The sequence below is a fragment of the Chenopodium album genome, chromosome 8 (assembly GCF_948465745.1).
Source record: "Chenopodium album chromosome 8, dcCheAlbu1.1, whole genome shotgun sequence".
In the NCBI taxonomy this organism is placed as follows: domain Eukaryota; kingdom Viridiplantae; phylum Streptophyta; class Magnoliopsida; order Caryophyllales; family Amaranthaceae; genus Chenopodium; species Chenopodium album.
The window spans coordinates 61,706,827-61,778,915 of NC_137841.1; the positions used below are offsets into that span (position 1 = coordinate 61,706,827).

A 72,089-nucleotide genomic window follows, 5' to 3' on the forward strand; every position below is an offset into this window, starting at 1 on the left:
TCTCGAGGCCGTCTGATCTACGAGTCTCTTATTTCAAATATTTTTCAAAACTAGGAGTTAGGTGAGATCTCATACTAACTACGGTCACGGAGTCGCGCCCGTGGTCGTTGGATGTTTATTGATGTTTCCGAAAGGAGGCATGGGGTTTTTCTTTTATTGATGTTCCAAATGGAGCATGGGTTGGACAACCTTGTCTATTGCGTAATCCAATGAATAAAAATAATGATTTACCTATTATTAATTAATGGAGTCTTAGTAATATAAATAGTTGAGTCGTGTGTTGAGTCTATAATTTAATGATGCATGATGATTGATTATTAGTAGCATGTTATGGATTTCTTAATTTATTTTGCAGCTTGTATGTACTCAGCTTTGCTGATTGCGTGCTTTGTGTGTCTTTCTTTGGTCATGGCCTTCGCCTTTCAATGACCCTGTGACGATCCAATTTTTACACTTGTAATATTGGGGAGCAGAATTACCACAAGTTCTTACACATGCAGCATTCATCAGGGTTGTGGGATCTTGAGTAGAGAGTTGATTGTTTGCATTTTATTTCTTTTGCAAGTTTGAATTTATTTTAATTCGATTTTATTTGACACTAATTCTTTTGGGTTTGAATTTATTCGAACACTGGAATTAATCACTTACTACTTTTATTAGGTTTTGAATAAGGGCCTTAATGGTTCCAAGTTGTATGACTTAATTTGGTTTCATTCGTTGGTTTTGAAACTTATTTATAACTGATTTAGTTTTTCCGCTGCTATTTTTTGATAAAGCCTTAACGTTTGAACACGTGGCGGTAGCACGCCAGTAATTCTCTTGAATGTTGTTCAGGGTCCTCACAAGTTTAAAGAGAGAATTATTGGGGTGTTACATTTCTTAAATGGAGTATTATTAAATTTTTCCAAAAACATAATAATACGTTGATTCGATCATATTATAAATGTTAAAGAGATTACTAACATCACTTAATTTTTTTTTTTTCCAAATACGTCTAGCTAATATTTTATTTCAATTTTAATATAACTATATATTCAAATTAATTACAATTTTGTTTCTAAAATTTTACCACTATTTATATATTATCAAAAATTAAGGATTTATAGAGTGTAGAATAATTATAAATAAATGTTGTGTTTGACAATTATATCATATGTCTAAATCTAGGAAAAGATAAAATATCAATCAATTTTTTTTATAAATTACGTAATTAAAAAATCAATATCTTAGTAAAAGCAAAAAAAAAATTATCTTTTGTTGAGACACTTGATTGAGATGATAAATTTATTACATTTGACTTTCATAAATGATCAGCATACTGAAAGACACACCGTACCCGATGTAGTGACATTTGTCATTTCCTTTTTTATATATGTGTGTGTTATGCACTTTTGCTAATAGTTTTAGTGGAGATTTTACTCTGTTATTTGATTAATTTTTTATGTTTATCAAATCAAATCCTGCCTAAAAAAATCTCTGGTTTGGGCAGCCCAAAAATCCATTTTTTTTTTATTATTTTTTGCTTTTCCTATTAATATAGATTATGACCTTATAATTTATATATATGATATGTATATATGTTTAATCAAATTTTATTTGTTGAATATAATTAATTTTCTTACAAAACATTAGACTTACCGTCGCGTGCATGGCACGGGCCTTAAGTAGGGATGTCAATGGGGCGGGGCGGGGCGGATGTTGGCCTTCCCATCCCCATCCCTGCGGCTGGTCCAATTTTCATCCCCATCCTCGCCCCACCAAGTACAACTCCAAAACCATCCCCGCCCCACCCCCACTTGGATATCCATCCCCACCTAGGACATGTTCTCTTCAACTTATTTCAGGTTTTCAGTTCAGATCAGATCAGAAAAATTCAAATCAGATCAGACCAGGACACATACTTGTTTATTTTTTTAAACCATTATTATTATTGTTGTTGTTGTTGTTGTTGTTATTTGGAGGATTATCGAATGGAAACATTGTTATTTGGAGGTTTTTTTTTTTTTTTTTTTCTATCTAACATATATATATATATATATATATATATATATATATATATATATATATATATATATATATATATATATATATATATATATATATACACACACACACACATAAATATGAAAAATATTTATTAAAAAAATGCTAACAAACTGTGCATCGCATGAGTTTCATCTAGTTAAATTTAATTAATAATTAAAGTACAGCAAGCTAAAAGTTCAATAGACATAAATTGCCATAAGTCCTACATGCCGAAGTTATATAAAACCAAAAGATAACTATGAATACTATTATAGATTCATTAATAACAATTTCTACCCTTTCAAACATCAAACATGTAAGTACTCCATATGAAGTAGTATGTAGCAACTACTATCACGGTTTATATACAAATTATGAAAACACATTTTTTAAAGTATAAGAGCAATTAACACCCTACCTACCATACATTACTAGAGATAAATAAAACTAGCATTAAAAACTTCATTCATTCTACTAGTATTCATTGTTTTTCCCATTTTTAACTTCTCATACAATTGTAAAAAAAAAAAAAAAAAATTCTCATACAAATCTATACTCTCACCACTCAACTATGAATGACAACGGATCGGATTCGGGTCACATGAACCATCACCCGCATCCACCATCCGCTCCACCCGATCCACCCGTCACCCACAAAATCCATCACCCACATCCGATCCATCCGTCATCCGCGGGTGAAACGGGTGGATCGGATGCTTAGCGGGTGATGGATTATAATTTTGAGTTTTATAAATACATCAAAAATTCAAAATTATCACTATTGATTAAGTTGGCTAATTTAGTGAATGCATGAACATCAAATTTATCAAAACAAAATAATTATGTTCATAATAAACCAAAATGATAGTTTCTCTGTTTCGGCACTATAACTGAGTAATATTTAAGGCACTAGTGTGGATTTCTTATAACAGAATGATAATTAAAGCACTATGCTTATGTAAAATGATTTCTTCCATGTCTCATATATTAACAAGAAAGTAGAGCTACAAATAGTACAAAGAGATACAGGTAAAGACTGCACATATCCGAGCCAAAAAACAAAGTTAATTGAAGATCTGTAAGAGATTCAAAATTAAAGATGCAACAAAGAACTAAAATTCAATCAGTAAAACTAGTACAAGAAATCAAATAAAAAAAACCCAAAAAAAAAGTAAACGGCATTACCAGAAATTAAAACCCAGTACCACAAATTTAGAGCCAAACTACAAGACATTCATGATTTCTACGTTTGATAAACAGATATGCTAATCTAGAAATTCAAAAACAAAATAAGAAATTGAACAAAGTTAGGGCCTATTAGTTTAGTAATTACATATAAACTAGGAAAATTAATTAGACTAAATAACTAGAAATTTTCTTAGATGAAATTGTTGATGACGAGCAGGAGGTGACTAGGTGAGGAGATAGAGGAGTATCGCAGCGCCGCGCTACCGTCGATGACAGTGAGAAACTTATCGTCGAGCAGTGATGCCGGAGTGTTGAGAGAGTGAGGCAAGAGTGTATGAGTGTGAGACTGAGTGGCTGAGAGAGTGAGAGGCGTTCAATACTGAGGGAGTAAGGGGTTAGGGTTTCTGAAATTAGGGAAGGTTTTATATTATTTCAGAAAAAATAAGTCAAAAAATAGAAATATATACTTATATTAATTCAAATAAGAAAAATTCCAGTATAAAATATGAATTATTTTTCTAAAATATATAGTATAAAGTATACGGGTGGATGATGGATTGGATGATAAACGGATGACGGATGAAACGGAGCCCCACCCGAATCCGACCCGATCTGTCACCCGCTTCATCCATCACCCGCCCTCCATCCATTTAACGCGGATTTTCGTCCATTTAATTATATCGGGTGGATCGGGTTAGCGGATATCCGTTTACGATTGCCATCCCTACACTCAACTTGAAACTTCTAGATTCAACTTGCAACCTGTAACATAGGTAAGTTGATCTTGTTCTTTTTACTTTTTATTTCTTATCTTTGCAAGAAAAATTATTAACTTATGTGCTCATGAATGCTTAATAATTTTTTTTTTCTTGATGTATTACTTAGCTTGTTGGTGACTTGATGTGTTTGATTAGTTAAGTGGTAGATTTTATATGTGTTCTTGGTAAAATTGACTTGGTTGATGTGATTTATCTCCAAAACATTTTTTTTTGTTTTTAATATTATTGGGAAATTAATTAGTATATTGTTTGTATAAAATTAAAATATTGGGGAAAATCTAAAAGGGGGATATAATGTAGATGGAGTGAGGATGTTGTTATTATTTAATTTTTTCTTATACAATATTTTCTTATAAAAAAAATGGATTATACATACCTTGGTAGATTTTATATGTGTTCTTATTTTTTCTTATACTATGTTTTCTTATATCTTAAAGAATGCTTTCAATCGATGAAACTGCAACCTGCCATTTTGTGTCTTGTCCGTGGAAAGGTTTTTAAAGTTCTTCCATTAAATACAATATTTTAGTAATATATATATAATTTGGGTGAAAAAGATGATATATATTGTATATATTAGGTATATACTTAAAGTTTGTAATATCTTTTAATTTGTTTTGAAGTTTATACTTTCTAATCACAAATGTCTCCTCCGAAGAGAGTGACTTGGAACAATGAAGATACCCACAAATTTTTAGAGATTTGCATACAATTGAAAGTTGGAAAAAAGGCGACTAAGACAAATTGGAATAACATTGCGACTAGTTTGAATTTAGCAACCGGTAAAGAATTTACTGATAAACAAGCTAGGAACAAGTACGATGACTTAAGGGGACTATTTAAAATCTGGAACAAAATGGAATTGAATTGGACTGGCCTTGCATTTGACCCCGAAACCAGTTGCCCACAAGTTGATCAAGACGATAGATGGAAGGGCTTTGTGGAGGTAATATACTAGTAGCTCTTCCATGTTGAATTACTTTCACTAGTTTTCTTTGTATATAATAAAGTAACTTTTTAAATTTGTATAACACAGAAACATAAGGGAGTACCTGCCCGGTTCTTGAAGAATCCTTTGCCCCATTTACCATTACTTCGTAGTCTTTTTAGTGGATCATTCGCAACTAGTAAATATAATTATTCCCCGACATGTGAAAGTGAAAGGTCATTACTTCGCAAAGGAAATGGAGATGGAAATGAACACTCTGGTGATAGTGATGAAATGTATGATTTTGAACCATCTAAGGAACCATGTCAATCTGGTGAAGAGAGCAAAAGTCCCCCTAAGATCATCTTAAGGGAAAAACATAAGAGTGAGGGAAGTGTTAGTAGTGCCAAAAAAACTAGAAGTGACATCTAAGCATGTTTGGATATTTTGAAGATGTCAATTCAAGTCGGGGGACCATCACCACCACCAACTAATAAATATTCCCAAATTGCAGAAGCTCTAAATGATATAAAGGAAGTTAAAGATCAGATGAGTGATTCTTTTGTGTTTCAATGTATTTAATTTTTACGACAAGGTGATAATGGTGATTTTTTCTTGGCACTCTCTTCAAAAGAGCAAAAACTCTTAAAGAGTGCTTTTGACTCACAACCGCCATATCCACCACATCCATGACTTGCTTTGCTTATCAGAGTTTGTTACACTGAGCTAGTTTATTCCTTTTGTGTTAGGTGTTGATGCTAACGTTGTAATTTAGAATTACTTATTGCACCTTTGACTTTAATTAATTAATATTGTGTAATATGTGTTTGTTTTGTAATATACTAAGTTAAGTAGAAACTTAAGTAGAAAGTTCTATGTATGGTATATTTTAATTTTTAGTATCATTATTATTATTGGTAATTAACATTGTTGTTTCGATCTAATTATAAAGGAGCCGACCCCAGTCAATTCCCCAGATTAACGAATTTCGTTTATGTGGGGGTATTTTGGTCTTTTCAGGTTGGATTGTAAGGTTACATGCGTCTTTTGCTATAGATTGCCAACTAACTGCTGTTGCAGCAATAATTATAGGCGTTGGCGTGTAGGCGTTAACGGAAGGACACCCGAGTTAACCCGAGTTAACCCGAGTTACTCTTCGTTAGATAGTCAAATTCCCCTCTTGGTTTTACAATCTTATCTCTCCCATTTTTACGGATCTGTAATGTTTGAGTCTTTCATTTGATACTTGCTCGATTATCAGTTCTATGAGGTCCCGATTTGCTTCGTCGACAATCTCGCCGCTAGTAGTGGTCGACCGGTGTTTGGATATCTCCGATATTGGATACAAACTTCTGGTAATATTTTAAATTCAGGTAATATCGTAGCAGTGGTTGCAATATTAGCCCTCTTCGTGGTATTTATTTTCTATTTAGGTAAATATAAAAGTTGCTGTTGAAAGTATATAAATATGAATGTAAGTTGTTGATATTTGTGTAAAGTTTAATATAAAGTTGTTGTGGAAAGTATATTAATATGACTGTAAGCTGTTGACATTTGTAGTGTCAGTGATGTGTTCGACTCATGTCGATGTGTGTGGGCAAATGTGGAGTCGAATTTTAAATTGATTCAAGATGCACTGTGTACTGAGGAATAATAATGAGTATGTTTCATAATTATATTGATTTTGTTCTATATCGGGACTTCAGGAGTAAGAGTTAATGTTTGGACATGTGCTGTCTAACTGGAGAAACAAAGAATTATCTTGTTTTTGGTTAGCGAGACCAAATATAGGGTTAATGCTAAATTGGAGCAATGGAAGAGTGATTGTTTTTTGGTACAATAGGAGTCCAAGGGTTGAATCTAGAGAGGAATGGATAATCTGTCAATATTTGGAGTCAAAGGGTTGAGTTCGTATGGGTTGCAATGCTGAGGTTTATGTTACACTTGAGCAATGGAGGCAGTTGTTAGTTTGTTACAGTGTATAGGGGGGTTTAGACTGAGAAGTTGAAGTAAAAGTGAGTACATGGAGTATTGTTTTGGCACTAGAAGAGGAGTTCAAAGAGGATTTAGTATAAGTTAAACCATGAAGAGTTTTCCTAAAGAGTGAAAAAATTCAACCTTTTATGTAAACTTTGGTGTTAATGTGAAATTACTATTGGATGACCACAATTGTCTTGTTAATAAAGGCGAATTGAGGACAACTATATTTGGACCACATCGGTATTTAGATGACAACACTTGGGCTACCTTGTTGGACATGACAATGGGCTACCTAGTTGGACTGACACATAAAATCAGTAACGATTGTGTCATACAATGGTGAATGGTCGAGAACCAAATGAAAGTACAACGCTGAAAGCGGGTTCACACAAGACGTACAACATCTAAAAAAACACTGAAAGTACTAAGAGAACTATCCATCTTAAAAACGCTGAAGTACTAAGAGAACTATCCTTGCAGCCAACAACGCTGAAAGGGGGTTTACACAGGACATACAACATCTAAAAAACGCTGAAGTACTAAGAGAACTATCCATGCAGCCAACAACGCTGAAAGCGGGTTTACAAAAGACGTACAACATCTAAAAAAAGGCTGAAAGTACTAAGAGAACCATTCTTGCAGCCAACAACGCTGTAAAAGGGTTTATAAAAGACATCTTACTAACCAAAACACTAAGAGCTCCATCTCCCAAACACAAAAGCCAGTACATTACCCTGGCTATTACTCGAAAGCAAATTCACCTATACCCACATTGTCCACAGATGAACAAGGTCAGTCGTGGAGCTCAAAATTCAAAAGATTCATTGTTGCTGTCATCCATGACTCGATATCCACCTTTGGTCTGCTATAACAACCCAAAAAAATATTTAATGTCAACAATAAGATCTACTTATAAACCTACATACATACCTGCATGTACGTTGAAAGATCAGTTATCTACGTACCAGTATCACTGTGGCATGGTTCTGGAATGGAATTGGACATGGAAACAAAATAAATGTATTCGTTAACATCAAAAAAACGAAATTGACGAATAGAAAACATATGGGAAGAAGTTGAATTAGCTGCTTCCTTCTACTTCTTCTTGTATTTGGTGACTTATAACCTGTTTCAGACAGGGGTTTGTTTCTGGTACCCTTTGGTCTTCCACGCTTCCTTTTACGTGCTATGGGATCAAGCACCGGCTGAGACGGCTGCGGTGGGATCACATCATCCCAGTCAAGGCATTCACCACTGCTACCATTCCCACCTTCGCCCCCTTCTTGGGTAACGTCCAAATCCGGCCCCCTTATTGTTTCAGACGGGGGTTTGTTTCTGGAACCCTTTGGTCTTCCACGCTGTCTTTTACGTGCTGTGGATCAACTTCAAGCACCGGCTGAGACCACGGAAAAAAAACTCGGCCGTTTCGTTATGTAACGCCCGCTTTGTAACTGGTTTCAGACTTGCCATTCCGAAAAAGGCCGTTATATAACGCCGAGTTAAAATTCACACCCAAATCGGCGAGTTGGCCGTTCTGTAACGGTAGAACACCGTTCTAAAACCGTTACATTTGCGAGTTATCGGTTCGGGCATGCTGAAATGCTCGAAAACAACCTTCCATTTCTTTGTATCAGTGCTAACATGGCTATGGAGAAAGAAGAGAAGTGAGGGAGCGGGGGACCGGGGGTTGAAGAAGAAAGGAAGTTGAAGGAAATAAATTTTTCAATGAAAAAATAAGTAAAAAAGTTGAGTCAAAGAGTCACATGCTGCTCCACTTTTTTTGTCTTTTTTCAACATTTTTATTGCATTTGTGACAGCTTTGTTCCATCATCTTTTTTACCCATTTATTTATTTTACCTTTATGGTGAGCTGTGACTAGGGGTGTTCATAACCGGGTACCCGGGTTTTCAGGTACCCGGAAGTGCGGGTACCCGGGAGTGCGGGTAGTGTTTCTCTCGGCCCATTACCCGACCCGGTAAAAACGGGTACCCGCTTATCGGGTACCCATTATTATCGGGTACCCGATATTTTAATATATATATTTTTTTAATTAAAAAAAAACCTGTTGTATCTATACAAAAAAAAGCCTTTTTTGATGTACTGTTTTAATTATAATAAAAAATAATTAAAAAAAAAATTATGTGTTTGTTTTGCTGTGTGTTTCAAATCAGAGAGTTTACATCAAATTAAAACAACAAAACAACCAAATAAATTACAAAGTCTAGCAATATCTCATAGCTACAAATCAAACTAAATCAGGGAGCCGAAGCTTCAATTGTCTCATGACTTTCATCAATGATAATTGTTGTTTTCTCTAAAACCAAGTCTTTATTCCCTACAATAAAAAAAAATTAACAAAAACTATCATCTCTTACCCTAAATATGTAATTAAAGATAAATTAAATATAAACAAAGTAACAAACATCAATATACGAAGTAACCCAAAAAAATCAAACAAAACTAACCTGATGACGCGGCTAACGGTGAGTAAGGTGCGGTGCTTACGGTGGTCGCCTGAGAGTGAGGGCGGTGGTCGCTTGAGAGTGAGTATAGTGCTCGCCTGGAGTGAGGTGATGTGCGTGTGGTGTCGCCGGAGATTTGAGAGTGAGTGTTGAGAGATGGGAGAGGGGAGAGGAAAGAGGAGAGAGAAGAAGGGTGAGGAACTGAGGAGAGAAGAATAGTGGCTACTGCTATTCACTAAGACACTAACTCACAAAAGCCCAATAACAAGTAACCCTAGTGGAGTAAAATGTTTCTTGGAAAAAAAAGTAAAAAAAAAAAAACGGGTATTTAACGGGTACCCGCTACACATAGAACGCGGCCCATTACCCGACCCGCTAAATTGGGGAAAAAATTAAAAAAACCCGTCTGGTACTTTGCGGGTCAGCGGGTCAACGGGTCGGGTCAAACAGGTCGGGTAGTTTTGAACACCCCTAGCTGTGACCCATTAACTACCCCTCTTTACCCCTTTTTTTTAAAGAAAAAGTCTGTGGGCTTTCTACTCCAAATTGAAATTTTAATTTTTGAAATAGTTTTGGGCATAATATGGTATAAATACAAAGCACGTGAATTAACAAGCTAAAAATTCTACTTGTGTGATTTTTTATAAAACAAATTCACACCGCGAAATCCGCGATCCGTTCTATTTAACCGTTACAAGCTGTTTCCGCGACAACGCGACCATTACCGCAAACGCGACCGCGACCGTGTTTTTTTACATGGATGAGACGGCTGCTGTGGGATCACATCATCCCAGTCAAGGCATTCACCAGTGCTACCATTCCCACCTTCGCCCCCTTCTTGGGTAATGTCCACATCCGGCCCCCTTATTGCTTCAGATGGGGGTTTGTTTCTGGAACCCTTTGGTCTTTCACGTTGTCTTTTACGTCCCGTGGGATTAACTTCAAGCACCGGCTGAGACGGCTGCTGTAGGATCACATCATCCCATTCAGGGCATTCACCAGTGTTACCATTCCCACCTTCGCCCCCTCTTGGGTAACGTCCACATCCGGCCCCCTTATTGTTTCAGACGGGGGTTTGTTTCTGGAACCCTTTGGTCTTCCACGCTTTCTTTTACGTGTTGTGGGATCAAGCACCGGCTGAGACGGCTGCTGTGGGATCACATCATCCCAGTCAAGGCATTCACCACTGCTACCATTCCTACCTTCGCCCCCTTCTTGGGTAACGTCCATATCCGGCTGGCTACCATTGCGCGGTTTAGACACCGACCTTGGACCTACAGTGTGACTCGTAGATCCTATTTCAGATACGGGGTATTCGACACTTGGGAGAGGAACACAACCATGTGTTTTGTTGTACTTCTTATGGTGTACCTTCACGACCTCCCTTAGCTTGGACAGAGACGCAAGTACCATGTCCACGGTATTTTCATCAACGGTAGAAGCTTCGTCACACAGTGGCTCAAAAGCAGTCATAATTTTATTATACCTTCTCACCTCTGGGGTTTGTGTCGGGTCATGATAAGCAACCTTCACCCTTGTCTGCTTCCTAACTATGTCTTTCCTCCACCGATCTAGAATATATTTTTGTGGTATCTCAGATACCCCATTTTGGTCCATAATTTTTTTAGAGTGCTTGCATATTATGCCATGGGTTTCAAACTTACGACATTCACACGACACCTCTTTCGTCGGTGTGTTAAACCTGATGCGGTAGCAACGTCTTCTATCGGTAATAACCTCTTCGCTTAGCCCTTCGGGAACAATCCACACCCTATCTTCGAGTACATACTCTTTGGTATGATCATCAACAACCCTTTCACTCATACCATGACAATACATCATCCTAGCCAACTCCTTCTGAACCTCTTGGAATTTACGATCAGTGTACAGTCTCTGAAATATTTTCTCAACCTTGAAACCGCTTATTAGGCGGCGAACATACTTCATACATCTGGCATCAACTGCACTCTCATCTTTGACCCTTTTCCCCATTGCCATAGTATACTTTAGTAGAAACTCATGCATTCTTGTTTTGCGGTTGACAAATTTGTCAAAAAAGCTATTTATGCTCTCAACCCTTTGGGTTGTTTTCATTCCTGCCCAGAAGTACTCTTTCATGAATGCAGGTACCCACATATGCCTCTCCTGAAAAAGTTCATTAAGTCATTCATTCTCTTCCAACTTGTAGAGCTTGATAAGTTCCAACCAACCTTTCTTAAACTCTTCAACGGTAACGCTCTCGTATACAACAGCTTTCAACGAGCTCTTAAATTCATGGTACCTGTCACGTATTGTGCAAATACAGTAAATGATAAACAGTAAGATAGCGTACGTATAGCTGTATTTGTACATACTTGCGAAAATTTAGTTTGTTTTTTTAATCCTGTAGAAGAATGAAACAACGACGACCAATAACTTACAGGGTGAATGTTCCAAGCTTTTCCGGGATCTTCTTCATAATGTGCCATATACACCATCGATGGCGGGAGTTTGGCATAATTTCAGCTAACGGCTTCCTCATCGCTGTAGCTTGGTCTGTAAGTATGGCCATCGGAGCTTTGTTCCTCATACATTCTACCCACTGGCGAAATACCCAAGAATATGTCTCGCAATCTTCACGAGAAACAAGAGCACAGCCGATTAGAATCGACTGACCGTGATGGTTCACCCCAACAAAGTTTGCAAATGGAAGTTCATAGCGATTTGTTAGATAAGTGGCATCGAAGCACACAACATCCTCAAACTCTTCATATGCTGCCCGACTGCGTGCATCAACCCAGACGACGTCCTTCAGGCGACCTTCCGCACCCAAACGGTGAGCGTGATAGAAGTTTGAATTATCGGCTTGCATACCTTCCAAGTAACGCATCATTGCTGCAGCGTCACCACCCTCCATTTTAAGCTTCCTCGCCTTATACACCTCATGTTCAAGGTCCTTCACACTAGGTAACACCACACGCTGGCGGGATAAACCACCGTGAATTTGGGTTACAGAAACACCCTGTTCATATAAGTTTTCTAACTGCTTCCAAACACCAGACGTGAAAATCTTCATTCTATACTCCTTCACCTGCTTAGATTTGGACGGGGTAGGATTATGATTGTTATGTTCATTGTTCACTTCTTTTATAACCCATTCACCTTCGTCGTTGACACCAGCATATACCGTAGCACCACATTGACACTTTTTGGAGGTCCTCTTCTGCTGCTTTAGCTCATCTTGTCCTATAACCCTATTCACCTTACCACCACACCCGGATACTTCCATCGCCTTAGCCCTCTTCTTAGCCTCCCTTAGCGCCCTCATGCTGGGGAGCACCCCAGCATTCACACCGCCATCTTGACCCCCTACGCTCCTTGGTTTTCTTTGAAAAATTTCCTTGAGTGCGAGTAACCCCAAACCCTTTTTGCTCGGCGTACTATTTATAATATATCTCAATATCCTGCCAGCTTCTAAAAACCATACCCACCCTCGGTGGTTCTACAACGGTAACCACATGAACCCGGTTGTTAGACACAATAGTTTCAATTGTTTGGATCGGAAATGAGTATACAACAGTGTTACTACTTGGAATTCCTCTCACAACACGCTCAGGGGTTCGCAACAAGGACTCACCAACGACGGAATCAACCATGTTATTGTGAGGCTCTGCACTGACACAAGTCATCGATTCGGAACATATGAAACTGGGGTACGGTTATTATCATCACCCAAACGAATTCCACCAACAGAAGTAACAACATCTTCCTCTATCATCACTTCATCTACAAATCGTATCCATAGTTGAACACACGTAAAACAGATCTACCTACAATTCAAATTGAGTAATTCAATCAACTTATTATACATCAAACCATCATAATATCAAGAAAGGAGATGCGATGATGAACTTACTTTGGGGCTTGGTATTCTCTATAGAGGCAATACCATTTCACATTCTCCTCTTGAATTGCTTAGCTCATCTATTATCCATATTTGAACACACGTAAAACAGATCAGATCTTGGTGCAAAAAAAAAAAAACAGATCAGATCTACCTACAATTCAATTTGAGTAATTCTAATCAACTTACAAGATAAATAAACTTATTATACTTACTTTTTCGCTCGCCATAGACGGTATTCGCTATAGAGGCTCCTCTTGAATCGCTAAGCTCGTCTATTGCTCCTCTTGAATTTACATTGCTTAGCTCATCTACAGTATCTAACCATAGTTAACCCGCGTTAGATGGGCAACTAACGACATAGAACTTGGCATCCAAATGATTGCTAAACGGTGCAAATACAAGTTGAAGGTGAGCTGTTCAAAATTCTTCAACTAATGGCCACGGTTTTCCCACTTATTTACAATTCATGCCATCAGATTAACGAATTTCGCAAATCTAGGACATGAATTTGTATTTGCCGAGAAGATATAGAAGTATTTGTTAGTTGTAAAAATAGATTCAGACAAGGTTGTCATACATGCGTCTTTGTTTATGTATATGCAGGGTAGTTGATGAAATTTTTGAGGCCTAAAAAAGTGTAAAAATTATTTCTGCTTATATGAGATCATATTTGACATGATTTAACCATTTAAAGAATAGCATCAATTATATACGAAATAGTATTGTAATTTAAGCTACCTAATTTTTCAACATCTACAGATGATGAGCTTCTTTCATCTGACTTAATGGTTAAAATTGCATGTTCATGTAAATCACAAATTAAGTTTATCTTTACAGGCGGGTGATGAAATCCTCCAGCTTGTACTGCATGACTAACGTGATGCACAACTTAATGTTCATACTGAAATTACGGCAATGGGAGTTACTTCATATGAATTTCTTACTTCCTAGCTAACTGCTCCCTACTATACACCCAACTTGTTTTTGCTATACAAACTCATCATCATTAGTTCATTACGGTTTTACTTCAACTTAAAAACAAAGTATATGTGTACAGAGCAAAATTTTCATTTTAGTTCTTTGGGATACCAAGTAAAAGCAACCAATTTTAAACTATTTTTACCTGAAATCTATCAATAGCAATAAGATGAGAAAAATAATAAAACTGGGTGAGTTCATGTATGTTATTTATAGAAAGAAGGAAAAACATATCAACTAAAGCAGAACAGTTTTATAAGAAAAGTGTGTCAACTTATTAAATAAGAAAGACTTTATTTATAATTGAATTATTGAGCGGTCATAAAACATGCATACTTAATAATGAATAACACTAATTTGATTTATTTATTAGTGAAAAATACTTTTTATACTCGTAATTGTTTCTCAAATTATTTCCTTATGCTCTACAATAATACTCTCTCTGATGTTGGGAAAAATAGTCTTCTTATTTTCACTGTCCACGGAGAAAGGTCATCAACATTGAAGGTACACATCGCTTCCTCTAAGAGCTCAATCTTAGTAGCACAATTGTTGAGCCATATAATGTGTATAGCTAACGGGCCAATGAATAAGCCCTAATCTCTATTTCTAGGTTGTATATATATACCGTGCATATCGTAATACAATACACATAAAACTATTCTCTCTATTCTTGACATGGTATCGGAGCCTCTATACTTATTAAATAATGTCTATGAAGATAAGTAGGTTTTGGCATGACTCAGCTAGCGCATTTTTTCTTAATGATCAAGGTGTATGTGTGTGAGTGTGAGAGTGAGAGTGCGACGTAGCCCTTCAAGGGCCCAACCCCACGAAGAAATTACAGAAGCTCATTACACACCAAAGCAATCAATGATCATAGCACTAGGTAGAAATGGAATTTAGCGTCATAATAGTAACATTCCTTAATTACAAGGAAAAAGAAGTATTGTCTTTTTCGATGATTTAACACATTTAAGTCTTTATATCATCTAATAATTCAATGCCATTGCCTTCAATGGTCATCAAATGTGACACTAATTGATTTAAAATGCTACTTCTATGTCACATTAACTGCAACAAATGTGTATTATGTGTGAGACGTAAAAAATTTCTTTATTACATAATTGTACTATATATACTTAATAAAAAAAACGCTCAAAATAATTTGGAATCAAAAGAGGAAAAATGAACATAACATTAAGTGTTTTTACATTTATTACAATATTAATCTTATACATGGGAGTAAATGTCTAATGTTACGATCCTTAAGTCACCACGAACTTTTCATTTCATTTACTCCGTACTTCATATTAGATATGGTAACATCGGAAAGTAGAAAAGGCAATCTAAGGGCTTAATTGGCTTTCTATTAGTCAATGAAAATATGTCAAAGTAGCCGTTAGTTTATTGCAGTAACGTGGGCATGTTCTCATGTGCAAATATGGGCGATACCATAAAGAGACGTAGGAAGTAGGTTGTTGCTAATTAAACCCCTAGTTTGTTGTCAGTGCGCCCATTTAGCGTTAATTTAACTAAAATCTTGACAAACATAACTAATCATGCAACAACTTTTTGTGCAAAGCCATTTTCTTTTATTGATAATTTTCCAATATTGCTGAGGATTATACAGCACAGAATGACAAAAATGTCAATGCTTATCATGGTTCATGGTAACATCAGAATGGAAATCAGATTATAAAGAGCATTATCAGCTTCTCAAGAATGAATGTTAAACTAATGAAATGATAGGAGGGCGAAGCTCTTTCAGTTTCTTTAAGCAATCGATTCAATACCCCTCCATGAGTGCCGGGAGCCTGTCTATTTACAGTATTTCTTGAACCAAACTCCAATATTTAGGAAGCTTTCAAAGTCAGATTGTGGTCTGCAATGAAGACAAGGAGGGTCAGGAGTTACTATTGACAAAAAGCATGGACCTTTAGAAGTACATAAACTTAACACAAACTTGTTTTGGGTTCAGTCAGACAGTCACCCAACATTTTTCATAAATGTCACCCCTATTTGCATCTAAAAAACGCTTATAACAAGACTTGAACTCAAGACCAACAAGTCTTAAGTTACAAGTCTTACCATCTTAGCCATTTATTAATTGTGATTTTTTATCCAACAAAATTATAGTTAACTTAGATAAGTTAATTGGTGTTTATTATACTATTTATTTCCATTATGTAATGATTAAGTTTGGCAACTAAAAAATGTTTATAGCAAGAATTAAACTCGAAACCAACAAGTACAAACTAGCAACCCGGGGCATCGTCCGGGCCACACACTAGTTTATTAATTTACACCCTTTGTATACAAGATATATGACAGGTTGCTTACTTGTCAATTGCGTGAATATCTTCCGGAAAAACAATTATCTTGACTTCAACTCCTTTTTCCTTCAAGGCCTGTGCATACTGTACTTGTACAAAAAGCAACATGTCATTCTTTTTATGTTTAACATTAGACTTGAGCGAGGGCACGATTAAAGAGCATCCCAGAGCAAAAACAGAAAACAAATCAAGCTCAGTTTAAATGTCTTAAATATAGTTTGGGACAAATTGCCAGAACTCAGAAATTTGTACAATTTACAGGAGCAGATTCTCTTCCTGGACAAATCTTATGCCAAAAGTTAATGCCAAATTGCCAAGTTATGTTGCAACTGATGTTCGATCATATTAACAGACAATTCCTTCAATAAACACCCATAATACGTAAAACCATGAGCATTCTGATTCTAACATAGCCACACCTCATAAGAATAATTGCATAAAATAGGTGCTAAAGAATAATTAAGGCAGTGAACAAAGCATGTTACCTGCAACCCATTGCTGGATGGAACTCGGAGATCCTTAGCACCTATAAGGAATATAGTGGGCGTTTTGACCTGCAAGATAGTTCATACATCAATTCAGTTTTTTTTTTTTTTTTTTTTTTTTTTCAAAAAACTGTACAGAATTGATATGTAAAAGCAGTAATTCATAATTTGCAATGTTCACTCCAACATATATTGCAGTTTTACTAAACAGTGGGAATAGATTACCAGTACATGCAAAGCTATAGATTGATCATTTTACTATTGAAATGTAATGGATACATCATATGGAGTACATGCAATGCACTTCATGAAAGGACTTGTGGATTGTCATTTTACAGTCACCATGTTAGCAATGCTTATTAAAAGATCATTTACCTTGTTGACATGCGCAATGGGAGACTTGTCATAAAGGACACTTAAATGTTCCTTTGTGGGTGCACTAGTAAAGTGCGCTATTCCCTCTGTCCCATATGACACCACAAAAGACCAGTCGGGGATATCACTAGTACTGACCGTTGAAGCAAGGTTACATACAGGATTCCTGGCTGCTGCAGCAGCAAACTTTTCAGGAGCCTGCAACAGGTAACACCACACACAAGACAGCACAATGTCACAAATCTGTATTCAGTCACAAGGAAAGCCAGGGGACAAAAAATTCTAATGCCTATAGATTTCATAGAGAAACAATTCAGGGCATCATCCCACTTCCTCTCAGAACATCCTGCCCGCACAGGTCATGATGATTTAGAAGTGGGTTCCTAAGCTTCACCCTTGCAAATAGAGAGGCTCTTAAAAAAAAATCTAAGTAGGGAAATAGTGGGGAGGGAGGGGGGTGGGGGGGGGGGGTTGTGGGGGTGACCAGCACCTGTCCAATGAGATGGGTGGTCAGAAATCCGCCATGAGAACCACCCAGAACAGTGATTTTAGAGGGGTCCACTAATTTCAAATCAAAAGCGTAGTCTATTGCTGTGAGCACATCACCAACATCCTGCAACAAACCTGGAATAATAAGGCCAAACACATTACTTACAGCTCAAATATGATAAACACACACTGGATAGTTGCCAGCACCTGACATCCTATTTTCCCGGGAAGAGACTGTAGTGCTTCTTCTCCAAATCCTAACGAGCCTCTGTTATACATCACCAAGAAAGTACAAAAATCAAAAGTCAGCACTTCAGAGTCAGTGGAACCATTAAATATAAGTATAAACTAAAATTTTGCAAAATCTAATGTCTACGGAGCCCAAGAGTTTGTCGAAGTGCCATAGAGATGTTTTACATTACAAACAGTACTTTCAAACTCATATATTATTAGGTTTCCAAGGATGGTATTCAGGCTTCTCCATTCCATCTAAGGATATTGTAATGGAACGAGTCAACGAGGTCAACGGAACTATGGGACCAACTCAGCCACCACTTTTGGTGTATTCCAGGCGCGCAAAACAGGGGAAGCAAAGGTCAAAGGTGGGAAGGAACAATGAGCAACAAGACAAAGCTAATTAAAAAGGAAAGCAAGTCAGCCACTTCAACAATGTCTTTTAATGGTTTTTCCATTCTTAGCTAAGTTAGTCACATGAATTCCTAAAGCTTGAGTATAAGTAATGTAGCCAAGCCATTAGTAAAGGTATCCAGAAATTAGAGAGAAAACACCTTAGAGATTTGTAGCCTAAAGCTACTGTGAGATTCATAACCTCGAGTTATGGTTATCCCTTTGTAATTCGATTCTCGTTCAATTAAATACATCAAGCTTTCAGCCTAAATTCTGTTATTTGTGCTTAATTACAATTCGTAGAAGTTAATCTATTAACAGATATCTCCAGACAAAGCAAAGACTAGCATTCTATAACTTTTTACCTCTACCACAAAACTCGATGATGCAAGCATTGCACTATCATCTATTGCATAAACTATAATATGGTAACTGCTATCAATCAATCAATCAATCAATCAAAGCCTTAATCCCAAAAGTGGGGTCGGCTAACATGAACCAAATTTGATTATTCCGTGTAGTCATCAACATAAATCTTTCTCCTCCATCCCTTACGATCCAAAACTTCATCCTCACGTAAATCCATGCACTTCATATCCTTCCTCACTCCTTCCAACCAAGTCATCTTTGGTCTCCCTCTTCCTCGTTTAATCCCTCCATGGTCCCACTCTTCCACTCTTCGCACCGGTGCACCCTCGGGTCTCCGTCTTACATGGTAACTGCTGTAGCTCAATTATATAAATACTTAGATGATTGTTAATACTTAGATGATTGTACTCATGCCTTACCTATAATTCACAATTAGTAAGTTATAACCAATTGAAGAGAGAAATGCCAATGACTTAGAGAAGCCTGTTGTTGAGACAGAGTGTGGCCCCCCATGAAGAACTACAATCAATGGGTTACAGGAGTCACTTTTCTCTCTTTTGGCAGACACAAATATGGCATCAATAGGTTTGGAAGCACCTGCAAAAACAGAACCAGAATTTAAATTATTGGGCTAAATAACAAGAGCCATGACCAAATCAAGATGTAAAAAAAATGCATAAAACGAGAAAGAAAACTAAGCAAAAGATAAGTTACAATCCCAACAAATCATAGCAGTATCAATTACTTGTCTGCTTCACTTTAAAAAGCGAACTAGGGGCAACTACAGAACTTGGCACTTCCTAAGTGCCTAGCATTTGAATAAGTTGATCAGAAACTGGAAATGTCATCCAAAGCAAATCACTCCCATAATTCTATCATAGTATCAAGGAATAACCACTAGATTATCAACTATCAAGTTTAATGATCAAGCACCATAAACCTAATAGATTTCTGATTGGGCTGTTTGAGAGTAGTAGCTTGATCAAACAACAAAGGAAAATTGGCTACTGAATGAATGAGTCCAACAATTTTGGAGAATAAGTACAATTAATATTTAATCAATAATAAGTTAGCAACAAAGTCTCCCATAAGGAACAGAGCAAACTTTTAACAGCTCAGCACTACTATGCAGCTTCAGCTTTAATTAGTCATATCATTAAGGTATTTCATAGTTCATGCAGTTTCTTAAACTAGAGGGGGAGGGGGGGATATTATTTCAGATAAAGATAAAAGGAGTTCTGTACTTGCATATCGAAGCTTTTTATTGAAGAAGCAAGGGCATGTATTCATTTTAACAAGACATTTAGAAGCTACCTTCAGAAGAGTTCCCTGATTCGTCCCTCACAGGAACCTTCATAATGCTGAACTGAAGGGAAGACAACAAGGATTCAACCTGCAATCACATTTAAATACTCATTAATAGTGCTGTACGCACTTCCCAGTCATGCAAGTGCAGAATTGAATGCATCAAATAAATAATGAACCTCCTTAGAGCATCTGAAAGCAAGGCCAGACACATCTTGCCAACTCCATGAAGCACTTGTTGAAGATTCTTTAAGAAGTGAACCATATTTGATTTCTGGAACCTCTACTGGGCTGCTACAAACTGAAATTAATCTCAAAGCTAAGAATTGGGAAAACAAGTGCATTCACACAACGGAAAAAAGAGAAAGAAAAGTTGAAGAAAGACTAATGGACATACTAGCAATGACATTATCTTCATCAAGGGAGAGAAGATTCCATGAAGATGTAGAATCATGGGGTGTTAAGCGCAATACATTGCCACTGTAAAATGAAAATTATATATTAGGTAATCAATCAGTAGAAAAGAATTAGCAGTGAGACTTGACACATGAAACCTTTTGCTACCTCAGTATATCCACAGAAAGTATAACTTGGGTACTTTCCCATATGGAAGACAAAATGACAGTACGCCCATCAGAGAGCCATGGGTTTGTCAGGAAGCTGGAGCAATATAGCCCAGGGAAGCAACCGTCCCCAGGACACATCACAACCGGAACCTACAATGTGAGAACAAAGCATGAAAACACACTCAGATAAGAGGAACAAGCTCAACATTTTCTTTTTTAATTTAAAGATTAATTATATATTGGAATTTGTTGACTTTGTATACCATTCCGTTGTAAATAGAAGAACATCATAAATACATTGTGATCTTAGAATTATATCAGGCTGATGATATTCTTATACTCTAATGGAATATTATATCAGCAGTCCATAACATACCATTGTAACTAACACTACCAATCCACCATATATAGTACGAAGTATATAGTTGTATACCCTATAATAGTATGGTACCATGTACAATTGTACATATAATTGGACCCAGATAATTACTTAATCCTAACAGTGGGCTGTAGACTGTGATTTCAAGACTTTTATGGTCTAGGCAAGGTGACTTCAATGAGGCGCACTAAGGCGCAGCCTGAGACTAAGGCGTAGCCTTAGGCGCACCAAGAATTTTTTCAGAATTTTTTTTTATTGCTTATTATATGCGCCTCACTTCAATGAGGCGCACTGAGGCGCGCCTTAGGCGCAAGGCACTCCGAAACGCCTTGGTGCGCCTTGAGCCTTTTTATACATAGAAGCCAATTAAATAAATATTTTCATGAAATAACCATTTTGTTTCTTAAGTTTCAAAATTATTATTTTATGAAGCATGCAAATACAATGCTTTTGTTGCATGCAAATTTCATCATTTTTAGGATTTTGAGTCATAGTTATTATAAGTTTTACTTATTTGTTGACTAATCAAACACACACTACTATTGATACTTCATTATTCTGCAAGTTATGTTTATTAAAAAGTATTTGTTTCTTAATTACTTTTATTATGGTGGTTTAAGGAAGGGTTTTGTTGTTTCATTTAGAACATTATACTTTTGACATAAGTTTTGGGATATATATGACTAATCCTTATAATTTGGTCATCATCACTTTGTTATTTTTGATAGATGTGATTCGGTCTCAAACAATATGGAATTTCTTGATTTTTAGTGAAATTGAAGGACCTTTATAGTCATATCCCCCCCCCCCCCCTAGAAAGGTAAAACTCCTAGGTAAGACAAGGCATCTTAAGACATGATAGCGAAGGGTGGGTCAAGGCATAAATGAGATGTAACTAGGAACCAACCAGGTCTATTGGGGCTCTTGGGGAACCTAGGAAACACCTCGAAGCATAATCTTGGAAGGTCCAAAAATGTTCTCTGCACGCCAAATTAAGACACACACTGAGCAGCTTTCGGGACCTAATGCCAAAAGCTCAAGAGATGGTAGGGGATGCATCTCGGGGTCATATAATGTTGTTTGGAAAATCGGAACCATATATGACCAATAGTTAGTCCCATAAAGACCTGTAATGGCCTTGGGTTAATGAAGGGAGAGGTTTATGCAAACAGCTAAATAGACAATTTAAAAGCAAAATGAACGATTCTGACCACCCAAATGACCTCTCAAAGAGTTGTGGGATACACTGGTAGCACCCTTACCAATTTGCTTTCCGAGTCTAAAAAAGTTGAAAATTGTCCAAAATTAAAGGCTATAATCCACGCTTTTAGACCAATTTCGGAAAATTTTCCCAAAATTGAAGTGAACGTGTGGGGTACCCCCTGAGGTTATATAAGTTGATTTTGAACCATAACAAGCCAAATAATTAGATCTATAAAGGCCCGAGAATCAATTTAGTTCAATTATGTGGCTATTCCGAAATTATATTGCATTAGTAACAAAGAATACAAGGAGATGTTTCCAATCATCAACTTAGAACCCCAAGTTCATATCAAAGAGTCATGACACTCACCATGAGATTCTTTCACATCACTTGAATGGAAAAAACACAAAAGAGAAAAATGGAAAGCAGTTCATATGAAACAATTCTAAGAATAAATTTATTTGAATGACCATCTCATATGAAATTTAATAATGCATTATAGTAAGCCTCACCACATCATCAACTTTGGAGGATAAATTTAGATTTCCATCAGTGGGCCAATCTATACGATGTAGTGAATTTGTAGCTGAATGTGCTCCTGAGTCAATAGAAGCTTTGGCAGACAAGAAGATAAGGAATTTGCCATCAGGACTGATAAGATAAGAAGAAAAAAAATTCATCACACAAGAGTCTCAAGATTATGGGTAGTCAGCAAAATTTGGTTCTACAAGAGGCTTGCTTGACATTCAAATTAAAACCACCATTGCCCTTACCCTTACCCTTATAAATTACAAAAGCCAGAACATATGTCAAAGTCTTGATCATTAAATTCTTGAATTTTCTCACACAAAGCATTCCATTGAACTTTTGATACACAAATCATACCTGAACATAGGAGAGAATGCACTATTAATTCCCTGAGTCAATATCACCACCCCCGAGTCTTTGTTGCATCTGTAAGACATGAACAAACTACGTCAAATCAAGTGCAGATACATGTACCAGCTCAACTTATGTAATGATTACGGAAGGATAGTCAGGTGTAAGAAATAGGGGGCAGGTTACTGAGAAGATAGAAGGCATCCCACCTATGATCAGCATAATCACCTGCTAACTCATTGAATGGACTGCAGGCAGCATACAAAGCACATGGCCTATTATAGCAGTACTTCATGCCAAGTTTTCTTGAATCTGAAGACCACCCAACAATGATCAATTTTTGTTGTGAGACTTTTGATGATGGAGCCCATACAGCTTGGCCAACGCTCAATGAATTTTTTATCCCTTCAACGGCACGTACCTCACCACTACACAACATTTAAATAACCAACATTTTAGATATACCACATCATGATAAAGAATGCACACTTTTTCCCCCATCTAATTCAGAAGGTGATGCAAAACCTGTCAACATTGATGACAAAGAGTGTAGGCCTCCTTTTATTCACATATGTTTCCCCCCATCCTTCTTCCCAATCCCCGAGGGCTTTCCAGCTGTTACAATCCTTATCACTGGAACTTTCACTCTTGTAACCAAATGTATTGAAGATTGGTTTAGGAGGGGAAGGCTCCTCAGCAACATATGCAATAAGTGTTTCATCAGAATTCCAGGAAACACCTTCAAACCTGGTAGACAAACAATAGGGAAAAAAAAAAGGATATATTAAGACCGAAATTGTAGTAAATGTCATAATCTATGTGTAATGAACTTAGAGGTAGTAATGTGAGGATCAACCATTACCATCCATCAGAGTAGACTGAACCATGAGTAGATTGGGGAATATGAAACTCCTTCTCCAAGGCTGAAGGGCCCCATATTTCAAGTTTGGTGGGAGAGTCATTCTCAGGGTTTCGAACCATAAGAAGCTTTGAACCTGATGGTGAAGGCACCATTAATGCTACCCCTGACAACTCCAACGGGAAGGGGGACCATTCGAAATTGATGGGCTTGTTTCCATCTTTTCTTATAGAAGCAGATATTAAAGACTTTCTCGACTTATTTGCCAACAGATTCGACTGGTTAATAGAAAACATTGCTTTGGAATCCTTGCCTGCACAAGTTTATAGGATTAAGAACAAGTGAACAACTATACTACAGATAGAAGTATGTTCTGAAACGATTAATAAATAAGCAATTGTCCTGTTAAGACCAAATAATGAAAATTGAAGTTGTACCTGTACTTGATTTGAACACCCAGGCTTTATTAATGCTAGGAATGCTAGTAAATTGTAAAAGCAATTTTGACAGAGAATCATATTCTTCAACCATGGTTGAGTCCAAGCCCAATGGCAACTCCTTTGAAGTTTCAGCTCCAGAAACATCCATTGCTGAGACGATTGACAACTTTTTGCTACAATTGATTATAAACGATAAAATCATAAGACAGGCAACAAAATGCACCTTAAACATTTTTCAAATATTGGAAGATTTGGAGGTACAAAATGTAAAAAATGCACAATTGAGGGAGGGTATCTTTACAAGTTCACATCTTGTGCAAATGTGCAAGAAAACAATCAACAGCATCAGTCTAGGCCTTTATTTATTCCTTAATGAGGTTGAAATGTTGAATACCAAGGGCTGTTTGCTTGCTACCCCAGTATTTTACAATCGTCTTGTTCTTTCGTCCCAAATCAAATACTTTAATACTAAAGCAATCTTGGCTAGGGAAATTCCCAATGTACAAGCTAATTATCATTGTTACACTTCATGTTGCACCCTTTTGAAACTACTAGTATAACTATGACAGAAAGTTGTCATCCTTTGAATAAACCAATTAAGAGAAACTCGAGTCATTATATCAGAATAAACAGACCAATTAAAACTAACCTTCTTATATTCATACCCTAACTGAGTGTATCAATTCCTACAATGTTCAATCTATGAACAAACCTAAAACAAACTCGAGTCGAACCAATCAAGCTAAACAGACCGATCATGCTAATATTTAAATTGTCAGTTACCCAGTGCAATTCCTACAATTTTCAGTTGGAAATAATCTCACTTTTCAATCAAAAAAATACATTAGTAATCAAAGTTCCAATTTTCATTTCTATAACAATTATTTCCACCCAAGATCACCTCTTTAATCAGCAACAACCACTCATTCTAATCATTCAAAGTCAATTGTGATTGCTAAGAAAAATGAAACAATTGTCCAATTTAACTAACACAAGAGTTAAAAGAAGCCGAAATTGTGGGCATATATTATCCAATACAAAATAATCAAAATCAGAAAGTTGGACACTTTGATTGTCAAAACAGTTAGCAAAGCACAGATAATATTCATATAAAGGCGCACAATTGAACTAAAAAAAAAGTCAAAACAGTAATCAGTAGTTAATTAGTTAAGTGAAGTGGGGTCAACACTGTACTGTGATTAAAGGAAAGAGAAAGCAAAAGAAGGCCTTACAAAGAAGAACGAGGAAGAGTGATCGAAGACTGGGAATGAGAAAGGGAAAAGGGTGGAAATAGGGAACCCAATTTCAAATTGAAGCACCCACTTTTGAATTTTTGATTGAGGATGCGGAAGCAATATACCTTGTCATTCGATGCTTCCCATATCACAAGATTCTATTTGTGCTGCACCTGCGCTGAAGGAGGTCATGTGCGATTAAAAAACAATCATCGAACCTTGAACCCCTTGTAAATATTCTCCAGCATCTAACCACTAAGCTACCTACCCACTAAGCTACCTACGGAGATTCTCAATAATAATGCTAGCTTATTTTTTATATTCTTAAATTGATATGAGGCCTTATTAACTTTGGATAAATACCAGTTTCTCTTATTGATTAACAAGAGATGTATCTCAAGAGGGTATATTCGTAATTTTAGACAATAAGTTAGGGTTAATATTATAATTTGCCTAAGAAAATAAAGAATTGTAGCAAAAGACTAGATCTTAATGGAGGTATCAACCACTTTTAATGGAGAATGAAGCAGCTTCAATGGTGTAATCGAAGTTAATGGATGAGAACGACAACCCTACCCTTTTGGGGTTAACCATGCCCTTATTTTTCTATATTTTCTTAGGGTTTTTGTTTTAATTTGATATGGAGGTGAAACAGTGGTGAAATGATCTGCTTCAATGGGGGTGAGGCGCTGGTTTGCGATTTGCTTCAATGAAGGACGGAGAAAAGCAACGTGATTCACGAAGTAGACACCCAGATGAAGGGGGAAGTGGAATACAGAGAACTAAAAGTACAGCAAAATAATATTAAAATATTAAAATAAATGATTTTATTTACTAAAGTGCCATTTTAAGAAACAAAGTTGGTAATCAATAAGAGCAACTGGGGCTAGCCCATTAACTTTTGGGCCCTGTGCAATTGCTCACCTACAAATTCTTCTACGGACCCTGGTCCACCTATTCTATATGGACCACTCAATTTTACGCGGCCTACTCTATAATATGCAGCTTCACTTTCTTCTCCTCATCCCACCATTTTACTTCTCCCTTTTTTTTTTCCTTCTTTACTTCTCTTTCCCTTTTTGATCTGATTCTTTTCTTTCTTTTTTTTTTTTTTGAAAGAAATTTAATCTAATTCTTTTAATTTCTTTCTCTATTATATTTTTTTTTTTTTTACAAATTCTTATTATTCTCTCTCCTTTGTTCTTTGTTTTTTTTTTCCCTTAATTTTTTCCATTGATTTGCTGCACTTAACGTGATGGAAATCGTCGAAATTTTCAAAGAGAACAATCAAGGTTAGTTATTCTGAATTCATTGTGATCAATATTGATTTAGTTTTTGTTTTTGAGATGAATTTGTGGATTTAATCCTTGTTGTAAATTTATTTGAAATTCTTGAAGCTAATCCTATCGATTTCAACCGATTATGACGATTTCAAGCCATTATGATCGATTAATTGATATATTTGATTGTTCTCATTAATTTGATCGTTTTTATTAATTTGTATGAATTTTTATTAATTGATTGTTTCAAAATTAGTTATATCTACCACGTCTATACTTTTGAACATTTGGTAAAAAAAAGAACGATTGCAAATTTTGAACATTTAGTAAAAAAATATCAAAAATTTTGAACATTTAGTAAAAGTATCTGAACAAACGCAATGTACCACGCCTATACTTTTGAACATTTAGTAAAAAAAATCTGAACGATTGCAAATTTTGAACATTTAGTAAAAATAATCCAAACTAAACATCCAAAATTTTAAACATCTATTAGTAAAAATATCGGAAAAAAAATTGCAATTTACCATGCCTATACTTTTAAACATACATATGGTAAAAAAATCTGAACGATTGCAAATTTTGAACATTTAGTAAAAAAATCCAAACTGAACTTCGAAAATTTTGAACATTTATTAAAAATATATGAACAATCACAATATATCACGCATTTACTTTTGAGCATTTAGTAAAAAAATCTGAACAATTTCAACTTTAGAGCTTTTAGTAAAAAGATCTGAACATCGCAAATTTTGAACATTTAGTAAAAATATCCGAACAATCGCAATGTACCACTGCACGCCTTGAAATCGATCGGATTAGCTTCAACAATTCATCTTCATCTCTACTTGTAGAAAAATGTTTGGGTCTCTGTGAAAAATATTTTTAAATTATATACAAATTGCAAAAATTTAACTAATGAAGAAATTTAGTTTATGGTTAATTGCAAATTCAAAGAAATTTACAGAAATTTTAGGTTCAGAAATTTTATTTACCTTTCCGCATTGGTTTCTTGCTTTAAATTTCATCCATGGCTATTCTCAAATTTGCAGAGGAGAGAGAAACGAGAGTTTTTCAACATTTGAAAGAGTAAATGTACATATATAATCTTCTGTTAGTTTTGTGGAGTGGAAAGAAAGAAACGAGAGTTTGGGCCGCTTTATTTGTATTGTATTTATGCCTTGGATTGTATTTGGGCTAGTGGTCCACCTATATATGGACCAGGGTCTACAATAGACCTATTGATTGCTCACCCTACACACCCTAAGGTTCGGGCCTGCCTTTTTATGGGTCCATATTAAGGTGGAAAAAAACCAACAAAGCCCACAAAGGTAGTGATGAGTAATTCCTATTCACTACACCCCCCTTTAGCCATTAATACCTACTCCCCCCCTGAAATTACCGTAAAACCCTTACCCCCACTAACCACACCCCACTAACCGTATCCCACTAACCGCACTAGTTAGAACTTGCAGTTAATTCTCCATTTCTCTTCAACACCATATTCTCTCTCTTCAAATACTCAAAATCGCTACAATTCAAGAAAAAAAATCTTCAAAATTACTGCAAATTGCATCAAAACATCTAAAATGTCTGACATTCGAGATGAAGTTCATCAATCACAACTAAATTCTGAAAAAGAAGAGTAAGAATGTGTTCATTTAAGTAGAATTTTGAATGTAAACCCTAGATTATATATATATATATATATATATATATATATATATATATATATATATATATATATATATATATATATATATATATACACATACATATATCACTACTACAAAAAGCGTGTTTTCTGGACGCTTTTTAGGCCTTTTTTCGACGCTAAAAAGCGTCGAAAAATTATTTCTCGACGCTGCTAAAAAGCGTCGAAAATACGTGAGTCGAAAATTTTTAAGGACCCAAAAAAGCGTCGAGAATATCGACGCTTTTTTGTGTCCTAATTAATATACGAAGCGTCGAAAATTACGTATTTTGCGCATTATCCCAAATGTGTGTAGTTTTTTAGCGACGCTTTTACTTGTCCACATACTCAAATTTAGCGACGTTTTTTGTTGTCTTGCGTTTATTCGTGTCAACCTATGGTATGGCGGGAAACTATTTGAAATTTGAAAATGTGCAAATATGTAGACATTAAAAAGCGTCCAGAATTTTTTTAAGCTTTTTTTTTCCTTTTATTAAATTATTACCTACATACATTATAGTTATTTAAATTTATCATAAATTAAATTAAATTAATAACATTATAATAAAAATAAACAAATGTTCTATATAACTAGATTAAAAAAAAACAATAATTAATCAACAATAATAAGAGCACGTACTTTATTACCAAATTTATAAAAGAAAACATCAACACAATTATTTTTTATAAAAAAATAAAAAAAAACGTCGCATATTATAGTAGCTTGTCCCTAAATAAATACATCATAAGACTAAAAACCAAAATAGATAGATGATGGCCTTATAGACGATATAGTCGCTTGTTGATGCTCAAGTGTCCCGACCTATTCTCTTGTTGCACTTACATTGCCTTTTCCAATCTTCAAAAAAAATAAAAAATAAAAAACAAAAAAAAACAAAGTATAAATTAGTATATTACACAATATAGGCTCAAGATTCAACATGTTGTATATTATTTAAACATAGAATTGTAAGTTAAATATAGAAATATAAATGAACATCTTTTTTTTTTTTTTTTTTTTTTTTTTTTTTTTTTTTTTATGTTACGCTAGTATTAAGGTTACATTTACCCAAAAAGTGGGCAGAGTACTAATGCTCATATTCGGAGTTGTACTGGTATACTTGTATTTTCCCAAGGTTGGTATAAAATTTTACTCTCGGGGTGACACTTCTCCACCTCTTGCTCCTTCCTTAACCACACAGCACCAGCAGTAGCCGCCGCCACCACCAACTACCTCTTCAATTTCATAGGCAACTCTTACAGAGTTACAAGACACATTTGCAACATAAAAGAATTCCTCATAATATCTGACATTTTTTTTCAATTTTCTGAACATGAACACTGCATCATTCTTGACTAAAATGTACTACAATTAACAGGTAAAGAGTAAAAAAACCTTAGTGAATTAATAAAAAATTTAAAGAAAATCTCGGGCATAATGGCAATCCAACAAGGTTCAAATCAAGTATATTCAAGATTACACGAGCAATCTTTAGTCTTTCTAAGTATCTTAGGCAAAGTCCATGGAGTGGAAACAACCAACCCAAGGTGTGCAATGAGAGCAACAATAGACCAATTTCAACAAAAAAAAAAACAAAAAAAAAAAAAAAAAAAAAACAAACAAAGAAGAGACCAATTTAACAAAGGATACTCCTATCAGGTTTATATTGATAAAACCCGCTCACATAATTAAGCATGAGACTGCTATGGGGGGAACATCTTTTTTTTTTTTTTTTTGACAGGAAGCAGCTGATATTATAATTTAGGAAGCCTCCAAAGCAACAGCAACAAAAACCATGGGGGGGACCTCATCAGACCACACCCTCACATCCTCAAAGTCACTACTAGAGTTTGCAAGCAAATGTGCAACTCTATTACATGTTCTTCTCACAAACGAGAAGTCCAGGCTGGTAACAAGCAATAAAGAGAAAAAATGTCATTCAAGATAATTCCCAAAGGCGTTGCAAACACGAGTTCTGTTCTTCAGCTTCTGGGGAACATCTTTAAAAGATACGGAGTGCTGCATCAGTAATCTGATGTCTGAGGACAGAATTTTCTATTAAGAACTATTTCCATTGTGAAAGTAAAGCGTATATAAATCACCTAAATCCAAGTTAATTTGACTTGCTTACTACTTTAACTACCAAATTCCTTTCACATGTAAGAAGCCAAAGTCCAAAATTGCCCTAGGACTAGGTCAGAAGGTCATATTGATACTATAATCGTTACTATAATACTCCATGCTCAGAAGGTCAGAAGTAATATTGATTAATATCCTACCTTCTTAAGAACTAAGAATGTGACTGAAAAGAGCTGCATTCAAGAAGTCACTAAATTTCTATGTCAACCTCTGATTATAATAATAGATTAAAGATTAACACTAACATTATGTTTATCATACCTACAACACCACCAGTATAAGAGCATGCACATCTAATCTAATAATAGATTAAAAGCTACAGACCATTAAAATAGGGCATTAAAAGTTTAAAAGATGTTGTGAAATAAAGATAAAAGACAAATCTTACTTTATCCTATTCTAATATACATAAAATCATGCACATCTAATCAACCATACACACAATCACACAATAACAAATAAGTAATAATTGTATTAGTAGTACTACTACTAGGATTATGATAACCAATATTGGAGCTTAAAGTTTCAAAATTCATAGCTGCCTGAATATTAGAAATTAATGAGCGATAGGCCAGGAATATATCAGGTGTAAGACAATAATCTACCTCGTAATCGTGGATTTTTTGCAGGCCGATTCTAGATAGATGGTCTATATATAGCTGCTCCTAATTCAATTGCTTCACCAATAGCTGGTGTCTAGCCTCAAATCTGGTCCAACAGAAGGGAATTTTAGATAAAGATCATACATAAACAAAGAAACCAGGTCATTAATATTGATAGCAAGGTACGTATATAAAAGCTAAGAATGAATAATTCATAATAAAATCAACAAGATATCATATCTCGCACCCCACCTAGTCACCTACTCCTTATCCTATTTACCATCACCACAAATAATTAAGAAGAACACCAATAAAATACAAGTACTTATCAAATAACGAGCATACATCATATGCTACACTAACAATACTTCCTCAACCAGTACACCAACACCAAATCTCAGACATCTATTTGCTTAGCAAATCTTAATCATCTATTGCTTGCTTGACAAGAGTGAAAAACTCAACATATTATACATTTAGGCCTGTTTATAGTTTCAACTTCCAAGCAATCACATTATTAATACAATTGGTCATAAAAATCATAGGTGTTTTCAACAGACAATTGCAAGAGCAGAAATATACAATCGCAGAGCATCCATTCACCATAAATACTGCTCTCTATGATACCAATATAGCAGATTTTGCACAAGATCAGATAAACTAAATAGAACAATAATTCATAAAATTTACAATAATTTGCAAATAGCTAAACCTAATAATATACAATAGATAAAAAAAAGGAAACGGAAAGTCAATTACCCATCTCTATAGTCCAACCTCTTAAACTGCAATGGAGGCTTAAAGCTGTGAAGAATATTTCTGACAAAGAAATTGGTTATACAAACCTTAGACTTTAAAATTGAATTCGAACAAATAACATGTATTATTTCTGGGCATTGTAAACTGATATAAAATCGATGAAACCTAGATAAACAGAAATTAGAGAAAACCTTTAAAATAGCAAAATCAAAACATGAAATTAAAGAATCTTACCAGAAAACAAATCAAAACGAGTGAAGATAAGAGTAAAATACATAAATTAGAAGACAAACAAAAATGGATTGTCGATCGACTTCAACAATTATAATCGAAAATCGAGATGTGGAAAAAAAATTGCACTTGCTTGAAATTCCTTGAGAAGTACAAATCTTGTGAAGACAGAAAAAATCATTAATTTTTGTAAGTAGATCTTGAATTTTGAAGCAAAGAATGAGAAGAAGTTGAGTAGTGACTAGAGCGAGAGAGAGAATAGAGAAGATTAGAGGGGCGGCAGTTGAAAATAGTAAGATTGAAAAGCGTAAGCTGCAACGTATAGGGCATGTGATTATGTTTCTCGACGCAGAAAATAGACGAGAAAGTCAAAGGACGGTTAAAAGCGTCGACAAAACACAGAAATCTTAATTTAACTGTGACGGTCTTCCATAGTGTCGAGAATACAAGCATTTTGTAATAGTGGAAATTGAATTTGTAATATATACGAATACCAATTACAATGATTCTATTAAAAAAGAAACCACACCTAAGACTTTAAGGAAATAACTAGAAACCACCCCCTTCTTTCAAATCTTCACCATTCATGAATCAACCCAAAAATACAAATATTATCGAAACAAAAGCAAAAACACAACCCAAAATTAATAAAAGTTCACAATAATAGGAACATAGGGAGCGGAAACAATGGACCAAGCAAGCACTATAAATTAAACAAGCAGCATATATAGTTAAAACAAAAGCAATATTTGAACAAAATTAATGCAAATCAATATCATAGTAATAGTGCCCATTGTAGATAACTCATAAGAACCTTTCTTGAGCTTATGATAAAAATTCAGACAATCCACCTCAAAAATCAGGTGTTGCAAAAATCACCAATAATAAATCAAATCAAAGGAAAAAAAAAATAGAAATAAAAAATTCATATTAATTTTATAAACTAAAAATCGCAAATCAAAAAGAATTGGAGTACAAAATCAATTGAAACAATAATAATGTAACACTTACCCAAAATCATAAACCTGGGTATACCTTAATCCCTTGATCCAAAAAAAAAAAAGGTATACCTTGATCCCTGCACCCTGCTCGAAAAACTAAAATGCAGATTGAGTAACTGTACAAAAAAAAAACATACAATTAATAAAGTAAAAAATACCTTAAAAAAAGTCTTGGATCTTTTGGGGAGTCTTAAAATCGCTATAACTCACAACAAAGATCAAATCATCAGACAAAAATGACGTCAACAATGAAGCTCCAATCACAGTAAAAATCCAATTATAAATAGTTATATAATTTTTTGTTAATTATTCCTCTGCAAAAAGTTGTAAATACTCATAAATTGAAATAAATCAAATTAAACGAGTACCGATTAAAATTATAAAAGAGCTAACTCATTACATATATAAGTATAAAACCTTATAATATTCTGTTTTATAGTTTGATATAACTCAAATCAAAGAACAAATGCATACAAGGATATTTAGTTCTTAAGTACAATGCCATCGAATCTAGTATTAGTTTAGTATATCAACATGATTAGATAAGGTAACTACAAAACCCATGACTTGATATGCAAAAGGTTCATTGAGAATTCTTCCTAGAGATCAGATTGCTTGCATTTTAACTACTCTAACTCATTCATCAGAGGAACCTTAATAAGCCAAGGTAAATCAAACCCAACTTTTGCAGGTCAAATTCTTTTTCCACGAAACAGAGACAAATGATTTGTTGCCCACGTCTTTACTGAAATCTGCATCAAGATCATATGGCATTTAAAATCTTCCACTTAGTGAGTAAACAAGAGGTTGGTTCAGGATTAGGTATCTTATTTAACTTATACCAAAACCTCAACAACTAGCTTAAAAACTACTATTAATAATAATAATAATAATAATTAAAAAAAAAAAAACTAGCTTAAAAACTATCTTCTACCTTCAAATAAATCTGTAGTTCAAAAGTATTAATTTTTATCATCCCCAATAGCTATAGTTGGCAATTTGTTTAACAAGAATACCACCCAAATTCTTGATGAATCTATCCCTGAATTTAGTTACGTTCTTGATCATCATATCATCCTTTGTCACTAGCAACAAACCTTTGCTCTATTAAAACATTAGAACCTTGTGCATCTAACAATGTCACCATTAACATTCAATCAGTACATCACCACAATAAACCCAGCAATCCAACCTCTCAAATATAATCAAATCCTTCAATTATTCAGTTCCTTTAATTATAATCAAATCTCCTAACAAAATTAAACTATAATAAATAATTAGAAGATGTTAAATCAATATTAATGACAAAAAAAAATCCAAATAAGCTTACCTAGATCTGCATGCATCCTCGCCAAATATTTCTACTTTGACGGCATAATATATCCTCTTATTCAACCTACCACCAATATACAATGTCCAAAAAATAACTGAATAAGATCCAATTTTAATATAATTGGAATAAACAGAGTTAGAGGATGTGTAAGGCAATTAGGCAAGAGGACTTACGACACATGTGGTGGTCTGCACTGATGTCGGTGCGAGTGTGGGTGGTGAGGGTGGCGATAGTGTGAAATATACAAATCTACACCAGCAACCCAAAATAATGAAGTATAAACAAACGAATATGTTATCAATTCCCCTGGCCTGCACCCAACACACCAATTGAATCAAACCCTTAATTTGATACTAATAATGACCGATTACTATACAATAACTAATAATTCAAGATAATTTCTGAACAATAAATCAATATAAATACCTAATTTGACTGATCAAACTACATAAATTATAAAAAAAATGGAAATTTATGAGAACATTACCAGGATTTGAAAAAAATAACAAGTAGATGAACAATTTTTCCACAGGTTTAAGCCAAAATCTCTTAATCACAAGTGGTTTTAGGAGATGAGATTGTATGGATGATGATAGAATGTCCGGAGTAATTAAGTTTTGGGAGAAATTGAGATAGAGATGGGTCTGTGGCGGCGAGTGCGAGCAAGCAGTTTTAATTTTTTATTGCGTTTTTTATTGCCCTGCTTTCTTTTGTTAGTCGTAATATGCTGATCTGAAATATAAGATTGAGGCACGTGCATGAGATTTTTTTCGACGCTTTTTAATGTCCATACAATATTATGACTCTGAAAAGCGTCGCGAAAAAACGGAACCTAAATTTTATGCTGACGACTTATATTCAGCGTCGAGGCAAAAGCGTCGAGAAACTAAGGAATTTGTAGTAGTGTATATATATATATATATATATATGTATATATATATATATGTATATATATATATATGTATATATATATATATATGTATATGTATATATATATATGTATATGTATATATATACATATATATATATACATATATATATTTGCGTTTTAATCTTCTAAAACAAACTCTACTATAATTACACTTGTTTTTGTGCAAAATAGACTAAAATTTACTATATTTGGTGGTATTTTTAATTAGTAAAAACGAAACAGAGAAGAACACTTCGAAGGTTCCGTCGGAGAAGACGATTGCTGAACAAATGTTCATTTTCAGTAAATGTTCATTTTCAATTTGATAGATGTTCATTATGATACTAGTATATGATCATTTACATTCTTACCTTACATCTACTAGGGTTCATTCTTGAGAGAATATTACTCTAATTTTGTTTATGATCTTTACATATTAATGAATGTTTACTGGTATTTAAACATATGTTTATTTGAATGTAATAACGTACATTTTTATTCTCATATTGAAAATATCCACAAAAATTATAATAATACATGTTTAACTTCATATTAAATTATATGCTCATGAGCATCATTTGAATGTTATACTACATACATTTTCGCTCTAATATTGATAGATGCTTATTCGAATTTGATACATAGATGTTCATTTGGATATGTGTATATTATTCACACGTATGTTAATGTATGTTCATTCACATGTCTAAAAATGTTCAAAAATAAATTACATATTGCTCATTCATCATAAACGTTTGATGATTCTATTTTAAAATATGATTCTATTTTAAAATATGTTCAAAAATAAATCACATATTGTCACTTACATTATTTTTGATATATATATGCTCATGTTATTTATGATAATTTGTTCATTTATATAAAATAGAATGTACATTTTTGTTTTGCCAATTGAACATTTATTAAATTTGTAATATCAATATAATGTTTATGCATATATATTGATTTACAAACACAATATATATTGTAGTTATGTTCTATATAGAGTGAAACACACGTTGCAATAATTTAGAGATGGAAACTATGAGCCTATATTTATAAGGAGATAATGCCATCAATTATATTGAAAGATAAAAATGAACAACATAGTAATATGTAGGAATCATATTTTGATAAAAGCATGTTGAACCACAAGTAAGTTAATTTGACATATAGCATAATGTTCATTTTCATAACAATGAATACACAGATTGACATTGTAATTTGTTTGACTTACAGATACACCAAATCAAGAAGCTAAGAATACAATACATTGCTCAACTGATTCTATTTGGATTAAACAGAAGCTAGAGGCAATAGAAAAGGAGCAAGAAGATTTATGGAATCTTATATTACTACAAATATTATTATTTCGGTTATTTGATCATTTATGGATTTATAAATGATCAAGTACATTAATTTTCATATATTTTTTTAATTCATTAGTGCTTCTTATATACATATACATATATATACATCAAGAAGTTATAACGAAATACAATAAAATGTTTATTATCAAGAAGTTATATGTTCAATTACGTAACAGTTATAACGAAATACAATAAAATGTTCGTAACCAAAAAGGCAAATGTTCAGTGTCAAAACAAAAAATGTTCAGTTACATATCACTTATCAGAAAAAAAAAAAAAAAAAAGCTGGAACAAATATATGTTGTTTCAATCCAAATTCTTACTTATTATTATTTGTCAACCTATTCGCTACATTAGCGTAAAAAAGAAAAAACGAACAACCTATCATACTTAGAAGAAATATGTTGATTAGCTACCACGTTGAGCACTTTGAACATCTCTTGGAACACTTGGAGGAACTTGAAAATTTCTTGGAACACTTGGACATAATTGAACCTTTTTTCTTGGAACACTTAAAGAAACTTGGACATCACTTGGAGCACTTGAAGGAACTTGGCCTTTTCTTGGAGCACGCACTTGGACAATGCTAAATTCTTTCTTGAAAGCATATTCATTGTACCTGCCATAAATTTCTTGTTCAAAATTAAAATATGTAAAAAGTTACTCTGATTTAGTTGCTTCTTCATACAAAATTTCATCACTAGCACCCACTGCATAAGTTTTAAAAATGAACATAATCAATGACATATATGTACAAATACAAAACAGTACATATATAAATGATCATTTAGCATTATCAATTTGATCAAAATAATAAAATAAAATAAAGTACTAAATATTTAAAATATAATTAAAACATCTATAACAGAACATTAGTTTGAATCATATTGATCATTTAAAATTATGAAATTGATCAAAATTGTAAAACTACTAAAAAAACACGAAAACGTATATAAAAATCAATCACAGAAAACAAATCACAATTAGCAATCATTAAACTAAAAAAGCAAACAAACTTGAATCATAAATCATACTAAACGAAATAAGAGACAAAATTTATTAAAATAAAACTTCAGTTCGCTTGAATTATAACACCAAACCAAATTGAACTAAAACATAGGCTAAATTGATTACAAAAACTTGAAAAATCGAATAAAATCAGCAAATAATTTAAAACAAAACCGCTAACAAAATTGAATCAAACAATTGACCAGCAAGCATTAATCGAAATCAGAGACAAAATTGATCAAATTGAACAACTCCAATCAGAGACAAATAACTTCACAATCACGATCAAATTCGACAATCGAAGAATGTAGCACTTCATTATCACTATCAACGGCTCCAATCAATGATTCATCCATAAATAAGAGGAAAAAAAGTGATTGAAAGAGAAATAATGTTGAAGAAGAGAGAGAAAATGCAAAAAAAAAAAAAAAAAATGAAAAACAGAAAAAATAGGTTTTGAATCATATATATAAATGACTTGAGAGATAAGATAAGGGGAAAAAAAACCAGAAAAGCATAAACAGGTAAAACGATGTGGTATAATTAGGGGGAGTAGGCAGCATTGGCTAAAGGGGGTTGTAGGTAAAAATTTTCAAGTGATGAGCTAATGGCTATGACCCAATTTAGTAGTCCAAGATTGGGTTGGGCTTTAATCTAGAGTTAAGGGATTGGATTGGCAATCAATTTATAAATCAATTTCATGTGTTCAATTTAATTAGCACAGTGAATTCTTGATTGCATGGAACTAGTAAGGAACTCTGAACACTTTATTTTGCAGGTGAACTTTAATGGAAGCTTGTTTCTAATTTACTCTATATCTTAATACGTACAACATTTACATATTTTTACTTTGATTTTATCATTATTGCATAAATTTTACTACTTTGTCGTATTCTCAATAAGAAGGTACTAATAAAGAAGCTGATAACTTGAAAATTTAATTTGAGGCAGATAATAACAAGATCTCGCACAACTATATTTTGCGTTAAATTTATTTCACCATACATACATAATCAAAGTGAGGTATATATGTAATATGTGAAATTTGCAAAATATTGAGATAAGGAAGAACTATATTTTTATATATTGCGTATATATACTTCATGCAAATTATATACTCTATATTATCCATGATATGAGACCATCATAGTTAATGTTACCTATGTTTCAAATTACCATCCTTAATAAAATGTTTAGTCCCAACAAACCTGAACTAAAACTTAAGCCACAACATATTACATTTACAACTTAGACAAATTCAAAGCTAATAGCGTGTACACAAATGTTTGCACATCATTAAATATGTATGATATGCCATTACATGCACAAAACATCTTCCATGCACGAATTTCCAAGTGCCTACTTCACAATTCATAAAGATGGTATGATTTATTACTAACAATATAATTAAGTAGAATTCAAAATTTTTGGTTAGAAAAATGCTTGGCCTATTAATTACTTGTACAAAACATGTGCAATTACCTTCAAATTCTGATTTCAATAGATCACTAAACAATTGTATTTTCAAACGATGATTATTAAACTCGAAATTAAAATGTCACCTAAACAAAGACCGGATAAACTTCATAAAGTAAGTACTAATGATAATGTTGACGAATCAAAAGAAGAAGACGTCGATAATATGATTACTAATTATTAAACGTTAAATCTCTTAAAACATTTTTTGACTTTATCAAGAGAAATCTCCACCGTTAGATCTTTTGGTAATGAAGATATCACTCTACCCCACCCCATCCTTTCCTAGTTTGCAGCATATTGTACCACTTTAGAGGAATGTTTGTTTACCCATTTTTCCCCTAACTCGTTATATAGTTGGGTAGACTTTACTTTTGTTACAACATATTGAAGATTATTTGCTAAGAAAAGGTATGAAAGTGATGCATCTTTGTAAAGCTCTGATTTACTATCTAGCTTACCTATTAATATCAATATTAACCAGGCAAAATGTAATGCCACAGGAGACGACATTGTTTCACCTTCAAAATAACTCTCTGGTAACGACAATTGTAAGCTTACTAGATAATCTGTGAGGATTTTGTCAAATGCAGAGGCATGATTAGAAAGATTGACCATGTAGTTCATTTCATATTTGGTTAGGGGTTGGATCCCTCCTCCAGCAACTACACCCTTTGATGAGTCTTTATACATATGTGACTCAAAATCTGCTTCCATTGATTTCACGGCTTCAGTTACTCGTCTCATAGAGGACCTCAGCTGTGAACGAACAGGTTAGGCGAACTATGATAAGAAGATCTTTTCGATTTCCAAGGTATCCTCTATCATCCCCTCGTAGAGGGTTAGGAACTTGACGATTTTATCCGGGGTTTTCTTAGCGTGTTTTGCAAGTTTTCCGGGGATTCGAAATAAAATTAGGGCAGACTCTTTACAAACATCCGAAAAAATGATTTCGTAACGGTTGGCAAGGTACACGCAGAAAAAAAATGTTCACAAAGATTCTTCTCAAGGGAAAATATCTTCACACAAACTTTTATAGAATTCAACCATTTAGTCATTTTAGCATCAATAGTCTCCCAATCTAATTTCTGAACTTGTGATTTCTTCAACTTACGTGCACCTAGCTTAAGTAGGGCATCCTCGACGAAAGACCGCCTCATAAGCTTATATATCTTAAGACATTTCTTCCCAAACCCGGCACTCATCATGCAATCCGCTATCAACTTAAGGTTGGCCATAGTAGATGCCTCCTTCGTGGTTGAGTCTTCATGATAATTATTATTTGACCTTATTTTTTTCGTGCTAGAAATAATCTTGTAGAAATAATATTATATTATATACGTGTAAAAAAATACGAAGTAATAGTTTTAGACTTTTAGCTCATTAATTAGGTAAGAGTGCTAGAAATAATCTTGTAGATCCCGTCAAAAAAAAAATTCTTGTAGAAATGCGTGGACCGAGCGAGGATTTAGCTATCTATCATATTCACATGGTCCCTTGTTTAGTACTCTATATCACTAATTGTAGTCTAATAATTATTGGCTCATCTTCATTATTGCTACCCATTTTCTAACTAGAAAAACGTATTAGGCTAATCAATACAATTATTAATCAGTAATAACTAATAAGTTGGTGTCACTGTCTTCAGATCTAGACATATGCTAGCCATTTTGATGGCCTTTTGCCAAAATAATAAAATCTAGGAATCATATTATCGGCAAGCAACACATCTTAATTCTTAAAGTGTGAAGAATTATTAATTAGGTGATGTAGACACCCATTTGTGTCTCCCCAAAACCAAACCCGGTGATGAGTGCCTTTCACGTCGAATCATAATTGAATGAAACGAAGTGTGGAAAGGTCTAGCGTTGCGGAAAGTTTTATTTCTCTTCTCTTCTCCCTGTTTTTGAAAACTTTATTTTAAGAAAATAGCCAATCTAGTTTTGTTGGTCCATGATATGGGTCCAATAGTGGTGTAGTTGGATGGGGCTTGAAAAGACCTTTCCAACGATATATTATAAGCCCAATTCCGATGAATATTGAGGAAATTATGGCCAATTTACTAAACTGGGCCCAAACCGGATTTTACCTACGACCCAATGATCATGAGGAGGGTCCAAAGGTTTAATCCTATTCCTAAACTAATTAGGATTGATTAGAATCTTCTATAAGTTTCTAAAATATCTTAATTATCCTTTTTTGAAAAGATAAGATTAAGGAATTTGATTTAAATATAAACTTTCCTTTTTTTATAAAACTTTCCTTTTTAAAAGTCCTAATTCTATTCGGATTTAAACATGTTCAAAGACAGTCAGATATTATTTTCGTGCCTCGTATTTTTTATCCAAATTTTATATGGTTGGATAGATGTTTAAATTATCTTTCCAATGATATATTATAATATTAAATCCGAGCTATAACGAAAAAGATATGAATGAGACATGAAACTTTATCCAAAACTAATACCGTCCTACTATTTCGGCTATATCTTTTTATATACAAAAGATTTTAATCTGATTTCAATTGGATTGGAAAGTAGACTTCAAGAACTTTCCAACTACATATTATATGCCTTATTTGGACTTCTGGATCAAAAGATATGATAAAAACAAAATCCGCAAAAACTGTTGTCTACGAGTTTTATTTCGATTCGAATTTGGATTCTTTTCTTAATTCTTCGACCCTCTTTTTTCCTATAAATAGAGGTCATATCTCCCCCTTTTCAATCACCAAATCTCATCAAGATTTTCTTGATTATTCTCTCTCTCTCTTTTCTGAACTAGCCTTTTCTCAAATAAATAATTCCGCATTCGCAAGATCTAGAAACACTTAGCCATATTCGAAGTTGCCTTCGCCCTAGACGTGAAAGGTTTTAATTTCTGAGGGTTTGGTCCCAAATCTCTATTTAAATTATTTAATTTAATTGCTTTGATTATTATTTTTCCTTGAAGTTACTAACGTGTGTATTTTGTTATTAGAAAGAGGTACGAGGCATCCAAGTAAGTACTTTTATTGATTAATTGATATTATGATGTAGAAATCATGCTTATATCATTATGATGTTCCTAGTATCATGTCTAGGGTAATTTTAATATTAAATATGATTGTTGCGATGCTTCCTATGTTCTTCCTAATATTTATGATTGTTAGTATCATGTTAGGGTTAAAGATTTGATTTTTATTGTTTAGTGACATGCTAGGGTTTGTTATTAATCTTGTTAGTATCATGCCTAGGATCTTGCTATTTTTATTATGCTGAACATGATTATGATTATAATTGTTATAATTTATTATTATTTTGATGATGATTATTTTATTTATGATGATTATGATTATTATTATGGTATGATTATTATTATTCTTCATGATTATTATTGATTATGTTGCTTGATACATTATTTATTCTTTATTGCTTGATTACACCTTTGATGCATGTTTAAAGGGAGTTGGTACTTGTAATCACGCTTAATAAGATAATTAATAATCTTGTTAGGGTTAATTTGATTATAATTCAAGTGATCGCCAATAATAGTTTATTTGTGCATTATATTCAACCAACATAGATTAAACAGGTTTAGGGTTAATCTATTGATTGCATGTTAATTAAAAAGCGCACATGAATACGAGCAGAATAAAGTAGAGGCCTATTATTAGGGCAGGTTCAATCTCTTTTAGGTTGGATTTGTACCTTCATCCCCGAACCCTTATTTGGTTCATGACCTTATGGAGTTGACGATCTCTTGGATCGTTAAGGGGTGTAACCTTCACCTCGTGAACGGTTTACAAGTTCCTAAAAAAACTTGTTGGCGACTCTTTTGCTCTATCTTCTTCCCTTTTGGACGCCACCGTACTTTAGTGTATGATCACAGTGGGGTTCAAGCTAGTGGGATTAAAGCTTGAAACTATTCCCTACAGTTTTTGGCGACTCCACTGGGGAGGATTTCTATTTTAATTCCTGAATTTGTTTCGGCAATGATTTAGAATGAGTGGATGAGACTCGAAAAGTTCTAAGTATTTCATGTGCGTAATTTTGATTAACATTATTGTCATATGCATAAAAAGGATCTCATTGGAAAGACCATACGTAATGAGTCAAAAACATAGGATTTTACACGTAGGAAATTTGAGAAATATCTTTCACAACTAGGACTGAAATAACACCGCGCGAAACTGGAAGATTTTATCGAGCACAGAAAGCTGCTGAGGCATGTGGGAAGTAGCGTCAGGGGCCAGAGCTTAGCGCCACACTTTTAGCCGTAGCGCCAGACGCCAATATTGGCGCCAGGCGCTACAGTTAAAAGTTGGCGCCAGTCTCTGTTTGCTGGCGCCAATTTCCCCCAATACCGAGCCAGAAATATCGTTCTAATTTCGACCGGTTTTTCGTATTGTTTGCTCGATCCTGCTTCCTGATTGAATTTTTTCTCACTTTTCTGAAACCCATATGTGTTCTACATATGGACATAACCCTCTGGGAATTCATGCTCCATCTACCCGATTGAACGCTCCTGGCAACAAAGGGTACATCCGAGATGTTGAATTCACCAAACCATGGAAGCGAGTTTTCTCTAAAACTCGCGGTGTCCTATCCACTCGCGCCAACCCTTCACGGTTAGGCTTCCGCGCGGTGCATCCGGACAATTAACCATGGACCCTCTATTGACTAAACCATATCCCGAACTTTAGAGAACTAGAGCCATGGTTAGGTTGCGAACTCATTGCATCATATTGTGCCTACTTGACTAATTGTGCATTATTTGTTGTGCATACTCTATGTGATTTTTCATAACCGTTTGTTTGACTTGTGTTAAGACTAAATAAACTGATTAATGACTAAAGGACTTTGTTTAATTAATTAATTAATTAATTTGAGCTAATAAATAAACATAAAATCGAGTCATAGTTCCTTTAAGTCAACCCGGATTTTTATTCCCGTATACTGCACAAATGTCAACTTGTTTTGGTCATAGCCGGAGTTATAGGAAGAACTACGAGTCGTACAGCCTATGGATCTGTAGCCCCGAGTTTTATCTTTAATTCGGAGTTGGTTTCATCCCAATCAGAGTCGCAGATAAAAAGTTATGACTAAAATACCACAGTCTGTCCAGTTTAATGCATATACGTGAAGTCTTAACTTAGTCTTTGCTTGAGTCTAGTTACATAGTCTAGCCACATGGTCATGACACGAGTCTTAACATGTCACCTACACTCACTAGTCTTAGCACACACTTTGAGTATACATCACCACTGCCATGTCTTAGGTTCATGCATGAGTCGGTCTTTTCCGTCATTTGAGTTGGGGGGTACATTCTATTCCTAATTCTTCATATCCCTCCATCTAAATCTTCTTTCGCATTCTATTCCAATCTTTCTTCACTTCTTCCATCCATGTGTGTTGAATCGAGTTTGATTCATATGATTGACAAACAAAAAATGAGGGTGATGATGAAACAACACAAGACAAGAGGCGAGTTTCAACGACAGGATTTCATGACCTCTTTTTCTATTTCTTTTTCATTTTTTCCTTTCCCAATAAGTCTAGCATAGGCACCTTTCTTTCCCCTTAGATTAATTTTGTAGATTCTTTATTTTCTTTTAATAAAATGAGCATTTATTTCCTTGCATATGATCATCACATTGCAAAAAAAAAAAAAAAAAAAAAAAAAAAAAATCCATGTCGAATAAAGCACAAGGTATACCAATGATTTGAGGCACCCCTTGTAGCCACATCATATCTCCTTTCACCTTTCGAATATGCAATCCTTTCTTCATCAACCACTTTGAGCCTTGTCTAACGATAGACCCTTCTTTTTTCAACCTACATCTATCTAACCTTGGGATAGGATGGTGTGCAACTTATGCAATTTTCAAAGAACAAAGCTTGAGTGATTTGACTAATTCAAAAGATAGCAAAAGAAAAAAATAAATAAAAGTGTACGAAAGGGCAAGTGTTCCAATGTCTATGATATGAAAATATCTTCGATAAGAACACGTCTCAGATTGCGTCTCTTATCGAGTGCTCGGTACCGTGCCTGAGAAACATGAATGCCAAGTGAGTGATAGACCGCATGATCGGGATTGCCCACACTTATTAAAATAAAATAAATGCTAAAGCAAAAGAAAGAGCTAAAAAAAAAAGAGTAGAAAATCTCAAGCATGAAAATACAAATATTCAAAAGCAAGGTTGCACACCTTGGGGGCTTATCTAGGGTCTTGAGCCTTTATCCCATTCTTCTTTAAACCTTTAGCCTAACCACGTTACAACCCTTAAAAAGACCTTTTTGAGGTATACACACTTGTGCGAGGTTTGGCTAGAGCTACGTTCGGCCTGATTCCTAACGGATACATAGGCAACCTCACATCGAGGTGCGGCCGTAATAAAAATGCATTCATATTCACATTCACACACTTACACCATGATCATATCAAGGGATCCCCTGTGCTCATCCCTATTCATTTAGAGCTAGACTTGGGGGCTTGATCCCTACATAATTAGCTTACCTAGCCTAAGAGTCACCACCATTTGACTCTTTTAACAAATAACATCTTCCCACACACTTAGCTCTTACGACCTAACTTTAGTGTCACTTTCACACACATCACAAATACATGACCGAATATATTTCCCTTAGGAACCCTTTGTCATGGAATCTTAACATAACGCTGAAGCATGCCTTATCAACATCACTCATCAATCATAATTTTCATTGCATCACGAAGCATGAAGTGCTTAGCCTCCGTGTCTAAGTTACCCAAATACTTTCATCATTGAGTCAACCATTGAGATAGCCTAGGATGGATTAATCCTTGCACCTTTAGAGACAGTATCAAACAACATTTGACTAAGCTCATTCAACATGCATCTTTAAACTTTTGATTTTCTTTTTCACGTCTTTCTTTTTTCGGGAGAAAGTCGGTACCCTCCACAAAATTGACGGAAAACTTTTGTTTTTTTGCATTTTTCGAGTCGCACGATCACATTACAATGCACACACGAGTCATGTACACATTGAGTCATGTCGTGCCATATCACTTTGATTTGAGTCTAACACATGTGTCATTACACTTCGAGTCGAGTCAAACTCGAGTCAGTCAAACATATCGAGTCAAGTTTATACCTTGAGTCGTGTCAAGTCGATGAGTCAAGCAACATTAAGCCTTAGGTCAACCCTAAGATAATTAAAGAAATTGGCAAAGTTCTATAGTAAAAAATAAATACAGGTGCAGTAGAACAGGGAAGACCCTACTCCAGCGCCTGGCGCCAGAAATATTTCAGCAACGACAGAGCTCGAAGCCTCTCAGAAAGGTGATTTCGACTTCATATAGCAATTTCGGGTTCCTTGGTACGCCAGTTAGCCCCTATAAGCAATTTGACATGATTAAGTAGTCAGTTTGATTACAATTGCAATAAGTGATTGACCTGATGAAAGATCGTCTCACTTAGCTTAAAGCGCCTAATCACGGAGACACCGACATACTGGTTTTAGCGGAATAAAGTTCAGGCGAGCTTTAGAGATCGACAAACGTTGGTCTTCGGAAATTTTTTCTTCAAGACATTATCGCAACAAACGTTCAAGTACTGAAGCTCTATTGTTCAGAGACGCGTGAACATTTCCATCAAGCTCTTTTGCTCCAGAGATGCGTGGGCATATCATTCAAAAGCTCTTTTGTTCAGAGACGCGTGGACATTTCCTACAAGCTCTTTTTCTCAGAGACGCGTGGGCATCCTATTATCAAGCTCTTCGTTCAGAGACGCGTGGACACATCATTCAGAAGATCATATCAAAAAGAAGCTCTTGTTCAGAGACGAGTGAACATCAAAACAACAAGGTGGTGTTCCCTAGATTGTGGAGAGTTGTCACAAACAACTGAGGATTGTTTCAAGAGAAGCAATCTTCGATAGTGTTCCCTAGGATGTGGAGTACTATCGTATCATTGCGGAGGAGGATAGTTTCAGGCGAAGCAATATTCTAATTTGGAAGCAGTTACAAGCGTAGCGGTTTTCAAGCGGGATGGCATTCTCTAGCTTGCAGAAGGTCATCAAAACAACAGTAAAGCAACAACAATCGGTTACTTTTAGAGACGTGTGCTCGACGGTGCAAGATACGCGTTTCTTAACTCTTTTATCTGTTTAACTAACGCTAGTTTTGCAGGTATCGGCGTTACAAGAGTGATTTAGGTTCGCAGAACGTTCTGAGTCATTCTCCGTCCCTATCGTTACTTTGACTTTCTTTTTCGAAACTTGCGTTTCTCCAAACTCAGTCAAAGTGGGGGCTTCTGTAGACACCCATTTGTGTCTCCCCAAAACCAAACCCGGTGAAGAGTGCCTTTCACGTCGAATCATAATCGAATGAAAAAAAGTGTGGAAAGGTCTAGCGTTGCGGAAAGTTTTATTTCTCTTCTCTTCTCCCTGTTTTTGAAAACTTTATTTTAAGAAAATAGCCAATCCAGTTTTGTTGGTCCATGATATGGGTCCAATAGTGGTGTAGTTGGATGGGGCTTGGCAAAGACCTTTCCAACGATATATTATAAGCCCAATTCCGATGAATATTGAGGAAATTATGGCCAATTTACTAAAATGGGCCCAAACCGGATTTTACCTACGACCCAATGATCATGAGGAGGGTCCAAAGGTTTAATCCTATTCCTAAACTAATTAGGATTGATTAGAATATTCTATAAGTTTCTAAAATATCTTAATTATCCTTTTTTGAAAAGATAAGATTAAGGAATTTGATTTAAATATAAACTTTCCTTTTTTTATAAAACTTTCCTTTTTTAAAGTCCTAATTCTATTCGGATTTAAACATGTTCAAAGACAGTCAGATATTATTTTCGTGCCTCGTATTTTTTATCCAAATTTTATATGGTTGGATAGATCTTTAAATTATCTTTCCAATGATATAATATAATATTAAATCCGAGCTATAACGAAAAAGATATGAATGAGACATGAAACTTTATCCAAAACTAATACCGTCCTACTATTTCGGCTATATCTTTTTATATACAAAATATTTTAATCTGATTTCAATTGTATTAGAAAGTAGACTTCAAGAGCTTTCCAACGACATATTATATGTCTTATTTGGACTTCTGGATCAAAAGATATGATAAAAACAAAATCCGCAAAAACTGCTGTCTACGAGTTTTATTTTGATTCGAATTTGGATTCTTTTCTTAATTCTTCGACCCTCTTTTTTCCTATAAATAGAGGTCATATCTCCCCTTTTTCAATCACCAAATCTCATCAAGATTTTATTGATTATTCTCTCTCTCTCTTTTCTAAACTAGCCTTTTCTCAAATAAATAATTCCGCATTCGCAAGATCTAGAAACACTTAGCCATATTCGAAGTTGCCTTCGCCCTAGACGTGAAAGGTTTTAATTTCTGAGGGTTTGGTCCCAAATCTCTATTTAAATTATTTAATTTAATTGCTTTGATTATTATTTTTCCTTGAAGTTACTAACGTGTGTATTTTGTTATTAGAAAGAGGTACGAGGCATCCAAGTAAGTACTTTTATTGATTAATTGATATTATGATGTAGAAATCATGCTTATATCATTATGATGTTCCTAGTATCATGTCTAGGGTAATTTTAATATTAAATATGATTGTTGCGATGCTTCCTATGTTCTTCCTAATATTTATGATTGTTAGTATCATGTTAGGGTTAAAGATTTGATTTTTATTGCTTAGTGACATGCTAGGGTTTGTTATTAATCTTGTTAGTATCATGCCTAGGATCTTGCTATTTTTATTATGCTGAACATGATTATGATTATAATTGTTATAATTTATTATTATTTTGATGATGATTATTTTATTTATGATGATTATGATTATTATTATGGTATGATTATTATTATTCTTCATGATTATTATTGATTATGTTGCTTGATACATTATTTATTCTTTATTGCTTGATCACACCTTTGATGCATGTTTAAAGGGAATTGGTACATGTAATCACGCTTAATAAGATAATTAATAATCTTGTTAGGGTTAATTTGATTATAATTCAAGTGATCGCCAATAATAGTTTATTTGTGCATTATATTCAACCAACATAGATTAAACAGGTTTAGGGTTAATCTATTGATTGCATGTTAATTAAAAAGCGCACATGAATACGAGCAGAATAAAGTAGAGGCCTATTATTAGGGCAGGTTCAATCTCTTTTAGGTTGGATTTGTACCTTCATCCCCGAACCCTTATTTGGTTCATGACCTTATGGAGTTGACGATCTCTTGGATCGTTAAGGGGTGTAACCTTCACCTCGTGAACGGTTTACAAGTTCCTAAAAAAACTTGTTGGCGACTCTTTTTCTCTATCTTCTTCCCTTTTGGATGCCACCGTACTTTAGTGTATGATCACAGTGGGGTTCAAGCAAGTGGGATTAAAGCTTGAAACTATTCCCTACAGGTGAACATGTTATTTGATGGCTCAACTAATTAAATTAGATTTATAATTTTTGTACAAACAAAGTCAATACGTACTTTTCTATACCACACAATTAATACTCAATGAGATATCTACACTCAATAAGCTGCCAAAATAAAATTCAATAAGAAGGGAAAATAAGGAGGAAAGAAAAAAATCTAAATCATACTTGCTAGAACAGTATTTGAAGATAAGGAATTGAAGTGTACAAAATTTTAAATTATTCTCTTGGAGCATAGGACAACTCAACAATTGAAACTTGAAAGGGATAGAGATTTTTGCTAGGTTAAACCATTCCCAATTGCTATTTAAACGTTGAAGTTATCCCAATAAGATTAGGCTAGCCGACTACTAGTGTATTAGCATGCACATCGTGCTAATGTTATTTGATGCATATGGAGTTTTTATTAATTTTTTCATACAATGACTTGATTTTCAAGGTATATACTACCTATGTTCCAAATTACTCGTAACTTTAGGTATTATTTGTGAGATATAAAATATTCTAAAGTTGCGAGTAATTTGGACCAGAGGTAGTCAGGGCCGTAGTTGACCCAGGGCCCACGGATAAAGAGGGCCCATTTTTTCTTAACTTTTTAGTGTATAGAACAAGGTTATATACATTTTGCGTGCAGTAATAATTGTATTTTCTAATGTGGCCTGGTGGCTGAGTAATTTTCATTTAGTTTCGCAGGTCGGGTTCGAGACTCATTAGCTTCACTTTATTTATTTTTTTCTTTAATTTATTATTTGTTTTTTTTAAGAACACTTTTTTTTTCTTATTAAAAAAAATAAAACTTACATATACTACCAAAGACCCACTGAAATTGGAAATACAATATATATTGTTTAAACATTTTAATTTTTTTCCAATTTGAAAGATACCTTAATTCATATTTCAATACTATTTCTATTCTTGTAATTTCATTTAATAATTCATCATTTAAAAGAAAAACCCTAGCCTTTCTTTCCTCTCTTCTCTCTCTAAAACCCTAGCCTCCATTGTTGAATTTCGGAGGGGCTTCCATCGGATTTACCGGTGGAAAGCCCCAATCGTTGTTTCTTTTGTGCTTTTTCTCTTGCTTTAGGTTTATAATAATTCTTCCTCTTCTAGAAGGAATATTTCTCTCTCGAAAGACAGGGTTTTTCTTCCTCTTTAGGAGGATTTGGCTCCTTCGAAAGACCGGGTTTTTCTTCTCTCTTTTGAGGGAGGATTTGCTTTTTATTTCATGGATTGCTATAGAGTTGTTTCAAGGGTAAAGTTTTCATGGATGACTACGTACAATTTGATTATATTTGTATATTACACGTTAGAATTATATAATCCTTTTACTTTTCAATTTATTTTTCCTTCTAATAGTAAAGTTTCAATTGTACATAAAATAGTTCACATGGACTAATCAATATTTGACATCGAAGTTAAGTTACATAAATAGGGTCAATTTAATTTGCCTTCCGGGAAATTCAAGCAACAAACTATTAGAAAGAACAAGAAAATTTAGGGCTTGTTCACATTTACTTAATTTCAGTTCAATTCAGTTCAGTTCAGCTCCAATCAGTTTAGTTTAGTTCAGCTCATTTCAGTTCAATTCAGCTCCGAATTTCCTTCTCTCATAAAATATATGTACTCAATTATTTTTATTAGAGTTACAAATATATGTATACGTGCACAAAAAACTAGTATCGGAATAATCGATCATACTCAGCTTATTTCCTAAAATCAATTAGGCCATTGCTAAACTCAATTCAATTAAGTCAAATGAGATTGGGTGTGTTCTTTTTAACTTAATTGTATTTATCTGAACTTATCTTAATTTATGGATATTTATTGATAATGAATTTATCTGAACTTATTGATACTTATTGATACCTATCTGAACTTAACTAACTTATTTTGTGAGAGGGAAAAGTAATACTCCGTAAGTATGTTCTTTATTATTATTAATATTAGTTATTATTGTTATTATTATTATTATTATTATTATTATTATTATTATATTATTATTATTATTATTATTATTATTATTATTATTATTATTATTATTATTATTATTATTATTATTATTATTATTATTATTTATTGTTATTTATTAAGGTGGTTTTTTTTTTTTTTCAAAATTCCCTTTACAGTTTGTGTGAATACCACTTTTTCATACTTTACTACTTGTAGTTTCATTTGGCTAGATATATTCATATTAGCCTTTGAAAGTTCCTTTTGTATTTTCTCCATATACTTTTGCTAATTACAAAACACCTTATTTTTTATTTTCACAATAGCAATAATTTTTAACAATAACTATATCAATTACTATTACACATTTGCTTATACTACAAATTATGAACACTTGGTTCTACTTTGATGGGTTATCGCGCATATAAAGAATTTAACATAATAGTTCTCAAAACTAAACAACAAACCCAACCTAAGCAAATAAATCGAATTAATAACACATCTATTATAAATTAAAAATAACTACACTCCATTCGTGTTTATTGAGCTAATCGCGATGTCTCAACTAGTAAATGTAAATGTAGCATTACGTGAGATTTCATCCACTTGAACACAAGTAGTATCAACAAATTATTCAACTTATAATTCAATTGCAATTATTACGTAGTCAATGCTTCATATGTATGTACTCCCTATTATTGTATGTCTAAGACATATCCCGACCACTTATAAGATTTTGCTTGGTCCTCATCAATGTACAGTATTCATCAGGCTAAAACTTATTAGCATATATTTATGTAGATAAGATTAAAATTGTTATCTTTGTATATATACAACCGCAAATAATTGTTCCATTTATATGCGGATGGTCTATAAATATATGTACTCAATTATTTTTATTAGAGTTACAAATATATGTATACGTGTACGTCCACGAAAAACTAGTATCGGAATAATCGATCCTACTCAGTTTATTTCCTAAAATCAATTAGGCCATTGCTAAACTCAATTCAATTAAGTCAAATGAGATTGAGTGTGTTCTTTTTAATTTAATTGTATTTATCTGAACTTATCTTAATTTATGGATACTTTTTGATACTTAACTTATTTTGTGAGAGGGAAAAGTAATACTCTGTAAGTATGTTCTTTTCAACTTATTAGGGTGTATTCCTTTCAATTTATTTGAACATATCCGAACTTATTTAAACATATCCGAACTTATCTGAACTAATTTGAACTTATTTTGTGAGAGGGAAAAGTAATAATGATATTCTTTTCTTCGTAAAAAAAATGATATGCTTTTCAACTTATTAGTACTTATCTAAACTTATCTTATTCAATAAGTACTGAAAGTAAGTTGAAAAAAACATAGCCTAAGTATTGAAAATAAGTTGAAAAAAACATAACCATTGACCGTATTAATAATTGGCATCAATATAAACTATAAATTAGAGTTTTGTTAAATAGTAAACTCAACATTGTCATCAATCTATAACTAGAAGCTGGAAAGAGTTCATTTTGCATTGTCTTTTAAATTTTGAAACATTTATTACTCCACTTTTGTGATAATGTACTTATCTACTTTTCTGGGTCAAAAAAAAAAAAAGGACTTGCCTACTCTACTCTACGTTTCAACTAGACTACTCGAGTAGCAGTACTCTATGAGTCATAGGTAGTGAGTACTATAGATGTTAAAGGAGGGCATAGGGAGAACCGAGGAACTAGGCGGAGACAAGGGGGTCCCCCACTTAAAAAAAAAAATTGGTTTTCTATATACTAGTTGTGGCACCGTGTGCTACGCACGCGGGCAACAACTTGGTTAGTATATATCTAAGTATTGTTAAATAGATTTTTTATCAATTGCCGTTTTGTAGGTTTAAGTACTATACAAATATTTACAAAATACAAAAAAATTGGGAGAAAAAAGTATAGACGAACAAACTAAATACATTATTTTATTTTGCAATACAATTATTGTATTACATAAGTACAACTTGTTACAGAATAAATATTTAAATTTCATAAAATCTATAATATATATATATATATATATATATATACACACACACACACACACACACACACACACACACACACACACTAATCTAAATACATATATGTTATAAAAGTCCTTACATAAATATATTATACATAATATAAACTCTATATGTATGTATGTATGTATGTATGTATGTATGTATGTATGTATACACACACACACACACACACACACATTTGTTATTAAAGATAAATACATGTATAAATATAATTCAAAGCTTAAGTTTAGTAAAATTTGTTGACATTTGTTGTAAAAGTTGTTTATGATTGTGTTCTTCTAATTTTAATTGATAGTAGTTATAGTCGCCAACATCTATATTGTAAGTTTGTTGAAGAAATTTGAGTGCTTGTCTAGCAGCGTTTTGTTGTGATGGACCAATTCGAGTAGCTGGTGTCCCAATAAATCGTAGAGGATATGAGACATTAGGAATACCATTTATATCTATATAAGCTTTTACTTCATCGTTGGTGACAGCATAAATACCGAATTCTACTTGAGGTAATCCCAGCTGAAGTAGTATATCGTGTAGAATTATTTTGATATTTGTTTCCAAAACTCTCCGTGGTTCATCCATTATATGGTGGTTAAGAACTTAGTATTTTAATGTGAGCTAATGAAATTTTTACGTATGAAGTGAATTTGCAATAGTTATTGTTTTAAGAGAAAATCTAAGTTTCTATTTCTATTTATAGGCATACTTTAAAAATCTTGTAGTGATCTTTTATTACATATTGAGTTTCAAACATGCGTGTCAAAACTAAAAATGTTTTATAGTACACATGTGAGACATGTATTATGTTTTATGCATATTCCACAAGTGTCTATAATGTAAATTGTACAATTTACACGTGTGTGTGTATGTGTGTGTGTGTGTCGTATCTGTGTGTATTCATTTCTAATTTATTATTTTAATCCTATGTGCTTAGAATATGTTATATTAATTCTATGTATTTGGTATTGCAATAAAATGTACAGGATTTATTATACTGTAGAGTAAAACATTAAAATATGATAAATACGTAAAAAAAAAAATGGTTATTTAGTGTGAATCTACATATAGAAGTACATATGTATTCAAAAAAACATTATTTATTATACATTTAAAAGTTGAAATTGTCTAAGGAAACAAAGTTTGTATTGAAAGCGTGAAATTATATACATATATATGTTCATAAACACGTCTGGAAATTATTCTACATCTAAGCTTCAATGATGCGCTTAGCTTTCCAGCGGAGCTGCTGAAATCCTTCTCCCAACATGTACGTCGTCATCTCTATGGTAAGCTCCCTATCCTTCAAAGTTGTAATGCAACTGTCTACAAGAGATCTTTGTTCCTATAATTGTGTATAAAATGATTAATGATTCTTGTAAGTTTGTTTGTAGTTTTGAATGTAATATTAGTTAAAGCATACATACTTGTAGTGTGAGCGTAGCCATATGATTAGCATCATCATCTATCAGTTGTTCAGCAAGATGACCAAAAAGTGTGATTGGTATATCACCACTGTCGTCAGCAAAAGTAATATGCAGCACAGTTCTACAACGTGTATAATTACGCATGATTAAATATTTAAGGGAAATTCTCTTTGGTAACACCCAATTTTTCATTTTTATCTTTGGTAATTTGTAAAAATTCTTATTATCATTGGTAACATTGTATTTTGTGTTACCAAAGATAATAATTTTTTTGATAAAAACTGTTAACCATGGTTAAATATCTATATTTTTAATGATAAAATAAGTTTTAAAATAATATTTCTAAGAAATAACAACCCCTCCCAACCCACCAGCCACCACCTAACCCCTTACCCTGGCCGGCGGAAACCCCTTGGCCGACGGAAACCCCCCTACCTTGGCCGGCGGCGAACCCCTGGCCCTCTGGCTCCTGCCGGCGATTCTAATGAAGATTTTCCTGATAATTTTTTTCCCACTACCCCCTCCCCCAACTAGCAACCCAGGCCCCTCCACTTACCGACGCCACCCCTCCCCTTGCCGGTGACCAGTGGCGACCATCTGACCCCTCCTCTGGCGACCCTATACCTCTTCCTTTCCCTCACTTTCGACACCTCCACCCCCTCCTTTTCCTCCATTTCACAAAATTTAATTTAATAGTGTAGATTAGGGTTTCAGTCGCTTAAAAAATTCGAATATCGGTTCAAACATTTGATGATGATGAGGTGAGAGAAAGGAGAGACGGTAGAGAAAAGATCGGCGGCGATCGGCTGTGGATTCGAGAGGGGGAGAGGTTTCGTTCTTATGGTTTTTAATGGGGAGGAAGGTGGGTTTCAGGGAAGGGGGTGCTGGTTCCGGAGGATGGGGGAGAGGCGCGTTAGGGCGGGGGGTGTCGGCGCGCCGGCGATGGCGGAGGCAGGGCGCTGACGGGGGTTAGGGCGGCCGACGGCTTGAGTGGTGGCAGGCTGGTGGCCTTTTTAAAATAATAATTTCTAAAATCATTAAAATGTTACAAAAAAAATTCTAACTAACTAGAGTTAAACATTTGGTTAAAATGTATAATTAATGTTATAGTTGAATTAATATAAAAAATACAAGTTTACCAAGGATAATAAAATTTTTGGCAATTCACCATTGAGAAAGTTAAAAACTATGGTGTTACCAAAGAGAATTTCCCAATATTTAATAGGATAGAGAAAAGCAGTGATTGTATGTTATGTTATTAGTAGTGGTATATCAATTACCGTGGTTCGGATGTTCCTACGTGCGGAGAGCTAAAAGCACGACAATTGAACACTAACCCTCTTTCAGTTTCACATCGTTTGCTGCAGACATTACATGCATTGTATACAATACTGTTTTTGTTTGTAATGTCAGTGACTTGTCCGATGATCCGTATTGTTTTTCCAGACTTATACCAAAACAAATGCAGATGTAATTATACAAAACATTACGTTGTTCAGTTTTATTTGTGTAATGAAACATACTATGTAATTTACCTCTTGCTCAGGTAATTGTGAAATTGGGATTATTAATTCAGGCTGTTGAGAACATTATGTTGTTCTCGTTGCGAGTGAATTTTGAAGGACTCGAATTTGGTCCTTGTTGTTCACCGCCCTGTAAATCAACAGCGTAAGTTAAGTAATAATTAATACACAAATGGAATTAGATTGGAAATTTGGTTTACCAATCTCGGAGAAGTTGTGCTTCTGGAGTACTTGGGTTAATTTTCAGTGAGGAAGCAAAGGTCGTGTTGAATGAACCCTCTATAAACATATATGGCGCAGGTAGTTAGTAAAAGTGTACTTATTATGTTATAATTATTTGTTTATATCATATATCGTCAAAAGTTGATGCTTTGACGCGAGAAACTTCTATAACAGGCATCATATCTATAATATCAGCAACATCGGCAGCTTCGTTGTGAACCAGAGTAGTCCATGCTGATAGCATAACAGGTTTCATGCTACAAAAAGTAGAAGAAATTAAATGTTCCACAAGAATAGTAATAATTAAGTTAAAGTACTCTTGTATTGAAAAAGCATTTTACATTATTGTAATATATATACACGTACTTGGAATCTATGATCTTAATCCTACGCACTTCATTAGGCAGTCCGGAAGTCATGGAGCGAATAGTTTCTACATCGTATATGTGAATAGCAGTCCTAATAATATCTAAGGAAAAAATACAAAGAACTTAGTTATATATGTCAATTAATTCATGTGTATTTACGATGCACCTAAGTAATTATAATATCTGAATGGGTATTAAGTAATATTTACCTATTCGATTAGATGTGCCGACGAAATCCAGAGCCCGATTAAGTAGAACAAAGTATGAGCTTGGTTCAGGTCTTTGTTGTGTGTCAGAAATTCTTGTTGCAGAATTGATCGTCATCTGATACAGCTGATTGTCTCTAACATACATGTCAAGTATGCGAGTTATGATACAGTTGGTAATTTTGTATTCTCTGTCTTCAATAAGAAGATTATGAAACAACTCAATATCTCGTTCAAAGATCACAACCTTCATTTGAGTTCCATGGCAATTTCAATGTTAAGTAGTTGTTAATTATGTTGACATAATTAATATTTTATAAATTGTGTATGATATACCTGTGCGTCTTCAAAAATAAGTTGCTATAAATTTGTCGTGCCTTCGCGAGATTTTTTTGCCGGGTGCTTCTTTATTAATGTGGCTATTGTAGTAAAATTTCGGCTTTGCTCTGTCAAATTGGCAAGAGGAAGTTGTTGAGCAGCCATTATGTCGTTGTGCAATCTAAATAGAACCTGCCATGCACCAATGTGATGTAAGTAAATATTACAAGCGATAAAATTATAATATCATGGTATAACGTAAGTGAAAGGAAAGATAAGTATGTTCACTCTGTGTAGAAGGAAAGATAAGTAAAATTACAATATTCCAGCATACCTTAAAATCTCATAACATACAACATTTTTAGTGTTTCTCATAACATAAGTAAAATTACAATATTCCAGCACGCCTTAAAATCTCATAATATACAACATTACAATATTGTAAAATTATAACGTAAGTAAAAGGAAAGATAAGTAAAATTACAATATTCTAGCACGCCTTAAAATCTCATAATATACAACATTTTTAGTCTTTCTTATAATAGAAGTAAAATTATAACGTAAGTAAAAGGAAAGATGAGTAAAATTACAATATTCCAGCACGCCTTAAAATCTCATAACATACAATATTTTTAGTCTTTCTCCATCCATGTGGTTCATTTGCAGAGGGCTTTATCAATATTTGAACATGTTTACCTTTTTTAGCACGAGACAGTGCAACATATAATTGACCATGAGAAAAGACCGGTTGTGATAAATATATGCCAACTCTATCAAGCGTTTGACCTTGAGACTTGTTAATAGTCATTGCAAAGCTTAGATTGATTGGAAATTGTTTGCGAGTAAACCTAATAAGTTACTTGTCCGTAGCCGATGGCTGTAATGGGATCCGAGGTATAAAAACACGTTGACCGCAGTGATGTCACACAGTTATCTCAGCATCAATAACATTGGGGAAAAAGGCTCTGCATACTAATCTAGTACCGTTGCATAAGCCTAATGTTGGATCTAAGTTTCTAAGCAAAATTATTGGACTGCCTACCTTTAAAGTCAAATGATGAGGCGGAAGGCCGGATGGAGCTAGGCTATTAAGAAATTCAGATGGATATTGTTCGGATGAATTATCTGTGCAGCTGTCGAAACTTTGTACTCATAAGCTCTTTCTGGCTGTTGGTGCACTAAAAGAGAATTTATCTTTGTAGCATGTTCATTTTTTGGAGTTAAAATAGCTCTTTTTGTTGCAGTCGAAGAATCGAAAGTTGTCTTCGAAATATCAGGGTAGATGCTTTTTGCTAAGAGTTCCAGAGATGAGTCTTCATTGTCATATGGTATGACTAAAGGTTTAGGAAGCTCTATATTTTTCCCATCTTTATAAGGGGGCACACCATTTCCAATTTGTAAGACAAGATTACTAAAAGTTGGGTCATCGATTGCTCGCATGTTTTGAGTTAGATGGATTTTCTGGAGTGCGTACCATAAAGGAGACATCACAAAACTCGTTGCAATAACCTCATTCAGACTTCCTTTAGGTATAACAGGTAGCACTTGTCGGAAGTCACTGCCAAAAACAACAAATTTTCCACCGAATTTCAATTTGTTTGAACAAACATCTTGTAGCAATCTATCAAAGTACTCAATTGTTTGACGCTTTGCCATTGGTGCCTCGTCCCATATAATAAGTTTTGCAAGACGAATAAGTTTTCCTAAAGCACTTTGTTTGGAAATACTTGGACTTAGAACCTCATTAACATCTAAAGGTATTTTGAATCGAGAATTTGCAGTTCTACCTCCAGACAGACCAGATGCAGCAATACCAAAGCTCGCAACTGCTAAAGCAATCATTCCTTTTGCTCTTACATTAGAGAGTAATGTAGAATATAAAAAAGTCTTTCCTGTACCACCAGGGCCGTCAACAAAGAAAGCTGCCGGCTTATTATCAAGGACTGCATTGTAAATTATGTTGTAAGCAATTTTCTGTTCACTATTAAGTAAATTGACAGCATTTATTTCTTCGGGATGAATAGGAATCTGGAGCTCTTCTTTGATTTCTTTCATTCCTTTCACTAAGTCATCTTCTTCAAGCTCTAACAATCCAAAATTGTAGGTGTCGAAAGACTTTCCCATTGACTCAACAAGGTAACAAATGCTTTTTATAGTTAATTTGCGAGCCTTTTTTTTTTTGTTCGAAGGGAAGTTATGGTTATAATCTTCAGAAAGATATGGGTAAAAATTTTCCCACAGGCAGTTTGGATCATCAGGATTGCAGTATACCAACAATGTAGCAAATAGTCGTCGTAAGGCAAAAGGCATTTGACTTTGGGAAGCTTCTTGTAGGCACTTATCTATAGAATCGTCTGCTTCGAGTAGACCTCGTTGAAATGCTGCTTCTCGGAATGAAGAATATCTTACGTTGTTGAAGGTCAGCAAATGATCAAAAGAGGTTGGACCACGAACACTTGTGAGCAGTAACCGCAAATAAAAACGTTCACCTTCTGCTGGATTTCCATGTACAACACGTTCGATCGCAGTAGTTGTCGTTTGACGGCGTCGCCAAATTTTTTCACTTTTTTTGGCACGCCATGTGTAATGTTGAGAAAATTCTTGGTACAATAATGTGCGAGCAAAGCTATCAACTTGATTCATCTCAAAAAAAGCAGTTAGCATAGTTCGTTGTCTGCATGAGTCAGATGCAACAGTCTGTAACCTTTCTTGTGAATGGAATGTCATAGTTTGCATATTTGGCAAATGTACTTGCAGAGAAACAACGTTTGGATGTATACCATTCAACGGAAATCTGAAAATACGCCAAGCAGCTTCTTGGGGCGATATCCATCGCGCTGTCTGAAAGGAAGTGATTTCATCACCTATGCTTATGTTGTCGGGATTAGATAAAGCAAAAACAACCCGATCGTAACCTTTGTATATATACTTATACAGATATTTAACTGCCTTTATTGTAGAGCACACTTCTACATTTATATGGCAGTCATATTTTGCTAGTAAATACGGATTATATGGTATTACCCACCTATTATCAAGTCGTACTCTGCGTACCAAATATTTTTTTCCATCATTATGACGTCGGTATATAGGGTATGAATTATGACCTGTCGATGTCGTTTCAGAAAAGCTTCGAGGGTAATGGTTTTTACACTTTCCATCTCGCATGCATATATTTCCCGGATTATCATTTCCACAAGGGCCATGCATCATATGCTTTAAAACAACTTCATAAAGATGAGCGTTAGTCTTTTGTTCTGGTACCTCTGCACAGACATGCTCATCGTATTGGTCTGAAGTTCTAATCTTAGATGCTGAATCTAAAATGATGAGAAAGTGTACATGTGGTAATCCTCTTTTTTGAAATTCAATTACGTAAACATATGCTGCAACCTCGCCAAATAGTTTCTTTTGGACAATATCTTTTTTCAATTCTGTTAATTTTGCGTGGAAAACTCTTGCTATTAGATCAAGTCTGTTTTGCACTTCCTCGTGAGGTAGCAGTTCATCTGTAATTTCAGGCCATGAAGGGTTGCAGGTCATGGTCAAGAAAATATCTGGTTTTCCGTAGTGCTGAACTAAAGACATCTTATCAAGGTATCTGCGCCTCATATCTCGTGGACCACCAATAAACGAAGGAGGGAGAATGAATCCATGCCCAATATTTAATCCATGCGATACGCCGGTGTTTAAGCTGTCGAGAATACCTTGGTAAAGTTCAGCTCTAATTGTGTCTTGGTTTTGACGAATAAAATCCAAACGCGAAGTTTCGATTTTGATGTACATATCAACAATGTACTGTTGTAATAAGCGCCCACATCGCAGTAGAAAGGAAATATCTCGTATACGAATCTGTAATCGGTAGCAATAATACTCTCTACAGGAAACTTTTTTTTTTTCAGACGTTGATGAGTAAATTCCTATATAAAAAACAAAAGATAAAAAATAAGTGGTGTTTTTTTTATTGATTAAAGTGAAATTTTTCTCGAGTAAATTATTTAATAGCCAAACCTTGTTCTTCAGCTTCTAGAAGATCATCAACAGTTTGGACAAGAACTTCATTTATCGGAAATGTATGACATTCCTGTCTTCTTAGATATTTTGTTTTATATCTATATATCTATCTATGCCAACCAGTTTGGCCGTAGGGAAATAAAATCGGATACTGTAATGGATCGTAGCATCCGCAGTAATGGAGTATACGATGGTGTGCACCTGAATGTGCACGAACCACAATATCGCGTTGCAGCGGAGCAGACGTGCCTGCATCTTCCAACCAAATTGCTGCCACTTGGGAAGAAGTAGGTGCATTGTGAGTACGTTGGTCTTGATCTGGATCAGATCGGATTATAATGTGACTTGTGTCAACCATATTAACATCTTTAAGCGACCGAAAAAATTGAGCATACGGATTTAGCTCCATTAAGTGCACTAATTGGCTGATCACACGTGGATCAAGATCCGTAAAAATTGATACACGATGTCGGTACTCAACATCTGTTTCATAGAAATATAGCTGCAAATATCGCGGTTGTTCATCATTTCGACGTATATCATTTATGTTATGATATACTTGCCCTTGGACTCTAAATGTGTAAATACCATGATGTCTTCGTGCTAATTCTTTATCCTTCTTCACACCCAAAGATGTAAACGCAAACATATTGTTGTACAGAATAATATATTTACGAAAACTCTCGGAGATGCTGTCCAATGACAGAAATAGGTTACGCAAACTATCTGGAATATGGTTAGGAGCAAGTCGAATCTCCCCTTGGCTGCAACATAGGTTAATTGATTCGTCCTTAAATAGCTTTGCTCCACAATATATACTCACAAAGCATAGACACAGGTAGAACGTATGCATATTTTGGAGGTCTTTTCATGTTGTTTGTTTTGATTGTATTTCACATATTCAGTATTTTAAAATAATAGGAAAACAAATTAAACAAAAGCAATGCATAAGAATATATGTAAAAAATTAAAATAGAAAAAACAGACACTTTATTTTGATCACTCCAAAAAGAAATGCAGGCATATAATAAAGGGACGGAGAGAATATAATTTTGAGTGCAAAACAAAGCTTTTTCTTTCTAAGAATTTATATGATTGAGGGTCATTTACATACATTATATTGTACTTCTAATGTTTCATGATTAATTTATAGAATAAGCTCAAGATAAGCACTTATCTAGGAATATATTAGAGGTGCACTTGTATAACTATTATTTTTTAAAACTTTATCAAAGGTGCTTTAGGAAAATGATTTTACTGGAATTGTCTAAATATTCCGTATTAATTTAAACAGATTGAGGGATTATTGTGGTCATTGGATGTTGTCATCTTCGGCTTGTTTGACGGTGGTGTGGAAGTAGATTACAAGTTATGCCTTTAATTCGCAGTCTCCTATTTTAATTCAGAAACTTATGCTCCATATACGAGTAATTATTATTTGTATATGACCAAATTAGATGCTTTTGCACATTATTTATGTGACTCGTGTTAGGTATTAAATTATTTATTGCTTTTTCTTTATTTGTCCGAAAAAAAAAGCAAAGGATCCCAATGGAGTTTTGTCTTTCGCTATTATTATATCCTAGAAAACGACACACTTTAAAAAAGAAATGTTGATATAAGATACTCGCTCCGTTTTTAAGTACTTGCTCCATTTCAATTTTTTGCACTATTCATTTGTCCTACTTTGATTAATGTTTGTGATTTATACATAAGAAAAAATATAGTATTGTGGGTACTTGTTGGAATCATCTCAATGAATAGATTATTAATTTTCAATTGTTAGAATTTATACGTATTGATAATTAAAATTAGTGATCAAATATTAGCATCGACATGCGTGTCCAAGAGAAATGAAGCAAGTATTTAAAAACGGAGGGAGTATGAAATTGAAAATATGTGAACTTATAAGTTTGTAAGTATTTTTTTTTTTTTTGGTAATGTAATACGGTTAGCTATTTTATAAAATCTATAGTTCTCTGCTTGAACTTTTCATATAAGTTGTCACTTTATTACTCCCCTTAGTTTAATTATAGACAATTTAGTTGACTTAAATAAAGTAACAGGTAAGTGGGGTAGTTGGAGTATTAAAAAATTGTAAAAGAAAGATAGTAAGGTTAATAATTTATTTAAAAGTAATGACTATGACAGGGAAATTACAATAAAATAAGTACCAATGGGTTTGGCCGGAGACCATGAGAGGAGAGAGATATAATATCTTACTATAGCTTTTTTGCCAAAAAAAAAGGAAGTGTAACACTTATTAAAACATAGACGTAGTGTATGTAAGACATTTAGGTGATCAGATACGTGTAAAGTAATTTGAAGTATTAGTATATGCACGTACTTTAATTATTCATGTAAATTTTGCTTAACCTTGGTCGTTGGCCCATTTTGGAAATTAAATTATTTAATGTTTTTCTTTATTTGTTTGAAAATACAAAATAAGCAAAGGGTCCCAATGGAGTTTTGTCCTTTGCTATTATTCTACCCTAGGAAACGACACACTTTAAAGAGGAAATATTGGCATAAAATGTCAGATTGTAGACATGTGATCAACGATCTTGTTGTTAATATAAGGACAAAGAATAAATAACTAATAAAGTTATGCTCTCAACTTTTATTTGTGCTTTTGTTTTCGTATAATATGTGTCTTGTCTATTAAAAAAATTTCTTTTAAACTCGATTTTTTTTCTTTTCATTTTCCTGTTTTCTGTCTTTCTTATATATTAGTCTACATTTAATTTTATTTTCAATATAAAATACCAAAATCTATAGTTTGCAAATTGGTAAAATGAGAATTCATAGTTATTAGTTTGTTAGTGGTTTTTTTATTTTTTATTTATTTATTTTTTTGGTTATATATATATAATACGTTTAGCTACTCTTTAAAATCTATATTTTTCTAGATGAATTTTTCATATAAGTTGTCACTTTATTAATTCCATTAGTTTAATTATATAAATTTTGGGAACTTATTGTATGTCGGTATGCATGTTTATATATATATATATATATATATATATATATATATATATATATATATATATATATATATATATATATATATATATATAAATTACCGTATTTCCTTTTTTTTTTTTTTAATAAACCTATCATTAAAGATGAAGAGGTATTCATTAATTGGGAAGTAAATGATTAGCCAAGTAGTCATTCCTATTGGCAGTAATGATGAAACATGGGTCATCCGTCTTATTCAATTTTTTGTATAGATTATAGGCTTGTAGCTATTTGTACTTGTATTTATTTCTATTTTGACTGATCTTAGTAGTCAGAGTATTTTTTGTAATTGCATGCTACACCTTTAATCTATAAAATTGTAGTAAGCTCTCTTTTCTATTTTTCATTGTCTTCCCAACTTAGGCACCTACTTTGTCTTATGTAAATACCTTTATAAATAAATAAAACAAAAAGTCTTTCATTTAGGAATCCCATACCCTTTTCAAAACCATGCAAATCATCATACTCATGAAATTATCATTTCAGTATAAAAATGTACGACCCCAGAAAATATGTTCATATTTTAAGTGTTATTTTGGAAGCTAGAAGTAGTACGAATCTCTGCTGTGAATCAAGAATTGGGTAGCTTATTACTGTTAGGAGTGAGTTTTAATTTTAATCTTATTTTTTAAAACTTAATTTCTAAATTTTCAGAAGCCATGTTTTTCTTTTCGGTAATTTTATAGAGTTGTGAACTTAATTAGATTTGAGAATGTAAGCTTAACCGGAAGTCAACGGTAGTTAATTATAATAATTAGCAACTAATATTCTCCCATATGCTCATTTGGAGTTTATTCGTAAGAGGTTGCAGGAAGAGCTCAAGAAAGGCAAGGGTGCAGCTCAGGTTTTGTTAAATTCCTTCTGTTTGCATACGTTTGTACTTTTTTCTTTGTTGCGGCTTTTAATTTGAAATAATGTATCTAAAAGTGGAACTTTCTCTATTTCAATTTGTTAGTCTAATGCCGTAGAAAAGCAACGGCAAATTATTATTCTGTTTACATTTATTAAATTATGTCCACTTTCTAGTTAACTGCTATTCTGTTTTCATTGGTAAACTAAGAGGTCATAATCGAATTCGCAGAATGTTGCAAGCTAACAAAGGGAGATAGTTACTCTTTGATGTCCGATTTTTTGTTTTATTTTTGTAATTAGTTGGTGCTATTTTTTTAGCCAATTAAGGTACAAGTTTTTGTTTTTAAGAACAAACTTGACAAATTCTATCCCTTTAATGAGATGTGTATTTATGCGACATTTTTTGATTGGTCAATTAAAGAATATGTCATTAGAGGGGAAAAACCAAAAGATACTATCTTAATATTCAAGTGTAGGAAGAGGTGGGTTCAAGTCCGTAAAGTAGTTGGTAATTGTAAGCTTTATGTCCTCGTCTTTAGATTTAAAAGAGGGTACTCTTTGATCCATTTGCAACTTTCAAAATATACCCTTTTTTTAAAGGAAATCACAGTTACGTAGTTGATAATTGTAAAGTTATGTCCCCATCCGTTTTTATATCGATACTAAGAAACCATTTACAATTTTTAAAATGTATGAACATGCTTATAGGTAACGAATATCCATAGAATACATACATAATTTATTTCCGTAGCTATAATCCAAAAACAATATTATAAATATAATAACCACAAAATGAAGTTAAAAACTTACTTACAACAACTGGATTTGTAGGATATTCAGTTACAGAATTTATGCGGTGAAAGCCTTCAATATATAAAGATCCCTCCTACATAAATGAAATGATACAGTGTAGGAATTAAAACATTTCGCCGGGAAAAAAAATGTTTTCAAACATTCCATGGTTTTTGCATGTGCAAAGTTAATTATTCTACTTTGCTTTTATTCATTTCTAAATCATCACCTAAATCTATTTCTAATCGACCGAGGATGTCACTAATTTGGTTTTCATGTCTTAACCCATCTTATAAGAATAATTAATAAACTTGTAATATAAATATGTATATTAGAACCATATTAATCATAAATGTAAACTTTAAACCATCTAAAAAGAATATTTAATATAGTGTTACAATAACTACGGATACTAAAGCCATATAATAGCTTTTTAATAATACCTTCTTGTCTGATGATCAGTGTAACAACCCGAACGACAAGAAATACAAATGTAGTATCACACGATAATTTGACGTATGAAAATATTTTAGAACGAAGATGGAATGAAATGCTATCACAGCCCAGAGATCTACTTATATACACAGTCAAGAAAGCCAAAACATGAACAATAACTTGATAACTATGGTCATCAATTCAACAAAGAATATATGCCAAAAGATGTACAGTGTATTGATAACTATATGTATGTATACAAAGGAAAATAAAGGAAAACAAAAAAGACAACATTGAACAGTATTTTGATAAGAATTAAGCAAAGTCATTTAATTCTAAGATAAATTCAATATACTCTTGTTAATTTTGTTCATTATTATCTAAAGTAATAAAGTGAAAAGGTAAATTCAAATTACTTTGAAGTTGACGCACAATTAATGACAATATAAAAGATAGTATAAAGTGATAAGTACGGGTCATTTATTGTATTTTCGTACTGCGTTAGTATTGTTTTTAGATGAGGCAGAATATAAGAAAAGGAAATGAAAATTACTCCCTCCGTTTTTAAATACTTGCTCCATTTCTATTTTTTGCACTATTTATTTGTCTTACTTTGACTAATGTTTGTGATTTATACATAAGAAAAAATATAGTCTTGTGGGTACTTGTTGGATCATCTCAATGAATAGATTATTAATTTTCAATTGTTAGAATTTATACATATTGATAATTAAAGAAAGATTAGCATCGACACGCGTGTCCAAGAGAAATGGAGCAAGTATTTAAAAACGGAAGGAGTATCACCAAAACATAGCGGGTAAGAAACAAAAGCCATAAATTTTTAAAAACAAACAAAAATTAAAATTAAAAAATCAAAAAAATTAAAAAAAAAATCAAAAAATAAAATACATACCTGGACACGTGAAGATGGTTGTCATGCAATTGATAAGCTTTTTAATTGCATGGATACCATCTGTTAATATTATGGCTCAAATTTGCGAGCTTTTTAATTGCATGGATACCATGTGTCAATATTATGCCTCAAATTTGCTACACATATACACATATACTCGTATTTAAGAGTGTCATCCCATTCGAAAAGTTGTCTATATTATTCAACATATGATATTTACATTTAAATTTTAAATAGATTTCTAATACTACATGCTTTGTATTAATCTCTCGTCGGCATAATTTGTTGTGACATCGTTACATCATTTTTCTGCAAACCTACTCAAATTCTAGGATGTTCCCATTTAAATAAATGGATTTATTTTACAAACGTAAAAAAAAAAAAAAAAAAAACAAGAAGAAAAAAATGGAAAATATTAATACTTTCTTTTTTGTTAAAAAAAAAAGAAAAAAAAAAGACAAAGACCAAATAAATATATCTAACTTTTATAATAATATAAATTTAAAAAAAAGTTGATTTAGGTGCCTGGTATGGTAATTTTAATTAGTGGTTAGTACGTGTCTTTGTAGCCTATGGAGGAGGGGGTGTTTATAAATTAAAATAGTATGAGAAATCAATTAGCCAACTCAACAGTAGAATAAATTTATATACAAATAACATACCTCGTATAGTCCAAATAACTATATCTAACTTTTGTTTAAAAAAAAAGGAAAACAAAAAAAAAAGTCATATACATTACAGTACAAGTAAAATGTTTATTTTTTTTATTTTTTTTATTTTTTAAGATAAAGGATAAAGATAAAAGAAAAAAAATAACTAAATGATGCAACTTGCAGGTCATCAGGTGAGGGTTTGGGACTTAAGAGGAATTTCCTCAAAACAAGTTACTGTACCACTACCCTTTAGCCCCAAACCAACAATTCTCTTTTCTATATAGTATAGAACACCAAAAAAAAGTCATAAACTTTACAATACAAGTAAAATGGTTTTTTTTTTTTTTTATTATTTTTTTTTTTTTATTTTTTATTTTTTTTTAAAGATAAAGGATAAAGATAAAAGGAAAAAAAAAATAACTAAATGATACAACTTGCAGGTCATCAGGTTGGGGTTTGGGACTTGAGAGGAATTTTCTCAAAACAAGTTATTGTACCACTACCTTTTTGCCCCAAACCAACAATTCTCTTTTCTATATATTATAGATGTATATTTCTTGTTGCAATAATAATCAAATTGGTTAAGATGCTAAGGGCTCTATAACCAAAAACTTTCTCCGTCCTTCATCCTCTTCCCCTTACCATCTTTTTCTCCCATCTCCGTCCTTCATCTTTGTTCTTCTTCCCTTCTTTTTCTTCCATTATCACATTATGACTTAATTTCTTGGGGGTTGTTAAACGTCGCTCCCATTTTACAGGGTAACACTCGCATTTTGACTTGAAGATCCAATTTTACCCCTAACATTAAAATACGGTTGTAGACACCTAAAAATGTCTCCCCAAAACCAAACCCGATGATAAATAACCTTTCACCGCCACTGTTGGTCGGGTTTAGTATTTGGTAAAAGCATAGTCTTAATTTTAGCCCAAGCTTGTTAATTAATTTTAAGCCCAAACCTTTTTATTTTATTATTTTATTATTTATTTTTGGCCCAAATATTTTATTTATTTTTATTTCATTATTTTCTTATTTTAGCCCGAATAATAAAAGTCAGAAAAAAGCCCGAAATTATCAATCGGCACTTAAAAGCCGAAAGAAATTAGGGTTAAAAATGAATTTAGACGGAAAAATGGACTGGAACTGACCGTGTCACGGGAACCCTTCCCGTCTGACGGTGGGACTTTCCGTGACACGGGAGGTCTGCCGTGACACGGGAAGTTCCGTGTCCTTTCCGCGTAAACCCTTAACGCGTTTTCCGTTCCGTTTTCTGGAAATATCCCGCGTCACTCCAAAATTGACCGTGTCACGGGAATGTGTACCGTCTGACGGTACAGTCTGACCGTGTCACGAGATACTTTTTTAGGGTTTTTATCATTTTAGGGTTCCGTGTGCTCCCTCAGCACATTTCCCTATAAATACCCCCTCATTTCTGATGTACGGGGGCAACGAGAATTGGATTATTCTTATTTTCTCTCTTCTATGCTATTAACCTAAACACTAGCCTACCCTTTTCACTTCAAAATTCCTTCTTCAAGCACTCAAAGGAGTCCATATTTTACTCGAGGTTCTGTCCTTAAGCCAAGGCGTGAAAGGTAGAATCGTTTGAGGGTTTGGCCCCAAAATCAACCATATTTTATTTGATTTAATTTAGTTATTGTTTTATTATTTCCTTGAAGTTACTAACTCGTTTATTATTTTGTAGTTGCAAACAAACAGATTCAAAGTAAGGATCATGCTCTTTTTATTATTATTATTTTTCTAACGATTTATATGTTGTTGGAATTATGATTAAATTGGTTTTTATATTAATGTTGATTCTATTATTTATTTTGATCACTATATTTCATGTTAAAGGGAATATGTAATTGAGAATCACGCCTAATAAGATAATTTGGACAACCGGTTTAGGTTCCTTTTAATCTTGTTGTTTAATCAAGTGATCACCGAATTTTTAGAATTATGTGTGCATTAATTTTAAACCAATTTAGTTAAATAATAGTTTGGAGCGAATTGAATTATTGTTTGTATGCCTTTGAGATCACAGGAATGCTTTTCACTATAAGAATCGAGTAGAGGCCAATACGGGCGAATGTGACTCCATGACTCACTTCGTACCATCATCCCCGATCCTCCTTTCGTGGTTCCGAACCATATGGAGTTAGTAATCTCATGGATTATGAATGGGGTGTAACCTTCACGGGTCAATCGTTGTTGCCTATCGTTGTCCCTTATCGTGGTTGCCTTTTATGATCCGTGAACGGTTTACAAGTTCCTTAAAAACTTGTTGGCGGCTCCCTACTTTCCTTGTCCCTAATCGTATTATGTCAATTCCCACTTCCTATGTGTGTCAAGCATATTCACAACATGCTTAACGTAGGCGCACTTCGAGCGACGCCTACAACGGTTTTTTTCACTTTTCCATTCATTTGGGTTTGTAGATCACTCCTAAGCTCCAACTCTAATAATAATAATAATAATAATAATAATAATAATAAAAGGCTTAAATGAGCACTAGCTTAATTTATAACTAGCAAATTAGAAAACAAATCAGAAAAATAGCAACAGAAACATTTTTAAACCAATAATATTTAGAAAAATAAAAAAACTAGGTTCATAAGCTGAGCACCGTGCCATTTTATTACCCATGCGCCAAACCCAACCCCCAAAAATACTAGAAAAATTATAATATATTCTGTAACAATACAATATCTATGAATTTATACGTAATTTGTTAATTTATAAATAATTTCACATAATTTGTTAATTTATAAATAATTTCACGTAATTTGTTTATATATCAATAATATAAATATTAAGAAAAATTGGTTTAAATAATCCCAAATTTGGCTCATTTTCTTTAAGTAATCTCGACTTTTGATTATTTTTGAAATATTTCAATTATATACAGTATAAATATTATTCCTAATTCTATATTTATATAATTTAGTTGTTTTTAAATTATTTGTAGAAGGATCTTATTGATATTGTTGCATCTGAAAATATAATATCATACAATTATTATCTGACGATGTTGTAATCATCGGTACTACTAGTGGAGTATGAGACATTTTTTTTTTTTTTTTCTGAAACCAGTTGCACAGATGTAATGATAATCGGATATTAGATAATAAAAACCAATGGAAAGAAACTTGGGCTAATATCTTACCCATAAGAAACTCTTTTATTTGATTGGTAAATTACATCTATATAAAAATTCAAATGAAAATCCTTACACTAATTTATATAGAGATGCAATTTATCAATCAAATAAAAGAGTTTAATTTATTTAATATATGTATTTTTTTTTTTTGGTATTATATTGATAAG

General features: G+C 33.6%; 4 protein-coding genes, 1 long non-coding RNA gene and 1 pseudogene across 9 annotated transcripts; 1 reads left to right on the plus strand and 5 right to left on the minus strand.

Moving 5' to 3' along the window:
* The first annotated feature begins 4,635 nt into the window (after positions 1 to 4,635).
* On the plus strand, positions 4,636 to 5,352 carry LOC145643125 (uncharacterized). The gene is made up of 2 exons (XM_081694287.1): positions 4,636 to 4,938; positions 5,029 to 5,352. Exons 1-2 carry the CDS (start codon positions 4,636 to 4,638, stop codon positions 5,350 to 5,352), a joined length of 627 nt encoding a protein of 208 aa, XP_081550413.1.
* Positions 5,353 to 11,525: 6,173 nt separating this feature from the next.
* Positions 11,526 to 13,030, minus strand: LOC145643126 (protein FAR-RED IMPAIRED RESPONSE 1-like). The gene is made up of 3 exons (XM_081694288.1): positions 12,917 to 13,030; positions 11,783 to 12,843; positions 11,526 to 11,643 (listed from the first exon to the last, which is right to left on the minus strand). The coding sequence occupies exons 1-3, from the start codon at positions 13,028 to 13,030 to the stop codon at positions 11,526 to 11,528; spliced, it is 1,293 nt and encodes a 430-aa protein (XP_081550414.1).
* A 2,781-nt stretch (positions 13,031 to 15,811) lies between these two features.
* On the minus strand, positions 15,812 to 25,955 carry LOC145641933 (acylamino-acid-releasing enzyme-like). Of its 2 annotated transcripts, XM_081692963.1 has the most exons (18): positions 25,772 to 25,954; positions 24,537 to 24,712; positions 24,103 to 24,412; positions 23,766 to 23,987; positions 23,450 to 23,668; positions 23,247 to 23,315; positions 22,874 to 23,012; positions 20,777 to 20,928; positions 20,610 to 20,692; positions 20,392 to 20,513; positions 20,222 to 20,300; positions 19,327 to 19,504; positions 18,119 to 18,179; positions 17,913 to 18,035; positions 17,423 to 17,620; positions 17,048 to 17,116; positions 16,570 to 16,646; positions 15,812 to 16,111 (listed from the first exon to the last, which is right to left on the minus strand). In XM_081692963.1, the coding sequence occupies exons 2-18, from the start codon at positions 24,685 to 24,687 to the stop codon at positions 16,048 to 16,050; spliced, it is 2,316 nt and encodes a 771-aa protein (XP_081549089.1). In that variant the 5' UTR covers positions 24,688 to 24,712; positions 25,772 to 25,954; the 3' UTR covers positions 15,812 to 16,047. The 2 variants fall into 2 exon arrangements, 1 of the variants encoding a protein (XP_081549089.1); XR_014115591.1 differs by lacking the exons at positions 15,812 to 16,111; positions 16,570 to 16,646; positions 17,913 to 18,035 and having other exon boundaries at positions 18,078 to 18,179; positions 25,772 to 25,955.
* A 3,409-nt stretch (positions 25,956 to 29,364) lies between these two features.
* LOC145641934 (uncharacterized) lies at positions 29,365 to 35,501 on the minus strand. 4 transcript variants are annotated; one of them, XR_014115595.1, is made up of 8 exons: positions 35,301 to 35,501; positions 34,987 to 35,124; positions 34,811 to 34,876; positions 33,639 to 34,232; positions 33,491 to 33,564; positions 32,249 to 32,308; positions 31,493 to 31,595; positions 29,365 to 29,606 (listed from the first exon to the last, which is right to left on the minus strand). It is a non-coding gene; the product is annotated as an uncharacterized LOC145641934 (long non-coding RNA). The 4 variants fall into 4 exon arrangements; XR_014115594.1 differs by having other exon boundaries at positions 33,491 to 33,576; XR_014115593.1 differs by lacking the exon at positions 33,639 to 34,232 and having other exon boundaries at positions 33,491 to 33,596.
* Positions 35,502 to 39,757: 4,256 nt separating this feature from the next.
* LOC145643127 (exocyst complex component EXO70H1 pseudogene) lies at positions 39,758 to 40,815 on the minus strand (annotated as a pseudogene).
* Positions 40,816 to 59,161: 18,346 nt separating this feature from the next.
* Positions 59,162 to 62,948, minus strand: LOC145643128 (uncharacterized). The gene is made up of 2 exons (XM_081694289.1): positions 62,313 to 62,948; positions 59,162 to 61,879 (listed from the first exon to the last, which is right to left on the minus strand). Exons 1-2 carry the CDS (start codon positions 62,946 to 62,948, stop codon positions 59,162 to 59,164), a joined length of 3,354 nt encoding a protein of 1,117 aa, XP_081550415.1.
* Between the last annotated feature and the right edge of the window lie 9,141 nt (positions 62,949 to 72,089).

Coding starts and splice junctions, on each gene's coding strand:
- LOC145643126 (XM_081694288.1), bottom strand. CDS start 13,030: ATGACTTGTGTCAGTGCAGAGCCTCACAATAACATGGTTGATTCCGTC. Junction 12,844..12,916: donor TTCCAAGTAGTAACACTGTT/GTATACTCATTT, acceptor TTACCGTTGTAG/AACCACCGAGGGTGGGTATG. Junction 11,644..11,782: donor AAGCTTGGAACATTCACCCT/GTAAGTTATTGG, acceptor AATACGTGACAG/GTACCATGAATTTAAGAGCT.
- LOC145643128 (XM_081694289.1), bottom strand. CDS start 62,948: ATGCATACGTTCTACCTGTGTCTATGCTTTGTGAGTATATATTGTGGA. Junction 61,880..62,312: donor CGCTGCAACGCGATATTGTG/GTTCGTGCACAT, acceptor TTATTACAACAG/TACATTGTTGATATGTACAT.
- LOC145641933 (XM_081692963.1), bottom strand. CDS start 24,687: ATGGATGTTTCTGGAGCTGAAACTTCAAAGGAGTTGCCATTGGGCTTG. Junction 23,013..23,246: donor GCATTCTCTCCTATGTTCAG/GTATGATTTGTG, acceptor TTATCTTATCAG/TCCTGATGGCAAATTCCTTA. Junction 20,929..22,873: donor CCTCCAAAGTTGATGATGTG/GTGAGGCTTACT, acceptor CTCACATTGTAG/GTTCCGGTTGTGATGTGTCC.
- LOC145643125 (XM_081694287.1), top strand. CDS start 4,636: ATGTCTCCTCCGAAGAGAGTGACTTGGAACAATGAAGATACCCACAAA. Junction 4,939..5,028: donor GATGGAAGGGCTTTGTGGAG/GTAATATACTAG, acceptor TGTATAACACAG/AAACATAAGGGAGTACCTGC.